Source organism: Semicossyphus pulcher, unplaced genomic scaffold, assembly GCF_022749685.1.
Source record: "Semicossyphus pulcher isolate SPU_LCO1_2020_fin unplaced genomic scaffold, fSemPul1.0.p SCAF_21, whole genome shotgun sequence".
Classification (NCBI taxonomy): Eukaryota; Metazoa; Chordata; class Actinopteri; order Labriformes; family Labridae; genus Semicossyphus; species Semicossyphus pulcher.
In genome coordinates, this window is record NW_027211695.1 from 1332828 (window position 1) to 1398878 (window position 66051).

Here is a 66051-nt window from a genome sequence, read left to right on the forward strand (position 1 = left end):
TTATTTAACAAAGCGACAAAATAAAGATTCTTTTTGTTACACTTTGTGATTATTTGTGCTTCACACTGAGGGAGAGAAGAGTAAAGTCAGGTGTGGTTATAATGACAGCTCACACGCTGTCATGGAAACAGGGACAAAGCTAATGCTCTAACAGCTCACATTAGACACAGTGATACAGTCTGTGGTGACTCCACTCTACAGAAGGGTTACAGATGAGTCAGTATCAGTTACATCACTGTTGGTTCATGTTGTGGTGTTTAAGTAAAAACAAATGAAATGTTTGAGCGACGACAACGTCTGTTCTTAAATTTAACCGGGTTTAAAAAGAGTTTCTGATCAAAGATGATTACACAGAGTAAAAAATTAATCAATTCTTATCTTTATTTATCAGAATTTTTAGAACTAAAATCTCTGCAGATTTTTTACGTCTTTATTTAGAGAGAGAGGACGGCGATGGAAACGGGGGAGGGATGCAGCAAAGGGCCGAGGCTGGGAACCCGGGGCGACCACGTCATGTTTATGTCAACATGGTGGTTAACTACGTGATGGGACCTGAGGCTGTCTTACACAGGTACCTTAGAAATGGTGCAAAGGTATCTCGTGGAAATTCTCCAGCTGTGTGGAGTTCAGTCTCACCTGTCGAGTGATTGACACCTCAAACGTGTGAATGAGGTCGTAAAGAAAACGAACAATCTGCACATTTAAAATATAAACAGGGTGAATAAACTCAATCATAGACTGTATGTAACAAGGGGACCTAGCTATAAACCGGCATTTATTTTAATGGCCAGCAGGGGGCGACTCCACTGATTCTATAGAAGTCTATGAGAACATGCTCCTCCTCCTCTCCGGATGTATTCCCTCAGTAAACATGTTCCTAATGAGTTTATGGTCTCAGTCTCTAGTTTCACGTCTTCTTCAACACAGCATGATGTTCATTTAGTCACTGATGCTCCCATTTAGAGTCACACAGACCAGGAAGAGGGGAGGAGTTAGGGCGGGGCTACCTGTGATTGACAGCTCACTGTCACAGCAACTTGAAACATGTCTTGTTCACTGACTAAATATTGTGTTTTTATTTAGCTAGCCTAATTAGCATCTCAAAAATATACATTTAGCGTGAGCTACAGCTAGCCATGCTCGCACTAGTGTTAGCTGATAATTTAGCATTTGCTGACCCGCCCCGCTCTCCAGCTCCACCCTCTCGTCCAAATATGGTCACAACATGATAACAACATGGCGGCTCCTTCTTATTTACAGTCTATGGTGAAAACAAACAGTTTAATATGTTTAAAGTAAGTGTGAGACAAACATGAACAATCAGTGCGTTTGATGGGAATGTTTTCAGAGTCACACTCATCTGTCAATCATTCTAAAATAACTATAAAAATAGAACAGATCTTTATACTTATATTTCTCTCTGATATAAAATAATGTGTTTCTTTATAAAGAGGCCGTGTTAATCACAGCTTCCTCTATTACCTGAAGACATCAGCTCACCTGTGCTCAGGTAGAGAGATATCACCTCTAATCCTCTGTGCAGCGGCCTCACAGCAGCAGTTAGAACATAACACTGCAGCTACATGTACACGGGAGCTTCCTGATGCACTGACACCGTCTCACAGAGTAAACAGTAGGATTAAAGCATGTGGTGAGACCCAGGAGGCGTCCTGCTCCTCTTCTTCTTCTGTGGTTCTGGGGTTGAGTTTCCTGTTAGCTTCCACCCAGCTAAAAGAAGGGTTCGTCCTCGTCCTTCATCCCTGTTAACCTCAGACGAGCAAAGTCTTCAAACACAAAGTCTTCAGCCTGAGGAGAAGAGCTGCAGACAGACAAAGATGATGACAGACGTCACTACAGACATGAGGACAGGTGTGTTTCAGCTGAGAGGCTCCGAGCTGTTTCACCGTCTTTATTAAATATTAAAGATCACAGGAAGTTTATCATGTTTCTCTATCACAACATTTTCTGTTTTTCAGCATCCATCTGTACGCAGACGATATGTCTCTCTACTTTTGTGATTAACAAAGGGCACGTTTCTTTGGATATGTTTTAGGAGAAATTAGAGGAACCTTTATGGACTCATGTTCAGAGCACCAGTGATCCAAACCCAACATGGTGGCTGGTATTCTCTATAATCCATAGAAGCAATAATGTTTGAAATTGGCGCCATAGCTGTGGAGAAAGACGGACAAACAGCTCGTGGTTTTGCCCTATCTATATTCCTACAACACCCAGCATGCATTGCGCCCCTCCCTCTGAAAGGAACGGTCCAGCGAGAGACGCTGGAGTGAAATACGACCGTCTCTCTGCAGGCGACGGCTCAGAGCGGGACACAGTCTGAAACACGACGAGAACATACCAGTGGATCGTCTAAAACATCTTCAGGTCTGCAGTCGACATTTCAAACCCGACGATTCTGAACGAGACATGACATCGGAGGCGGCGTCCGAGACTGAGGAAGTGTAGTTTAGCGAGCTTCCTGGCCTGTTGGAGAAGCGGACAGCGCCCTCCAAAGGCACAGAGCATACCATGATGGCATGAGAGGACTGAGCTTGAAAGTGGGTGAACTGGCCCTTTAAAGGGGAAAGTTGTCTGTGTTTTACGTGGAGGTCATATCAGTGCTGAAGCTAAAGTTCTCCAGCTCGTGGACATGTCCCAGGATGCATTGCAGCCTTACAGCCTCCTCCTGCTCTGTTCTCTGACTGGAATAAACACGTCTGAATATCCAGTCAGACAAACTCGTCCATGACCTCCTCTGCTCTCACAGTTTGATACCACTTTCTCTGAATGTAGTTTGATACACGAGAGAAGGTGGAGACAAGAAGTCGAGGTAGTTCTTCTGGGACCAACTACGTCACATGACGGAGGCTGGTGGTGGAAGAACAGCAGATTCTGCAGCTGCAGCCCACAAACACAGAGAGGTTTTTTTCAGTGCATGTAGGAGCCTAATCTTTCTTGTTTGTTTGTCTGTGTTTATCCTGCAGGATTATTCTGGACGTGTTGCAGAGAACACGGCTGTCAACAGAGCAGGAGTAGAGCGACACATGGAGGCATGCAGCCCGACACGCTCATCTCTTTGTTCAGCCAGCGCTGCAAACAAACTGAGGTTGGAGGGTTTAAAAATCCGACACACTGAGGAGCTAACAAAAAGACGAGGCTGAGGATGATCCTTTAATCACACTGTCAAACACATGTAGCTGTACTGTCTTAAGACAAGCTAACGGGACGCTCTCAATGCACACCTCATCTTTACTCTCTGATTATCCGATCACAGACTCATTACTGTAACTGGCTTGACCTGAGTGACTCCATAGAAGCCATTAATCTAACACTTTGTTTGACTCAGCAGAACATGTGTCACAGCTGATCCAAGCACAGCCTCGTCCTGCTCCGCTTACAGCCTCTCGCTCGGTCACATGTGACTGCGTGAGACAAAACATGTGACTTATTCTAATCCACAACCTTTGTGCCGCGATATGAAGCACACCGGGGCACTCTGGATGTTGTTCTGATGAATATGGTGAAGAAATGGTTAACAGTAAGCACATCCTTCCTCTCACACACACACACACACACACACACACACACACACACACACACACACACACACACACACACACTCACCTCTTGTCAAACTCCATGAGGTTCATGTCCACGAGAGCAGCAGCTTCAGGAGCAACTAGGGACAAGAAGAGACAGCAATTAAAGTAATTACATTACACTGTAATCCTCGCAGCTCACACACCTCCGTGTGTGTGTGTGTGTGTGTGTGTGTGTGTCCTACCTGGCTGTGGTTGGGAGCCTGGCTGGTCTGCAGGTTTAGGATGCATCAGGACAAATGGGAGTTCCACAGCTACGTCTCTGAACACACAAAGACCACATTTACAGTCAGCTCTCTGAACGCCTTAATTACCTCCCATCATATCAAACACACACGTATCCATGGTGACAGCTGTTCTCTTTATTAACACTAAAATCAAGTCAAAGGGAAGTCTTGTGTCCGACCGACAGACAGTTGTAAGGATTCAGGATGCAGCAGACGCCTAGCAGCCCCCAGCTGTCACTCAAAGAGGCCACGCCCCTAATGCTGCATCACTTTAAGCCTTAATATAATGTGAACAGGTGAGCTGTATAAAGATTCTCCCCGTACAGTTGTCATGAAGAGAGAAATGAGCTATAGAGACCCAAACTGTTTTTTGTACCAGGCTGTAAACATGTTTATTTCTGCTGTAAAGTTTAACATGGGGCTCTATGGGGACTGACTCACTGCTGGAGACAGCCTCAAGTGGACACCAGAGGAACTGCAGCTTTGCTTCACCTACCCTCCTCTGGACACCACCAGCTTGACTTTGACTCTGTAGGACACCAGGATGCCCATCAGCTCCTTGTTGGCTCCTTCTTTTACTCTGGAACACACAGGACGCATAACCACAGGTGTGAACGTTCACGAGTCTGCGAAAAACAAGTGACTGCAACACCTGTGTGTGTGTGTGTGTGTGTGTGTGTGTGTGTGCGTACATGGTGCTGGAGGCCAGGTTGGTGTCTTCATGCTTTAACTTTCCATCCAGAGCGAGGCCTCTCTTCTCCCTGTTGGTGCCCAGCATGGGGGTCAGAGTGTAGACCTGACAGGAGGTGGAGCTGGGGGACACCTGGTGCCTGAGGTCAGTGTGAGGGGTTAAAGGTCAGGGAGAGAGACGCACAATAAGAAGAGCGATCATATTTGAACCTCACAAATAATAATGTAATAAATATTATCATTACACATCTTTATGGTGCCTTACTCTGCTATAATACTCACTCTGCTTCAACACAGGCCACTGCACACTTATACTGAGCCGTGGAGAACAGACAGATATCTGCAAACTGACGGACTGAGAGAGGGAGAGAGAGAGAGAGAGGGAGAGAGAGAGGGAGAGGCACAGAGAGAGAGAGAGAGAGAGAGGCACAGAGAGAGAGTAAGACAGAGAGAGAGAAGCTGTTAGTTCTCAGGCAAATAAAGTTAAAAGATTCAAAGTGAAAAACTCAAACACTTCCACAGTGTAGAACACTTCGTAGCCGTAGTTACCTGAGCATTTCACCTTCTTGACACTTTTGCTGGAGTTGTTGGTGACCTGGACGTTGACACTGATCGGCTCTCCGTGGTAATACAGCTGCAGACAGACTCAGGTGAGTGTGTTTCACTCATCAAACAGCACACTGTTACCTCTTTCCCACTGAAATGAATGCTTGACGCAGGTTTTTAGGTCTTTATTGTCTCTATTACTCGTTCAGTCTGTTTATCAAACTCGATGTTCGAGCGCTGCTCGGACGGAGACGGGCGGAGTTTGTAGCTGAGATGACGAGGAGTCGCAGAAGTTACTGACGGAGCATAGATCGCACCAGAAAGGGGGCGGAGATTAGCGTGTTGACGCGGGTTTTGTGTTCCCATCAATGCCGATCGGAGCCGAGGTGATAATTACCCAGATCTACTGCAGAGTCATGTGACCCGGGTCTGAATGCTGATTGTAACCTTTCACACTAAGCAAAAGCGCCGAGTGTTAGTGGGTTTTTTGACCAGTGGGAAAGCAGCTTAAGGTGTGTATGTGTGTGTGTGTGTGTGTGTGTGTTACCTCTTTATCCAGCGAGGCCTCCAGGTGCAGGGATCTGTCAGACATCAGGAAGCTGCGGCTGGTCTCCATCATCGGCTGAGGACCTGGTTTCTCCGGAGCAAACTGGACCTTCCTGATCACCAGGTGCACAGAGTTCCTACACACACAGGGGTCATATTACAGGTACAGGTGATCATCAGTTTATCAAGTGATTTCAGAAGGACAGTTAGCTTTGCTCTGTCTCAGGTGTGTGAATGTTCAGGTCTCGTGTGTGAATGTTGTGGTCTCAGGTGTGTGAATGTTGTGGTCTCAGGTGTGTGAATGTTGTGGTCTCAGGTGTGTGAATGTTCAGGTCTCAGGTGCGTGAATTTCATGGTCTCAGGTGTGTGAATGTTGTGGTCTCAGGTGTGTGAATGTTCTCGTCTCAGGTGTGTGAATGTTCTGGTCTCAGACGTGTGAATGTTCTGGTCTCAGGTGTGTTAATGTTCTGGTTCATGTGTGTGAATGTTCTGGTCTGAGGTGTGTGAATGTTCAGGTCTCAGGTGCGTGAATGCCGTGGTCTTAGGTGTGTGAATGTTGTGGTCTCATGTGTGTGAATGTTGTGGTCTCAGGTGTGTTAATGTTGTGGTCTCAGGTATGTGAATGTTGTGGTCTCAGGTGTGTTAATGTTGTGGTCTCAGGTATGTGAATGTTCTGGTCTCAGGTGTGTTAATGTTGTGGTCTCAGGTATGTGAATGTTGTGGTCTCAGGTGTGTGAATGTTCTGGTCTCAGGTGTGTTAATGTTGTGGTCTCAGGTATGTGAATGTTGTGGTCTCAGGTGTGTGAATGTTCTGGTCTCAGGTGTGTGAATGTTGTGGTCTCAGGTGTGTGAATGTTCTGGTCTCAGGTGTGTTAATGTTGTGGTCTCAGGTATGTGAATGTTGTGGTCTCAGGTGTGTGAATGTTCTGGTCTCAGGTGTGTTAATGTTGTGGTCTCAGGTATGTGAATGTTGTGGTCTCAGGTGTATGAATGTTCCGGTCTCATGTGTGTGAATGTTCTGGTCTTATGTGTGTGAATGTCCTGGTCTCAGACGTGTGAATGTTGTGGTCTCGGGTGTGTGAATGTTCTGGTCTCAGGTGTGTGAATGTTGTGGTCTCGGGTGTGTGAATGTTCTGGTCTAAGATGTGTGAATGTTCTGGTCTCAGGTGTGTTAATGTTGTGGTCTCAGGTATGTGAATGTTGTGGTCTCAGGTGTGTGAATGTTGTGGTCTCATGTGTGTGAATGTTGTGGTCTCAGGTGTGTTAATGTTCTGGTCTCATGTGTGTGAATGATGTGGTCTCATGTGTGTGAATGTTCTGGTCTCAGGTGTGTGAATGTTCTGGTCTCAGGTGTGTGAATGTGTTGAACCTTTGGTGGATCTTCTCCTCCACAGTCTTGGCACAGAACGCTCGCAGCTCGTAGTCCACACCGCACGCTTTCCCAGAATCCTCTGGGCCTGGCTGCAGGGTGACTGAGCAGGGCAGGTTCTGAGGGATCTAGTGTAGAAGGATGATGGAGGTGATGTTCAGTATGATGGTGAACACTGTAACAGACACTGTAGAGACTAAAACATTAAATTGGGAATAAAACGAGTTAACAACATCGTGTGTTCTGTTTCTGACCTTGAAGCTGAAGGGTTGTGCGTGCTCGCCCAGCTTCTTCAGCAGCCTCTCCTGCAGACGGCTCCGAGTCTTCGGCTCCTCCTGCAGAGGAGGGAAGACCTGCACGGTGTGGACGTACAGATCCTTCCTGAAGGTGAGTCCCAGGACGTCCAGGTCCTCCCGGCCGTAACGGAACACACATGTCAGAGTCACAAACACTGAGGACGGAGAGAGACGTGGATTACAGGATGCTCAGTCGGGTCATTTGTCTGCTTACTTTGTGTCCGTCTTAAAGTTTTCTTACCTTTTCGATCTTTCAGATACTCGGGGTCTACCAGGAGCACTCCGTCTACAAAACACACATTTGGGGGATCAGTGAAGAGTTTCTGCTGTGTAAATAACACCTGACACACAATTCAAAACCTGCATTCCTCAACCTAACACATCGTGAATTTTCACACACATTTTCTGCCTCCATACTGATGTATTAAATATTATCAAAGATGGTTTGGTGAGTTCGACTCTGCAGGTTTGTGTTGAGACTCACCTACTGGATCCACATGCTCTAAGTGATCCACAAAGTCTCTCTTCCCCAGATAAACAGTGAGCTGTGTACAGAGAAAGACTGCAGTGAACAAGAATCAACAGTATGAAGAAACAATAACAACCCTCCTTACACACACACACACACACACACACTCACACACACACAGTTCCCACCTTGCAGTTGGGGCTGGACTTCTTAAAGACTCTGTAGGAAGAAGGGAAAGAGCACGTCTTGTTAAAACGAGTTGTGAATCCATGCGTGTAGCCGTCGGTAAGCTGGGCGTCCGCTACACCTTCCAGATGTAGCAGCACTGACCAACACACGCGTGCAATCACTGGATAACCTCCTCACACGTCAGCTCTGTTGGTTTGCTCTGTCAGGTTTCACAGCAGCTCAGTCTGAGCAGTCTTTAAAGACGTGCATGAGCTGGCTCGTCATATGTTACAAACACGCTGCATGTTTGAGACAAGCAAGCAAGTCGGTCACATGACCACCACAGGGACCAACATTTGTCCATGTAGGGTCGTCTGTGTTTCAGAGTAAACCAGGGAGACTCCAGGGTCACAGTGTCTTTAATAAAGCGCAACAGACTCACATCACATACACACACTGTAACGAATCACTTCCTGTCTCTCTCACACAGAGAGCAGCAGTGATGGCTGATAGCACATGAACTGAAGGACAGGAAGGTCATCATTGACGAGAAGTGCTCTGGGTTTATTAAAGATGGTGCTGGAGCTGTTTTCTCACGTCTCTGAGTGTGTACGAGATCCGAGACCTGCAGGCTTCACTTCATATAAAACAACACAAACACTGTGCGCACATCTGCACATCTATTACACCTGTCTGTGTTGGAAGTTTGAGCTTGGTCCAGACACACCTTTAGACGGGTTGGTTGCTCATCACCACAAACCTCTAGCTCCATATCATGGAGAACACATGCTAATAATCCCGGCTAAAATGAGACTAGAAGTCAGGAGGGAGGGAGCAGGCAGCAGAGTGAGCGCTTAAGCTAAACAGGAAGTGGAAGAAGAGTATTCCAGGAAATGAGACCACTGTGCCTCTTATGGCTGTTCCAGGAATTACTCTGAGACCAACTACTGAAGTTAATGAGCCGGCCTTTGGAGTCCAGAGCAGCACAGAGATGGTCCGATCCAAAGACCATCCAGGCCTTGTGTTTCAGGAACATGAGCGCGTCTCTGTGCAGGAATGTGCTAACTCTGACTTTCTGAGGAGATGAAACAGGGACACATCCTGGTTATCTACAGAAATGTCCTTTACTTCCTGTTAACCCCGTCTCCTCCTGTCACAAAAACATGTAATGATAACAAACATGTGAGTGAGAGTCAGCAGAGTGTGAAGCTGCTGAGGTCAGCACTGAGGACAGGAAACACCCTGCTGAACTAGATGTTTAACACTTTACATGCTGCTCCACACACACACACACACACACACACACACACACACACACACACACACACAGCTTATTAAGCTCTATCACAAAGAGTCGGGAAGCTGCTGACTGAATCAAGAGACGACTAAGCTTCAGACGGTCTCTCCCACAGGTCGGAGGACATAAAGTGAAACCTCTCTCCATAATGATTACATTTCGATCAAGATGGACGCAGTAAAAAACCTCTATACTGTATGTGCACGCAGCAGATACACGACATGTGTTAAACAAGTTCAAAGAACGTTCTAGAGCCTTTCAGAAATGCTTCATTAGCTCAGCAGCTAACGTCAACTGGTACACTTCCTGGATGCCATGGCGTCATCGCTTCACTTTATTTGTGACGCTCAATGTTTTCAATTTCTTTATACCACAGGACAAATACTCTGTCGTTATACACAAGTAAACTCATGGATCACATTAGCTGATTAGGTCATTTAGCAAGCTAGCCCACAAACATACAGACTCTGATAGTATTTTTGTAGCGCTAACGTTAGCAAGTAAGCAAGCTAAGGTTAGCCAGCTCGCTATAACTTAGAATCACTGCACCATCATATGTGGTAGCTACTTAATGCTAGCTGATGAAGGACATTACTTAATACATTAGCTGGCTAGTAAGTAAAAAAAGCTAACGTATGCTAACAAAACCATGAATAAAACAGCTGCTGATGTCGACCCTAGTTCTCCCCCAGCGTCCCAGATCAAACTTGTTGTGCTTCATGTTGGACTCTGTGTTGTGCTGGTTGTTTCTTGTGGCTAGCAGGCTCCATTTCTAAGCTAATGTTAGCACAATCCACTGGAGGGGGAATTACATGTATCAAAATGATATGTAAGTATGTTAGACAGGACTCGGTATGAGAAGTTTATGGGAACTTTATTTACCTCAGGACATCCTGAATGTAAATAAGGTTTGAAAACAGCGATTAAAACACCTCACGCTGTACGGAGACCCTACTGTTGTAAAATCATCCATTACAGCGAACGTGATATTAATGTCAGTGATTACTGACTGCTGACTTCATTAAAAAACTAACTTTAAAATACTCCACTATCATATCTTTCTGTCTCTTCTGTCACCTCATTCATATATTAGATACTTTTCAGTGTTAACTATTTTAACTAAACTAAAACTAAGAAATAAACGACACTCCCGTGCTGCACACAGAACCTGCAGGTAACAGCGGGGTGTTGAGTTCAGGTGCACCTTGTAAAACTGATTAAAATCTCCCGTATTCGGGAAAATGGGATGTTTTCCTCCCTGTTGATGATGTAGATTATCGGTGATGTGTAAACAGCGGCAGGTTTTGTCAGACAGTTATTCAGTTCGACTCATTTCTAACGGCTTAAACCTCTGACTCTGAATAATCATCCAGTAAAGAATTAATCGATTATTATCGAGGATAAAACTGTTTTTCACATTCTTCTTGCAACACGTCTGGTTTGCTCTCAGCAGGAAGTTACGCCACACTGCCCTCCTAATGTAAACACTACATTTACTCTGCTGACGAGTCAGACTGAACAGAAAGCACTTTCATTATTCGACATTAATATTAATTGGAGTGTATTTAAAGACATCAGAGCGACAGAATCATGTGAACCGACTTTAAGAGTTAACCGAACATCTTCCATCCTCTTTGACAGTCACACGAGCAGCTGGGAAACTCTTACCTGGTCCCTGTTCTGTCCCCCATCTCCTCGGTATCTGTGGAAGGTGACTTTAAAATAACTGGTGGTCTTTAGTCCGGGCTGGTCCGGCTCTCCTCCTGCTGCTGCTGCTGCTGCTGCTGGGGGCTGTTTGGGATCATCCGCCTGTTTCCGCTGTTCAGGGACAAAAACTCCGCCTGGTCAGCGACACATCTGTCCTCAATGATGGCTAGCTTCCTCATATTTCCTTTGAAATGTGTCTAATGTCTTTAACAAACCGCTTAAACATGTTTACATCCATAATAATGCAGATTGTATTGAAATAAAATGACAGCCTGACATTCTAATCACCTTTTTGAACCTGTGATGCGTTTATGTCCTCAGTGCAACGAAATCATACACTTTGAAACACTCTTTGTATAACAGCTGTTTCACTCTTTCTGACACATCTGTGAACATGTTTATCTGTTTTATTATATATTTTGGTCTTATACATTAGTGTGTAATTTATGTATTGTTTATAATTTTCTCTTGATTTCTCTGTTGTCTTACTCTATTGTAAAATTGGAACAGTTGTAACGTGACACAGAGTTTCTGCTCCATCTTCAGATGACACTTTTTGCTTTTATACGTATCTCAGTCTTTGTGAAGAACTTTGTACCTTTGATTTAATAAAAACCTCCATCAATAAACTTTATTATTATCATATTATATAATAATTATAAGTCTGTTTGTCACACAATTTCACTTCCACCCTGTTAGACTCAGTTAAAGAGAGTTGGTAAAAAAAAAAAAAAAATTAAAGTTCTGTGTAGCCTACTTATGCCTCATTAAGGGCGTGGCCTCTTTGAGTGACAGGTGGGAGCTGCTAGCTGTCCGCAGGTGTCACTTCAGCTAATTCAGTCAGTCACACTATTTGGTATCGACCCTTTTGTCCAAATATGGTCACTTCTGGCTCCAGAACACAAAAGAAACAAACAAAGATGGCAACGGCCAAAACGTCAAACTTGAGGCTCGTAAATGTCAACCCACGATCCAATGGTTGATGTCACTGTGGCTACCCCCATCTATGGGTAAGTCCTAGCAGACAGCTAGCAGCTCCCAGCTGTCACTCAAAGAGGCCACGCCCCTAATGCTGCATCACTTTAAGCCTTAATATAATGTAAACAGGTGAGCTGTATAAAGATTCTCCCCGTACAGTTGTCATGAAGAGAGAAATGAGCTATAGAGACCCAAACTGTTTTTTGTACCAGGCTGTAAACATGTTTATTTCTGCTGTAAAGTTTAACATGGGGCTCTATGGGGACTGACTCACTGCTGGAGACAGCCTCAAGTGGACACCAGAGGAACTGCAGGGTTTGGAGCTTTCATTAATCTTGCTTAATAAAAATACTTCGGTTTTACAGTTGATGCCATTTTCCCTTCACATAGTTGAAAGTACTACTGCAATACGCCGCTTCCTTTTTCCTGTACAGTATTTTATTTTGAAAGGTGCGGCAGGAAGCGGCTCTGGGTGGGAGTGTCACAGTCTGTCATAGTGAACGCCTTGATTGCGGCTCTGCGGAGACACGGCGCTGAACTAACCGAAGACAGGCCCGTGATTTACCGGCTCTTTAATCCCTCCGTAGCGGCCGTTCGTGTGTGTGCAGACCGACCATGGCTCACTCCTCCCGGGGCTCCCTCTGCCCGCTGCTGCCGCTGCTGCTGCTGGGCCTCCTGCTGCCGCTGCACGGTGAGTCTTTGTCCCGCACACCTCCTCATGTTCTGCCTTTGTGCCGCACCGAGGTTCAGGCCGGCAGCTAACGGTGCACCGGCCTGCGAGCACACATCACAGAGACGGAGCGTGCACTTACATTTATTACATATTATGACTCAGAATAATCATCTTTTACGAAATGATTTCGACTTTATCAGAAATATTCCGTTATTGTGTCGTTCTGTGCGGATACGTGCAGGTTTTACAGATGTTCAGCAGCTGTAATTTATTCACTAATTATACATAATTAAATGATATGAATGTGTAGAGCTGCTTAATGCAGCTCCAGCTGCACTTTGAGACATTGATGATTGATTTGATGTCTTTTCATGATGAAGATGCTGAGGCACCACCCTCGCCATCTAACCTCTGTCTGTCTGCCTCTCAGCTGCACGTGCCATGCTTTAAATGATGTCACTCTCGCTGGTGATTCATATGAAAAGTTAGTCATTAAATGTGAATAATTTAAAAGAGAATGATTTAATCCTTTACTGAAACATCTTCGACATCAGCAGGCTGCAGACAGGAGGCTGCAGACACACCTGCTCGCATTTTAACCTGATTTATGATCAATATATTTTAAAGGTGTTGATGATGAAATAAAGATGTTAAAACTAGCATTATAAACTGTAACACATACAGCCAGATAATGAGGGTGTACAGATGCCTTTCAGTGATGCAGATTATGCAAATGAGATTCTAATTTAGTGAATAAATTAATTGTGGACGTGCTGGAGGAGGGGATCGGCTGAAGGTTGCACCAGTGTCAGATTATAAGGATAACCATGTCAGAGGTCTAACTGCTTCCGTCTCTCAGGGTGTTACACATGAACTATTATAACATCAGCTTTATTATAGCTTCACTAAACATGTATTTAATATTTATTTTAACACACTAACTTGATAGAGATCAGCAATGAGCACATGTTCGTCATATGAAGCTGTACATGTTAAATCAGTGATACCCTGCTGGACACGCCTCTGTAGCATGAAGAACATGGTATTAAATGGGTTCTTTAAAGGTTCATCTCAGAGGAAGTTGTGGTTCATGAAAGCTTATTTGTGATAATTAATAATAGAAGCAGGACTGATTCCAGGGACGCACACATGAATGTTCAGCCTCGTTCGCCCGTTTCTTCAGATGTAACATGAGTCACTGATTCTTCAACGACCCCCGACCCCCAACCCCCGACCCCCGACCCAGCATGTGGATTCATGTTCAGTCTGAATAATATAACAGAGTCTACACCGGCTCATTTTCTAAAGTGTCTCAATATAACTTTGGTTATGATTTAGCGCTTTACAAATAAAATGTGATTGATTGATTGATTGATTGTTTGATTGATTGATCTGTCCCAGGATCCCCTTCCTGACAGATTTTGTTACAGATCATGTAATCCACTTTCGGATGGAGTGAAAGAGACGTTAAATTGTTTAAGATGCCGTCAGAAAATCAACAAACCATGTGCGCACACATCAGTGCAACTGATTGAACTAACCCATGCTAACATGCTAACGTGCTAACATTATCAGGCTAAAACAATCCTGCTTGTTCATATCCAGCTCCTCTGTGAAAGCAGTTTGATTGAGTAGTAATCCTAGATTAATCATAAATAACAGCGTGCTTTTATTTTGAAAAAATATTTGGTACCAACTAATCTTCATGTCACATTTACTTTGAGGAGTGAAACGAGTCATAACAGGTTTAAACTCTTCTTTAATCTCACACCAGATGTTTTTAACGAGGCTTTAATTTTCTTTTTTAAATTTCAATTCAATTTAAAGTTTTAGAAAAAAAACTGTTAAGGCAACAAAGTGATGAATCGATTATTTCATATACAGAAAGAGAATCAGAGAAAAGACTCTAAATATACTTTAGTTTGAAAGAATAAAACGTGTTTCTGTGTGTAGTGATTAGCCTCTTGTTCTGCTGTGACCCTGTCTCCCTCGGGGGGAACAATAAAGTTTTATCTCATCTCAGAACGTCAGTCTGAATCTTCCTGTTTCATCTTCATGTCCGAGCCGGAGACGATCTCTGACTCTGTTTATTCAATCATTATTTACATAGTACGTTTATGTATTCACATTAATATTATATGTGGACCTTAGTGAGGACATGGCACTGTAAAGGCCTGCCACTCAGTATTAGTGTTTATAGTCTGTAAATGTAACAACGTTGTTTTTCTCTAAATAAACTTTTTTATTTCTTTTGTCAGAAGAAAAATCAGACTCACATTTAAGAAGCTTAATTTTTATAGCAGGTCGCAGCTGTGACTAAAGAGTTATTTGGTCACATGTTGGTTTAGAGAGGTAGGAAGGGTCTGTAAACACACACATATGTACAGAGTGTGTGTGTGTGTGTGTCTGTGTGTGTAGCAGCAGCTTGTTTGTGTCTGCTCTGAATGATCGCTGCTCACAGGATTAGAGCACAATGAGGCTGAGCTTTTGTTTGTGTGTGTGACACAGAAACACCAGCAGGGCCTCGAACTCTCAGCACAACAATCACCTGACCTCAGGAATCAAACCAACAAACATTCCTTCAAAATAAAAGTTTAAAGAGGTCAGATTTGTTCTGCTTTTTAACCCTCCGTCTCTCTGCAGTCCTCTCTCAGGACTTTGACCTGAGTGATGCTCTCGGTGACGATGACAGTCCACCCGGTAAGTAAATTAGAACATCTCTCCTGTGTTTTATTTTGAAAGGTCCTGTGTGTGTGTGTGTGTGTGTGTGTGTGTGTGTGTGTGTGTGTGTGTGTGTGTGTGTGTGTGTGTGTGTGTGTGTGTGTGTGTGTGTGGTCTCAACGAGTCCATAACTGTCTGAAAACAACATCAAGTCACACTGTTAAAAGATGTTAGATAAAAGGTAGAGAAGGATTTATCAGAACATAAAAATACCCTATGCTCCTCTAAGATTGTGTACAGGAAGTCCCGCCCCCTTAGGACTGCTCCTCTAAGATTGTGTACAGGAAGTCCCGCCCCCTTAGGACTGCTCCTCTAAGATTGTGTACAGGAAGTCCCGCCCCCTCAGGACTGCTCCTCTAAGATTGTGTTCAGGAAGTCCCGCCCCCTCAGGATTGCTCCTCTAAGATTGAGTACATGAAGTCCTGCCCCCTCAGGACTGCTCCTCTAAGATTGAGTACAGGAAGTCCCGCCCCCTCAGGACTGCTCCTCTAAGATTGTGTACAGGAAGTCCCACCCCCTCAGGACTGCTCCTCTAAGATTGTGTACAGGAATTCCCGCCCCCTCAGCAATGCTCCTCTTAGTGTGTACAGGAAGTCCCACCCCCTCAGGACTGCTCCTCTAAGACTGCGTACAGGAAGTCCCGCCCCCTCAGGACTGCTCCTCTAAGTGTGTACAGAACAACAAATCATGCAGTCACTTCTGAATGACGCCAGGTTAAAGAAGGATCTTGATGAAATTGATCTTTTACTCTGACAGCTGAGACTCCACCACCGAAGCCTGCAGCACCTGCAGCACCTGCAGGAGGAGCAGGAGGAGCAGGAGGAGCAGGAGCAGGTAAGTCACTTTATTCTGTATGCAAACATTATTTAATAACAGTTTGGAGTTTGGTATTTTGGCTGCAATCATTTTTTAGGAGCCAGAAGTGACCATATTTGGACAAGAGGGTGGAGCTTGGTAGGAGCGAGGGGTTAGCAAACGCTTGTTAACAGCTAACGCTAATGCTAGCTCTGTGAGCAAGGTGCATCTGTGATATTAATTATGATGCTAATTTTTAAACTAATAGCACTAACTGAGAAAATCAACAGTTCACAAGTACAACTGAACCCTGAACAAGACATTTCTTCAGGTCGCCATGGTACTGACTTGTCAATCACAGGTAGCCCCGCCCTAACCCCCTCCCCTCTTCCTGGTCTGTGTGACTCTCAATGGGAGCATCAGTGACTAAACGAACATCATGCTGTGTTGAAGAAGACTTGAAACTAGAGACTGAGACCATAAACTCATCAGGAACATGTTTACTGAGGGAACAAATCAGGAGAGGAGGAGGAGCATGTTCTCATAGACTTCTATAGGATCGGACCCCTGGAGTCACCCCCTGCTGGACACTAGAGAGACTGCAGCTTGTATAAAGACAGTGCTGTGTTCTCTGCAGAGCTCGATCTGGAGGATTTCTTTAAAGACGTGCCCACCACCAAAGCTCCGCCCAAAGTCGTCCCTAAACCCCCCGCAGCCACTAAAGCCCCCGCGAAGCCCAAAGCTCCAGCAGGTGAGACACACCTCCACCTGAGGACCTCCTCTTTCATGAAACAGGCTCGTACTGCTAACCTCCCTTTATGTATCATTTACCCTGATCCTCTTGTGTTCCATCTTTGATTTCACACATGCTGTTTAAACACTAACAGAGTCTACCAGCTGCTGAATGTTTGTCCCAGTTTAACCTCCTGTGTTTGCTTTCTTTTTGCATCTTTGACCCCTGACCTTTGACCTGCTCACAGCTGCTGGTGACCTTGACCTGGCTGATGCTTTGGACCCCAAGAATGACATGAAGGATAAGAACAAGGGGCAGGGAGGTGGGTGCTAGGATGAGAGATGGTTAGATGTTAATGTTCTGTGTTAGCGGAGAGGCTGTCACTTACCGACAGCAGAGGTCTTCACGGGGGTCAAATTACAGACCCTAACCTCACGACCCGGGACACAAACCCAAATGGACCTGATATTTATAATAATATATATAATATAAAGACATTAAAGCGGCATAAGAGAGCTAACAGTAAAATGATGTGTCAGTGAAACCTGACGAGACGAGAAAACGATTTAACACCACAAGATAAAAGTAAATTTAAAAGAAGCAACATGTTCAAGCTTCACCACAGCCAGCTGAAGCTCATCAAAGTGTGTGGTGATTATTTCAAAATAAAAGTCTTTATACAAGAGATAGATTTAGATGATGTTTTTATTGAGCTTTAAATATGAATGTTTGATGAGCTGAATAACAGTGTGCATTCTCATCCAGGTAACCAGACCTCATGTTTAAAAGTGTCCGTTTAAGAGGAATGTTGAGGGGACAGATTTAGATGTGTTCGTCTTAACCGAGTCAGACCCTGACTCGTCCGTTTAGACCCGTGAAGACCTCCAACATGCCGAACAGAACCAGCGTCAGTATCTACAGTCACTCTGTGTTTGTGTCTTCATGCCTCCCTCCAACACACAGACGGTATTTTTGCATGAAAATCCTCCAGCATGTATTTTTTATCTGATCAGGAAGCACAGCGAGACGAGTTTGTCTTTAAGGAAGGAGAAAGAGCTCCCATCAGCAGAGTGTGTTGCTGCTCCGTAACGTCCTCCTCCAGACATGAAATGACCACAGTGAGGACACTTGAACTTTAGCCTGAGCGCGCTCATTCTTCTGTGTGAAACGTGTCCTTTATGCAGACGCTGATGGAAAGTCAGCGTGAACAAGAGCTCTGCTGTTCGCTGCTGCAGAGGACCTCCATGAGACTCCTCCATGAGTGCGCTGTGTTCAGAGGAGCTCATTGTCTTCATCTGTCTCTCATCTGATAGCACACACACGTCCTCAGTTTAATACAGTCGTTACGTGAATGATGTGCAGAGCTGAACACAGGAGTGCAAACACCACGTCCCTGAGGCAGAGCGGACGCGCCCCGACGTGTTGCCGTATCTCCCAGAGGATATGTCGTCAGATGATCGTCGATGGGTTCAGATTGATTCTACACAAGTGCACTACAGTGTGTGTGTGTGTGTGTGTGTGTGCGTGTGCTCTCACATTAAAGAACATGATATTAAAGTCGATATGAGCCGCGCTGTGTTGAGTTAACTTCTCACCTTAGCGTCCCCGGTTCGATTCCCACACTCGACCCATGGCTGCGTGTCGTCCTCTCTCTCGTCCCGGCTGTCCCCGTCTCTCTTCAGCTTTCTGCATTAATTAAAGCATGACGAGTTCACGTTCACTGACGTAGGAGCAGTTCACCTGAGATGAAACCACCATGACCTCACAGGAAGCAGCTCCACTCAGGTGTTAGTTTAACTTCAGGTGTCGTCTCGTCTGCAGGAGGATTCTCCGACAGCGACCTGTTGGACGACACCTACAAACCTGACAAAGGAAAAGGTCAGTTCTGCTCCTCCTGTAGATCATCCACGATGTAATGACAGGTGTGAACAGGTGTGCGACTGTGTGTGTGTGTACAGGTGGACGTCCAGGTGGAGACAGAGATAAGATCGATCAGTACGAAGACAACGGTGGTGAGTCCCTCTGTCTGCACTGTGTTCGTACACACACGTCTGTCTGAGCTCACTGTATGTACCTGTGTGTGTGTGTGCGTGTGTGTGTGTGCGCAGAGACCACAGCAGAGGTGGGAACCATCGCGGGGATTGCGAGTGCGGTTGTCATGGCGCTGGTGGGAGCAGTGAGCAGCTACATCTCGTACCAGAAGAAGAAACTGTGCTTCGGTATTCAACGTGAGTCGGTCCGGCAGGAGGCAGCTGCTCGTACACAAACACATGACGCTACACTGCACTATGTTACACTGTACTGTAGACTCATTCTTTGTGACAGCTCCATAAGAGGATGTTCATGTTCACAGCTGCACCAAAGTGAACCCGACTGTCCTGAATATTAATTCTGTGTATCCAGCAAAGAGTTTGGATATTTAGATTTATATTTGTGTCTATTTGAAGTTCTCGATCGATCCAGGAAGTGAAGCTCGTGCAGAGAAACACTCAGCGCTTCTTAGAGATATCAGAGATCTCTGCCTGTGACATCAAAGCGGTTTAAAGTGAAATGACTGCACACGCTCAGTCGGTCCAGTTATCACCACAACACAGCACTCAGAGAGTTTAACCTCCACACTAAAGAGAACAAGGTCACTAATGTGTATTTTAGTGTTAGAGCTCTCTGGATGTCGGACATACAGAAGAACAAGAGAGCTTCTGCACGTACAGAACACTTCTAACTGAGCTGGAACTCTTAATAAACATATCGATGGCTAGTTTTACCGTAGCTCAGATTCCTCTGGGTCTGACGTTCACCGGTTAGCGCCATCGGTTCACAGTTCAGATTGTGAGAGACAGAAGAGAGATGGACGCTTCCAATTCAGTTTGGCCATCGTGGAGGCATCAACGCCTACGCTCATTGAACGTGAGCACATGTGACTTAGCAGGTTTACAGGTGTTTCATCACTGAGCTGTGAGCTGTGGAAACATTTGTCGTAGAGGAAACAAACACTGCAGGTTTCCTACATTCATCGTACTCAGAGGATTTATGCTGAGGTACATCCACCTGGGAGATCTAGCCTGGTCGCAGCAGCTGTTTCAAGCTCAAACTTAGCTTAGCGCTAACTTCAGTCAAAGTGAAGCTTTATAACCAACACATGACTTGGTTTCAGCAGCCTCACTAGTTGTTATGGAGAGATTAGCTGTCACTACATATAAACGACACCTAACAATTAGCATAGCTAATGTGTAGCTGTCTGGACTAACTGACAAAGCTAAAGTTAGCATGCTAATATCTGTGCCGTTTGGAGTAAAGTCGACAAGTGTTAATAATGACTCAACAGATCTCAATGCTATTGCAGTAGGTTAGCTTAGCATAAAGAAAGCATGCACTGTAAGAACACTGAAACCATCAGATGTAAGCTGACAGGAATCAAACACTTATCTGTTAGCCTCTAAAACGGCCATGTTTGGATGCTAGCTTGTGATGCTTCACTGACTTCCTGTTTACTTAGCTGGTTGCCGCTGATTGAACAGAGCTGCAGGTGTTTCCTGGCAGCAGACTAGCTGAGACATTTGTTCAGCTGTAACTTGATTTGAGTTGAAACTGTTTAAACAGCAGCAGTGTTCGTCGATGCTCACTGAGTGTGTTGTTGTTGTTGTTGTGACAGAGAGTCTGAACACTGACATGGTGAAGGCTGAGAACCCCGAGGCCGTGGTGGCGACAGAACCGCAAGGTAAACACGACTCTACTCACGCCTACTGAACACTGTTTGACCCTCCTGTTTTTATATTGGGCTCTAAATGACTCACAGGAACATAAGTGTGTGAATGTCTCCAGTAGATGTGTTCATCCTGCAGCAGTGAAACAGGCTGTAATGGCTGCATCATAATCCTCGATGGGTCAAAGGTCGTCCACTAAAAGTTCTTGTTGTTTCCACTGACAGGCTCAGATTGTTATTCTAAGTGTGTGACAACATGACAGAAAGGATCCCTACAGAGATAGACCTTTTTGTTACAGAGGAAGATGATTGTTTTAACCACACACAGACGTTACATCGCTCTCTGCACACACACCAGACTCCATTCAGAAAAACAGCGATTTTAGCTCACAGGACACAGGAGCTGCTGCTCCGCTGCGGCCTCGTTTGGTTAGTTTGTTTGTGTGTTTTTGGTGTGCCTGTCAGTGGAAACAACAAGAACTTTTATAAATAAAAACATTAAATTAAACGTTTATATTCACCATGTACGTGTTTGTTTGTCTCTGCAGTCCAGCAGACTCTCCTGGAGCCCGCCAACGCTGAACCCCCCACCGAAGAGAACCCTGTGTAACACACAGAAAGACACACACCTACACACACACACACTCCCCCCACCTAACCCTCCCTGCACACACACAAACAAACACACACATATACACACACATGCTATAGTGTAGACACTTACCTTGTGGCATGTGTGTGCTGCAGATGTTGGGATTTGTAGTCCTCTAAGCCGAATGTGAACATGATTTTTCCTCAGCTGTAAACATGGCCGACTGTGTATGGAACCTTGCCAAACGTTTGTGTAAATAGTAGTTTATTGTCTCCTGTTTGAACACCACTAACAGTGTGCTCAGCGTCCAGCATGCAGTCTGCTGTGAGCGGGGAGTGATGTAGCATTTAGCTCCACACACGCAGAGGTCCGAACACTGGAACAAAACTAAAGATGATTAACTGTGTGTGAAACTCCTCGGGCCTCTGTGGAGAGTTAGCGAGGAGTCGCTCACCGATCACAGAGCCGGATTAGTTCACTGGTTGAGTGGATTTTAGGACGCTGATGAGGTTTGCAAAGCCGCCTGATAAGAGCTCGGATGATCTCTGAGGAGTGTTTAAGGAGCTGATCGCCCCGCGTGTGTTTCTCCCTCTTTGTTTTTCTCTGAAGCAAAGTTCTGATTTGTAATCAGCAATATGTAATCTGCTGGCTTTGAACAGAGACACACGAGCTCTGGTTCCCTTTTTGACACTTACATTAATCCTAACGTCGCTTTAGTTGATGCACAATGATTGAAACACAAACAGGACCACTGACTCGGAGGTTGTTCGACTCCTCTGGTTACTATTCAAAGTGTTGTAGCAGCTGATACCTGTGAAACATGTTAATGATGTATAATGTTACTTTAGAATGAAAGTAACGAGTAAAGCATCTGCTCATAGAACTACGGTTACGTCACGTAACAATGAAGCTGATTTACTGTCTGAAACCTGAAAATGTGACATTTTTAATTTATTGTTATGAGGAGGTGAAAACTTTATCTGACCCACATATTTGGCCCTTAGGTGAGTCCGTACCAGTTATCACAGGTAACTAGTGTTTACATCATGTGACAGGTACATCATTAGCTGCTGCTCCGCATGTCGTCCTCATACCTTCATGTACAAAGTTGCCTTATTTACATTTGGATCTTTTTGCAGTGAACAAACATAAGGCGTCAAACATCTCTGTCTACTTACAACCTGTGACTTTTTATAGTGTAAATAGCCTCATATTTAAACATAGAATAGACTGTGTTTTTTCAGCTAGCCTTTACTGACGATGCCTAACGAAGGAAGCCTGAAGGAGATTGTTTTTTCCAAAATGAACCGTCCATCAGCACCTTTGTGAAAGACTGACCGGTTCCACTGGAGAAACTAAAAGAAGAAACAAAGAAAAAGTTTAAAAACAAGTTAAAAATTCAGCTGAGTTAGTCCCAGAATTCATTGTGATGCCAAAAAGGACTCTCCACACGTGATGTAGCATAGAAAGCTAGCTAAACCAGCTTCACTTTGATTAAAAAGCACTTTTCTTTGTCCGTCAAATGAAGGAATCTTTTTCAGATCAGAAAAAGAGGAAGTTTGTCTCTTTCAGAAAAAGCAGGCCGTGTAGAGGCTCGTGGAAACGCAGAACATGTGTGAAATGTGACTTAAAGATACATATGAGCTAATATTGCTAGTATTTTGCTTTGTTGTGTTAGCATTGAGTTGCCAGTGTGTACAGAAAACTTTGAATTTATCTTTGTCCCATGGTGGCCATTTTGAATTTACACATTTGTTAAAAAACGTGGAGGCTAAGATGAGATGTGTTTTGACCTTATGCTAGTTTTAAGCTAATTTTAGCACCAAGCCCCAAGCACAAACTGATGAAGCTAAAGGCAACAGTTTAAAGTTATCCTGTGGAGTTTCCCCTAGGGCAAGAAGTGCCAAAAACTGCAGTTCCTCTGGTGTCCACTTGAGGCTGTCTCCAGCAGTGAGTCAGTCCCCATAGAGCCCCATGTTAAACTTTACAGCAGAAATAAACATGTTTGCAGCCTGGTACTGTCTAATGTTGATAATTAAACATTAGCTAACCTGTTGCTCCTCCTTTAAGTAAAAAAAAAAAATCAATTCTTTCTTAAAAAAACAAAAAAAAACAAGATGGCAGCGGCCAAAATGCCAAACTTGAGTCTTTAAAAAATCAGTCCGCAAGCTAAATTTATGTTTGCTAACTGTTCTGGCACATTGTTACATTTCTTGGTGTGTTAGCGCCACCTTATGTCAATCAGTGGAATAGCATGATAGCACATAACTGCATGCCCATGGACTAACAGGACACTCCAGGACACTACTGACAAACTCCACAGGGTAACATGATTACTCCCCTAATAAAGGGTTTGTAATATTATTGAATTAATAAATCGTGCACTTTAAAAACAGCAATTTATTCCTGAAATAGTTTCAAGTTGGATATTTGTGCAATCCTCACATTTCGCCCAGTTTATTAAAAGTATTGAACCAATAAATAAAAAAATACTTTAGGAGTGAATAAGTGAGTAATCGGTGAACGATGAAACGCTGTGAGACGTGTGAATCAGTGGGCACTGCCACTAAGACCATACTAGTTAAGATAATGTTCATTTAAAGAAGTAGACCTGTGCTTTAGCCGTGTAGATGACGTTAGCCGTCGTTAGCTTTAGGATCTTCAGTAGTGTCATAACGAGTGGACAGTTGTTGGTTGTACATATTCCTGTGAGCAGTTCTGTGTTTGTACTATTAGCAGAGCATCTCGATGCTCCATATTAATCTATACTCTCTAGTGTGTGTGTGTGTGTGTTTACACTCTTCACTTGCTCTTTTTACACTTTGTACCTGACTTGACTTTTGCTAAAACTTTGCTTAACTTTTTGTAGATAGTTGGAGCTTCCTGGTGAGCGAGCTTGTTCCGTACTGCCGGTTGGACTCCTGGAGTCTCGTATGTTCCTGAATGAGAAAGCTTTGGTTTGGTAGGCCTGGGCTGCGTCTGGAATCACTCACTGTTTGCTGAACTGTCTGATACAAAGTCTGTCTGAGGTTTCACGGCACTAACTGGGGGTTATTGATCCCCAAGTCGAGGACTAACATGGTCCTGTAATGAACGGAGTAATGCAATGATCATGTCGTGTGTGGTGGATGGTAGAAATGGGAAAGATGTTCAACACATCAAAGATTTCCCAAAGTCTCTGTCACGATTATCACATGGTTCCTGCCTCAGTGATATGGTTTCAGCTGGTGCTTGTACCTGGGTGTACCTTGAAATACACCTGGTTCCATCCATCTATTTTCTTCCGCTTATTCCGAGTCGGGTCGCGGTGGCAGCAGGCTAAGCAAAGGGACCCAGGTGTCCCTCTCCCTAGCAACACTTGCCAGCTCCTCCTGGAGGATCCCGAGGCGTTCCCAGGCCAGGTGGGATATATAAAGCCTCCAGTGAGCTCTTGGTCTCCCCCGGGGTCTCCTCCCAGTTGGACGTGCCTGGAAAACCTCCACAGGTAGGCGCCCAGGAGGCATCCTAATGAGATGCCCGAACCACCTCAACTGGCTCCTTAGCGATAGTTGGATTCTTGCTCTGGCTGCCTCACCGAACTGATTCCTCTTCCGCTACCTTCAAACACACGGCTAAGCAGAGGCCCAAAGCTTTCTTTAGGATGTGAAGAACAAATAAAAGTTGTAGAAGACACACGTGACATGATCATTGCAGTGGACCATGTTCCATCAACATTGGGTAGTGCTGACAGAACAGTCTGTATCTGGCAGAGTGAATGCTGAAGGGTTCTGGATGTCGGCTCTCGGTCCGAATGGGTTGAAACTCTCCTCCTGTCACACGTTATTCAGATACTGAGGGAGGAGTATGTGTTGTATGAGCTGTAACAGTGTGGGGGCCTATAAAACGACAGGATGCTGCACAGTCCTACTTGAATACCAGCCCCTGGTCTCCTCCATGTTGCCTTGGAAAAGCAACTGCTTCTACCCATGATCCCTTTGTGCCACTCTCCTCTCAGAGTCCTGAACCCTTCCAACTGCTGGTACAAAACAGAGCTCAGAGCTGGTTGCAAAGATCGTGTAGGCTCTGGTTAAGGGCAAATTCCAATCTTAATGTGTCCAAGTGCATCTCCAAGACACCTGCAGCAAAGTCTTTGAACTTCTCAAGCATCCAGACTTAAATCTAGATCTAGATGAAGTCCTCACATGTTGGCTCTGTCCTCAGATGTTCAGCAGTGATTCGACTCATCACAGAAACATTTGTAAAGCTCTCTGTTGGATGACTTCATCCTCTGCCCGTTTGTTGGGTCCTTCATGGGCGGCCAGAAACTGTTTTTAACGACTGAACACGCCTACAAGCATGCCGACTGCACAGTCTTACATGCAGATTATCGATGCAGTGTTTCCAGAACCAGGGGTCCAGACTTTATTGGAGTGCTGGGAAAGAACAATATGGACTCCGTAGACAGTTCGACAGGTCTTTGTGCAACCAGTCCTTGAGAGATCAGATGATGCATGCAGGTCTAAGAGAGCACAGAGCCTGAAGCAGTGTGTAGTCTCAGCAGCCAAAGAAGAGGGTCAGGCAGGTCTTCTGAAAGTAATCCAACATGGTTTCAGCCGCTGTTTGAGCTGGTCTGCTGTCTGAGCGTTCAGGACGATGAGTGGTCGGAGTACAAACGGATCTGCTCACGTTTTAAGAGTCCTGCATGAGTAACCTCTCTGCCCTGTCAGCTGTACTTCAAAAGGTGCTCCTCTCTTTGCCTTATACCTGCACCGTCCCACAGGGACGCACCACAGTACTCATCTAACACCCCGTAGCCTCACCTGAGCGAGAGCACCTCCCATGACTTCCAGCTCCTCTGGGTGGGTACGGTGGAAGAACCGGAGGACTGAAAGGTGTGGGCGTGTGGCCGAGCTCAGGCTGGGAGCTGACCTTCACACGGATCAAACACAAAATAACAAACCTTCCTGTTTATTGAATGTATTGAATATCATCGAGCAAAACCCTTCGGCTTGTAGCAAAAATACAAATTGACCAAAGATGAAGCATCGACGGACTTTGCCTTTTGTATCGGGATTGGACTATCTGTGAGGGAAAGGATGAATCAGGCCTTAAATCTGAATGTAATCGGCACATTGATTAGTTTGATGGTGAGATGAACAATTGTTGGATTAGAGTAAAGAGTAAATTGTGTTCAGATGTTGTTACGCCCATTACAGGTGTACAGACGCACCTGTTCTCCTAGAAACATCACCTGTACAATACACACTTAGATACGCAACCTGTCTGTTATTGGTGGCACTGTGGATGTTGATGCTGCTCTCAGATTCACTGTGGAAAACTATCCTGCAACATGAGCTGGTTACCTGACTGTACTGAACTGTCCAGGTGTGTCCAGGTGTTTGGATACCTGTAGACTGCTGCCATGTAGTCTAATAGGGCTTTGATGCTACATTCTGTTGTGATGGTTCAGATCATCAGACTGAGTTGGGGGAGGTGAACGCCGTGTCGAATTAAGAAAGGTCCAGAGTAGCATCAGAGGTGTCATTAGACGGACAGGTCTGGGAAAGGGGGGTTGTTTATTGAGCGTGCTAACGTTAACGAGGCTAACGAGGCTAACAAAACAAACTGAGATTTCAGATCGTTTTAAACCGTCCAGACCGCCGAGTGTAGCCTGGCACCAAGCCAGTTCTCAGATGTGAATAAGCCTGGAACCTCTCAGTTAACTTTGCCTTCAGACGCTACAACCGTCAGGGCAACCAAACATTTGATGTAGCCGTAGCCTGCTAAGCTAGGTAGCTAGTTCCAACATCTAGTTCAAACACTGCTTGGCACGACATCATTTAGTAGCCAACACGACCGTTTGTAGATAACATGAACTACCGTCCAGTTCGTTTGATAGTGACGACAGATTCAGCGGCAGCCATCTTGGTTGTTTACATTAATGCCTCAGCAGTGCTTGATCCCGCCCCCATATTAGATAAATGCTTATGACTGGCCCGACCTGAATCAGGGCGGATGGAAATCTGCCTGAACCTGAGGGGGACCGCACCTGCCAGAGGTCACAGATCCGTCTGACCCCAGCCTGGGAACCAAGCTGAGCATTACCCATAATGCAACTCAGTAGCATAGACATGTGTTAGCTCTTTTAAACTATGACGGGGCTTAAGATCAGTAATTGGTAAATGTAGCATAAATGGACTCAGTGTGAAGCAGGCTAGCTGATGATGATGATCAGCCTGTTAGCTCGTTTTATAAAGCTTCTCTCTGCTCTCCAGACTGTTTTTAGGACCTAAAGTTTGATACATGCCCGACTTCTTCTACTTCTACAGTCACATGACACTGACCTCTCCCCTGTCTTACACTCGACTTCCTGTCACTGTGTCCTGCAAAGCCAGCCGAGAACCTCCAACCTCACGCCTCCACCCCAGTAACAGTAAACACATTGACCTGTGAGGTGTGGCTTTGCAGGGAGCGTACAGCACATACACACCTTCTGCACCCAGTATCCTGCTCACACACACTTTGATGCATGCTTTTCTCTACATACTGTATTTACACTCTGACAACTGAATGTTGGACAGTCTCTCTGCTGGAGGTGTTGATAGTAAACTCTGCTTTCTGTATTATTCTCTGACACATGGTCAAATACTTGTTACTAATATGAACCAATAAAACGACTTTAAAAGACAAACAGACTTTAACTCTTTTATTTTGAAGGTGGAATGTGAGAAGTGATTACGGCTTGTTGGTTTATCACATCATTAGACAGGTTATTTACAGAACACGTGGTCACATGGCACAGGTAAACAGGAAGTAAAGGAATCAATCACGGTATCATTTGTGATGTTATGGCACGGTGAACTAAAGGTTAAAGGTCACGTTGTGTTGTGATTACACTGTAAAAACAGACCGAAGTGATCCAGGCTAACACCATGTCAGTCAGAGTTCACCTGTGTGTTAGAGTCCTGTCCGCCTGCTGATCATGTGACCTGTTCACACTGTGACAGGCAGGTTGGTCTCTCCTGCAGCAGCCTCAAAGGGACGTCTGTTTTTATCACATGAAAACAAATCTATGTTTGCTGCTTTAATTCAGCCTTAAACTTTTAGTTTTATATATTTATTTCATATTTTACAGTTAATTTAAATCAGCTGATTGTTAAAAACGTTTTAAATAGAACTTTTTAAGCACTTTAAGGAACATAGAACAGATTCAGCGTCACCCTCATGATGCTGGGAGGCAGGTAAAGGTAAAAACCACACCTGTCAGATAAAGGCTGACAGGAAGGAATATTATGTTTTTAATGTATAAATATTTTGATGATTCAGAGGCTGGTTGAGGACGTTTCACAGCAGATGGTTTTAAAACTCTTCCTTCTTTATTTAAACAATGTGCTTCTTTAACGATCAATAACTTATAAATATGACTGATTTAAAATGAGTCAGAGATTCAGGTTTAAAATAGATTTTAGTTTTCTACTGACATATGACAGACATATTCAGCGACCTGTCACAGGTGAGGACACACCTGATTCCACAGCCTGCAGGTTCACAGCAAACACGGAGTGTAACAGAAACTCCTTCATGTCAGCGCTCAGAGGATCCAAACTCAGACCAACAATATGAACACGTTTCATTTCAGCAGATTCTGTTGAAAGTTTTAAACGACTGATTAAAGTTTGTTCAGAATCATAGAAAGACTTTGTAGGAAAATATCTTGTTTGTTTGTTTACATTATCATGTAGTTGAACTGGTGTCACATGTCGATAAAGCAGCCAATGTGCTCGTTTGATTCTCAGCGTCAAAGAAGTTTGTTCTCTCATCCATCAGCTTCCATCACTCTGCTTTTAAAGACCTGAACTCTTAACACACGGACCATCAGGTAACACGTGTCAGACTGATCAGACGATCAGGTGACACGTGTCAGACTGATCAGACCATCAGGTGACACGTGTCAGACTGATCAGACCATCAGGTGACACGTGTCAGACTGATCAGACCATCAGGTAACACGTGTCAGACTGATCAGACCATCAGGTGACACGTGTCAGACTGATCAGACCATCAGGTGACACGTGTCAGACTGATCAGACCATCAGGTGACACGTGTCAGACTGATCAGACGATCAGGTGACACGTGTCAGACTGATCAGACCATCAGGTGACACGTGTCAGACTGATCAGACGATCAGGTGACACGTGTCAGACTGATCAGGCGATCAGGTGACACGTGTCAGACTGATCAGGCGATCAGGTGACACGTGTCAGACTGATCAGGCGATCAGGTGACACGTGTCAGACTGATCAGGCGATCAGGTGACACGTGTCAGACTGATCAGACCATCAGGTGACACGTGTCAGACTGATCAGGCGATCAGGTGACACGTGTCAGACTGATCAGGCGATCAGGTGACACGTGTCAGACTCTGATCAGACGATCAGGTAACACGTGTCAGACTGATCAGGCGATCAGGTGACACGTGTCAGACTGATCAGGCGATCAGGTGACACGTGTCAGACTGATCAGACCATCAGGTAACACGTGTCAGACTGATCAGGCGATCAGGTGACACGTGTCAGACTGATCAGACGATCAGGTAACACGTGTCAGACTGATCAGACGATCAGGTAACACGTGTCAGACTCTGATCAGACGATCAGGTAACACGTGTCAGACTCTGATCAGACGATCAGGTAACACGTGTCAGACTGATCAGACGATCAGGTGACACGTGTCAGACTGATCAGACGATCAGGTGACACGTGTCAGACTCTGATCAGACGATCAGGTGACACGTGTCAGACTGATCAGACGATCAGGTAACACATGTCAGTCTCAGACGATCAGGTGATGTAAGAACAGTAGAGCACAAAGTGAAGAAGAGGAAGTGGCACGGCGAGGACGTGAAAAGGCAACGTAAAGGAGGTTAAACACTTTTGTACGAACAGCTAACATGGAGAAGGCAGCTAACGTGAGGCAGTGTGTGTGAGTGAGACGCAGGTGAGGTCACACACCTGTCTGTAAGGGGAGGGGGAGGGGTCTGCTTTAAAGATGCGAACACGATGAGTCAGAGAACATGCAGGGTATTAATGAGAGGTACCTGCAGTCAAACAGCCCTGAGACAATCTGTAACAACTCTCCATTACAACATGAACACTGCAGGTAGAGAGTGACCTCTGACCTCAGACCTGTGGGGGTGACCACAGGAGGCTTCATCAGGTGTCTGCAGGTGAGGCTGGTCTTTACTTCTTCATACAGATCATTTAAACGAGCAGACGTGTTAATGAACGTTAATATAAAAGCTTGTAAACACTGTTATCACCTGTTTTAACTCATAGACTGTATATAGGAAGTGGGCGTGGCCAACGTGATGTCGCGTGGTCATTTGGTTTTCACCATGTTGGCTTCTGGAGCCAGAAGTGACCATATTTGGGCAAGAGGGTGGAGCTGAAGAAGAGCGAGATGTTAGCAATGCTAAGTTATGGGCTAACGCTAGCTTCGTTAACAATGTAACATTATATTGATTAGGATGCTAATGTTAGCTTGCTAAAAACAGCCTTTAACAAAATGACCAGCCGACTCCTCAGAGTGTACACTGATCGACACATGTGTCAGGTCACCATGGTAGCGACCTGTCAATCACAGTCGCCCCCTGCTGGAGAATACGTCCACTTCCTATATACAGTCTATGATTGAACTGCGTGTGTGTGTGTGTGTGTGTGTGTGTGTGTGTGTGTGTGTGTGTGTGAGTGTCAGACCGCGGTGTGCAGAGGCGTCCCTGTGCTGTGTGTGTGTGAGGGCGAGTGTTCAGAGGAGGAGGACAGGGAGTGTGAGGAGGAGGCCTCCCTCTGCAGCTCCTCCACCCTCCTCTGCAGCTCCGCTCTGAGGACCAGCAGCTCCTTCAGGTTCTGATGCACCGGCACCTGAAACACACACACGACACACACGCTGAAGCTTTCCTCTGACAGGTGGGAGGACGGTGTCACGAGTCGTGAGCTTCTCAAGTTAAATATAAGGTGAACATGTGAATGTGAATGAGGCTGGGTTTAGCTCCTCCTGTCCTGCACGAGGGGGACCTGGAGTGAAGCAACACATGTTGGTGGAACACAACGGCCATCTTTAAAAGCCTGTGTAGCATGTAGCAACAGGAGACCACAGAGCAGCTGTACCTGAGGCCTCATGCGGGGGTTCCAGCGGGCGTAGTAGCTGCTCCACAGCTCCAGATGTCTGGAGGACACCAGCGGGTACAGGACGTGGTTCTGATAGTCCACGTAGAACGGGTTAGTGAAGTCCTCCGGCTGACTGCAGGGGGGAGGGGTCAGGTTATTACTCCACACTCACACCAATCACTCACATCAGTGTGTCTTAGACATGTGTTACCTGTTAATGTAGGACCACAGGGACACTGTGCTGGTCTGGACCTCCTGCACAGAGGAAGAAGAAGGAGGAGAAGGAGGAGGAGAAGAACAAGAAGCAGAAAGAGAGTCAAGAGAGAAGGAGGAGAAAAAGCAAATGAAGGAGAAAGAAGAAGAAGAAGAAGAAGGAGGAGAAGAAGGAGGAGAAGGAGGAACATATGGAGTTAAAGTGAACCATGACTCCCCCCTCTCCCATCAGAATGGTTCGTACCTTGGCCGCCCTCTCCTGCTCACTGTTGTAGAGGAATGTACCAAACAGGCAGCTGTACAGGTGATCCAGCACGGTGATCAGGAACAGCTCGTTGAACTCAAAGGCTGCTGGGAACTGTAGTCAGAGGAACAATAGAGCCTTTGAGTGACAGACTGTTAATGTTTGATCGACAGGTGACGGGACGGAGGCGTACCTGTCGGGTCATCTGCCACACGCAGTCGATGAACTGGACGAAGAGCGGCGAGCGCTCGGAGTTAGCGTGGTTCTCATCACCGTGACCCACGCGCTGAAACAGAAGCAGAACACACCTTCTGTTAGCGCGGCTCGTGTTACTGTTCAGAGCGAGCGTACGGCTCATGTGGTGATGTCATGGCTCATGTGATGATGTCATAACTGTGTGACTGTGAAGTCTGTTTCTTACAGCTGCAAACTTGTGTCCAAAACTGATCCACTCCTTCTCCAGCAGCACCTGCAGGCAAACACACACAGTACGTTATTATCACGTTACTATGAAGGATGCAGTGTATGTAATGGTTACTATGGTGACAGTGTGACCTGGAAGCCTGTGAGTGTGCGGTAGTGACTGTCCAGCATGAGCATGCTCAGAGAGGTGAGCTGAGCCGTCCTGTCCCAGCCGTCACTGCAGTGCACCACCACCGACGTCTTCCCCGACTCCAGCTTATCTGCAACCTTAGCTGCTCCCGCTAACAGCAGCTACACACACACACACACACACACACACACACACACACACACACACACACACACACACACACACACACACACACACACACACACACACACACGGATTAATAGTGCACCAGAGGCAGTTTACATGGTGACACAGCAGGAGGTGACACAGCAGAAGCGTGGTTTACCCGTATGTACTCCAGCCAGTGCGTCTGGTCGATGGCCGAGTGCCAGTGAGCTTCATCGATGGTGGGGTAAACCACGTCCTTCACCTTCCTCAGAGACTCGCGGATCACGTGGATGTTCGGGATCTCCAGGAAGTTCAGCTCCACGTTCGGGTAGAAACTCTCGCTCTCAAAGCCGCCGTCCTTCGCCTGCATGAGGAGGAGGAGGAGGAGGAGGAGGTGGAGGTGGAGGAGGCGTGAGGAAGGAAGACTGTGATGACAATGTGAGGAGAGTTTGACCCTTTGACCTCTGCAATAGACACACAGAGTCTACATTAATAGTTTTGCTTATTGTGATGTCACTTCCTGGTTTATCTTCAAATGCGTCACATCCCTAAAATCTGAACGCCCTAAAGATCATGTAAGGGTCATAGGTTAAGCTCTAGCTGTTGTGTATTTTACACAGGGACGTGTGTGTGTGTGTGTGTGTGTGTGACCTTGTTGGTGACGGCCACGCTGCTCTGTCGAGCATCAAAGATGCTGAGTTTGTGCGACTGTGCGTTGGCGTCCATGATGATCTGCAGGAAGCGCTCGTCCTCTTTGCAGCGGCGGTCTGACGGGCCGACGAGCGGCTGGCTGCAGCGCACGATGGTGGCCTGGGTCTCGGGATGGATCCACGACAACACCTGCAGGAGGGAGAAGAAGCACAGGGGGGGATGAGGTCATGTGACTGTCCTCAGTGTGTCAGAGGTCATCAGGTGACTCAGACTGACCGGTATTCGGTGCTTGGCCCTGAACGTGGCGACCCGTTTGACGTCGTCATCACAGATGTTGGTGGGGATGACGAGGGTGGAGGGGTAGGTGTCACACAGGTCGTAGCTGCTGTTCAGCTTACTGATGGTCCAGCTCTCGTTAGGGAGGCCCTGAACAAACACAGGAAACAATTACAAAGCTACCTTCCTGCACCTGCAGACTCACTCAGCACATCCTCAGGTAACGAGGGAGCTGAGACGTCTCACTGAGCTTCCGTGTTCAGGCTGTTTTTATATATTTAAATGTTTCACCGACACAGCAGAGTGAGGTTAAACTCTCCGTCAGACTCCAGGTGAGGATCCAGGCAGTGTTCCAGGTGTGACACACTTACCTGTCGCCTGTACTCCGCTGTGGGATCGTAAACCTTCCAGCCGTCCACAGGAAACTGCTCTTTGTACAGGAAGGCGAACACAGGCTGAAAGAGGACACACACACGCAGCTCAGAGTCACTGCTGAACTGTTCATGGATCAGGGGGAGGAAACAGGTGCATCATGGACGAAAACGTGCACAGTTACACAACAGAATGCTTCATCTACACATCGTGACCGACAGACAGAGTGAGACTGACCAGGCTGTGTGACAGAGGGAAGGCGTGTTTGGCCAGAACCTCGACCATGTCAGGATGACTCTCCTCCGTCTTGTAGGCGAACCGGGGACTCCTCATGTCCTGAGGGGCGACGTGATATATTAATAGATAGATAAGATACATTAATAAGTTTATTAATGAATCATTTACATCTCTGTTACCTTGCAGACGAGCTCCAGGCCCTTGGTGTTCTCTCCCTGGTTGGGGACGCTGATGGTTTCCTGTCTGCTGATGACGCCCAGGTTCACATCCAGAACAAACTCCTGCGGGTCACACGGTCAAACCAAACTCCATTCAAAAAACAGACGTTTTAAAGTCGTCTCGCAGACAGACCTGCAGCATGATGTGGTTCTCTCAGCATCCTCTCAGCCTGTTTATTGTCATTAAGTCTCAGTAACATCTGTTTGTTTTGGCGTCATGGCGCTGCAGTGAGACAGATCTCAGCCCACCTGTGGCTCAGGTCTGAACACAGCTTTAAAACAGAGCTTTAATATAACATGAGGTGTGTCGTACCCGGTCCACGCCGCTGAAGTACAGCTTGTAGTCTGTGATGGTCAGAGTCCCGTTAACCAGGCCGCTGAACGGACAGATGTACATCACATCCTTCACTGCAGACACAGAGGGTCAGGTAAGGGTTAACCTGCAGGTGAGTTATATTATATGATGAATATGAACAGGTAGGTTACAGACAGCCGAGTGCGACTCACCTGAGGTCTGGATGGTCTCTCCCGGCAGCAGAGGAATCTGGTTCTGGGACATTTTCACCTGCGCTCCGTATCTCAGACCCGGAAGGTTCTGCATGAAGCACAGAGCAGTCAGAGGGACCACAACTCCCAGCATGCACCAGCAGCTACACCTGCACCTCTGATACCTGACAGCAAACTTTATGTATTGGATTGTCCCTGACATTTCCAGAGGGTGATGAACACACAAACTTTAAACCTTACAACTTTTAATATGTGTTATTCTGACATCACTGAGGAGAACACAGGAGGAGGAGGAGGAGGAGGAGGAGGAGGAGGAGGAGGCATGCAGGAGCAGGAGCAGGAGCAGGAGGAGGAGGAGGAGCAGGAGGAGGAGGAGGAGCAGGAGCAGGAGCAGGAGCAGGAGGAGGAGCAGGAGCAGGAGCAGGAGCAGGAGGAGGAGGAGGAGGCATGCAGGAGCAGGAGCAGGAGGAGGAGGGGGCATGCAGGAGCAAGAAGCAGTGAGGAGGAAGTAAACAGGAGTAAAGACAGAGATAGACTTGCCGAAGCATTGGCAGGATGCTCAGAGTCACTGTCTCCATGGTAACAGAGCGCTTCATCCAGAGAGTCCTGCTGCAGGAGAGCCAGCATGGAGGAGGAGACAGAGAGGAGGAGCAGAAGAAAGAGAGGAGGAGAAAGAGACGAAGAGGAAAAGAAAGAGAAGAAGACATTAAACAGGAAGTAGAAATCATCCTGTCTGTCCGTCACCTGGATGTCTGCTGTGGTGTCTCTCTGCAGGTACAGGTAACACCTTCCTTACCTGCTGCTCTGAACTCCAACAATCATAAAGTTTAATGATCTAACATTTCAATGATTGAACATCAGTGTGTCGGTTCTTCAGTGGAGCAGCTAGAAGCAGAGTCTTATCAGCAGCATAAAGTGGGGCAGGAATTAGGGCGGGGCTACCTGTGATTGACAGGTCGGCTACAAGAATCTAACGTTAGCCAGAACTAGCCTCCAAACTAACATCACTGTTACTGTGCTTTAAAAATGCACCTTGCTAACCAAGCTAGCACGAGTGTTAGCTCCAAGTTTGCTAAGCTCCATCCTCTTGCCCAAATATGGTCACTTCTGGCTCCAAGAAAGAGGATTCATCCTGACAGGACGAACGTCTGAACATGTTCCCCTCATCAGACAGAGAGAGTGAAGATCACAGAGAGAAGAAGACACAGGAAGTGCTGATGCTTTGTACAGGAAGTGCTGTTACCCTTCAGACATCACTGGCACAGACGTGCCTCCGAAACACGCTCACTTCCTGTTTGCATGAAACCGCGCACACAGTCATGTTTCAGAAGCACACACTCTTCCTCCTGAGCTCTGGGGACATGTCTGACTTTAATCTGATGTATTTGTTTAAAACTCTTGAATGATTCCTCTCTTCATTTACACGGCAGACACAGTAAACTCTGAGCTCACACAGATTAAACAGGCTATTCATCAGAAGACAGTCTGACAGTCTTACCCTGTGATTGAGCCTCTTGGACACCTGGAGGTCAAACACACAGAGTACACACACACACACACACACACACACACACACATGAACAAACTATATCTGGTATCAAACATGAAGTTACTGTTGCATCTTTGTTCTTTATTCTGTTGTAAAAATCTCTCATTTAAAGTGAACATGTCGCAGTGCCGTGTTCAGAGACGCACAAGAGCTCAAAGCAGCTGCGACAAGAGAGGCGAGCTGCAGCTTCATAACCGAGCAAATACAACAAACGCTGCTGCAGCACCAGAGCAGAGCTGCAACAGAGCAGAGCTGCATGTGAGCAGAGCTGCATGTGAGCAGAGCTGCAACAGAGCAGAGCTGCAGAGGAGCAAAGCAAACACGTGTGAATGCACATTGAAAAAAAGCAACAGGCAAACTGCTCATGTGACACTAAACTTCATTTAAGTCTTCCATAACACTTCAGAGTTCAGTCATCTCCATCTCTAGCGCCCCCTGCTGGCTGGCTGCAGTATAGCTCATAAAGCCCGCCTCCTCCATGTTAACAGATGGGACATGAGTCAAACTACAAAATCAAAACACATTTTTCTCAAACATGGTTTCTGTCATTATAGTTAGTTCTTATCCTGCTGATTTATGTCACAGTGTTCATTTTTCTGACAAGTTTACTTTTAATTAGTTATTTGATGCTATAAAAAGGGGGTGTGGCCTCATGATTGACAGCTCTGTTGACAAATGGGGCTCCTGCAGCGTTCTGTTCCCGAGTAGCAGAGTAGAGGAGGAACGGCGAGAGGAGACGTAACTAACACTGACACTACAGTGATTGAACTTTCCATCAGCGTGAATATCTGCTTCAGACCGACACAAGAAGCTGTTCTGCTGCAGACTGAGCCCACCTGAGGGCTCCAACACGCCAAGGACACCTGAGGGCTCCAACACGCCAAGGACACCTGAGGGCTCCAACACGCCAAGGACACAAGGTGAAGGTGTGTTTAGGTAGAGGAAGGGGCGGGACGTCGATACTGCACACACTCAAGAAAGGCAGCGCCTGCTCCGGGGGGATTTAGGCTTCACTTTAGTACAACGAGAGGAGGAGGAGATGTGTCGGCCATCTTTAAATCTTCTAACTCTTCGAGTTGTAGAATTGTATCTACATTTTGTCCCCCAGCACTTTAAGAAATGAATGAGTACAGTTTACGATTACTGTCACTGTGTGCTCGGGGAGAGGACAGGTGTTGCTGTAGAGAGCAGGCTGCTGCTGACAGACACAAGCAGGAGACAGAGTGTACAGCAGCCATGTTTGATACAGTAAATAAACACACACTGAACATACACACACACACAGCTCAGCAGGCACACATGTACACATAGTTGTTAGTCTCACCATGAAGTCTGGTCTCCTCCCAGCCTGTCAGTCACACACACACACACTGATCAGAGACACTGTATGTGTGTGTGCATCGTGTGTGTGTGTGTGTGTGTGTGTGTGTGTGTGTGATGTACCTTGTTGTCTCTGTTCACGTGCTCAGGCGTTATTGATCCTGAGATCTGACTGGAGATTGTTGCTGCGATCAGCTGTTTACACCACTCCACATGAGAACCTGATGGACTGAACACAAACACAAACGTCAACCCCGATCAATCGATACAAATCAACACTTCCTGCGCAGATCTTTCAAAGTAAAAGTCTTTCAGTGTCTTTCTGTAGTAAAATGTGCAACAAGTTTGAAGTTTCCTCATTAAATGTTTCCTTCCGTATTTCCTTCGTCTTACTGTACACTATGAAACCACCAAGTAACATGATGTTTAAAGATTACCTGTCAATAATACTGATTCTAAATATTTTACACTTACATAAATCAAATTAATATTCCTTGTAATACTGGAACACATATTAACTTGTCGTATTATGAAGTGTTGCTTTTTTGTCCTAACAAAATAAAGATACCGACGGATAAAAACGTTCATATAATGATGAGAATTATTAATGTTTGTAATTTGATAAGACAAAATAGTCGACATTATTCACAGAATAATACACCCAGCTCTCCGACAGTGTTAATGCACAGCATCTGTAAACATCCGTTAGCTGTAGCGTCTCCTGCTGTACATCACTGTGGTCTGCATTAGCTATAGCTACATTAAGCTAGCCTGTTTAACTAAGCTAATGCTAGCTGCTAGCTGTCTGTTTATCGTCCTTTCTAACAGCACAGGCTGTATTCTCTTTGTTCTCATATAATAAGTTGATGATGTACATACGCTTATCGCCTCTTTGTACAGTTAGCATATACCACTGTAGCTATTGTACCGTCACCAATCTCCAGTCACAAAACACGTATATTTTGTTGCCTGTGCTCACCGGAAAAGACCGTCGAGTCTGTTATATGAGTTAGGATATTTATTAAAGTTTTCCTGCTTTTTGTGTGAAATCTACGCCGAAAAAAAGATATGATCTTCCTGACTGAGACTTTGTATGCGAGATGTTTAAATGAAAATGAAATGTTCAGAACTAGCAAATTAACGGTAAATGAGGTCGAGTTTTGACATGTTCGTGTAGCTCGCTAACATGGAGTCTCACCTGTCCGGGGGTTCTCCGCCGGCAGGTCCGCAGGTCGGCGAGCCCCAGAGCTTTCTGTTCGGCCCTGCTCCGTCCGCCCCCCCGGCAGCTCCGGCCTGTTTCTCCATCTGCCGGAGGACTGTTTACTGTCCGGGTCACTCAGAGAGGGAGGGGCAGCTTTCCTCGGATACGAGGAAGAAATTAAACCCGGTTTAGCTCCAGTGCCCGGTCTTAGCTCTGTTCAGACACAGGTCTGTATGTAAAACGTAACAACAGGATGTGTAACAGACTCTGACGTTTCCTCCCTGTCATTCGGCTGTTTGTGCTTCCTCCTCTGAGTCTGCATCTCCTCCTCTCTGAGGCTCCGCCTGTTTACAAGAGATGCGAGGAGGAGGAGGAGGCTGAGCTCTGATGTTCCTGATGTGACATGTTCAGCTGGACCAGGTCACATCTGTCTGTACTGCGATGCATCAGCTGTCTTTCGACCTCATTTCTTACCAATATGGCGGCGTGTCTGTGAGGAAAATATGGGCTCAGGAACGTGGTGCTGTATCAGCCTCCATTCTGCTGGTGTCAGTGTTTATACCTGATGATGAACCTGCGGCAGAGAGTATTATAACTCACAGTCAGACAGGACAGCATTACTTATAAAATATACATACAACTGTAAATCTAGAAACAATAAACTTACACACAGGAGTAAAAGCTTTGAGAGAAATGTCGGAAATAAAGCAAATAAAAATTAGTCATTAGCGGAGTAGCGTTGATGAGAAACAGATGAAACGTTATCATTATGTGCAAATGAGCAAAACATCCATCGTGGCTGCCTTTATCGTCCTTAATGATATTTTTAGAGTACACGAGATGAACATGAACATGTGCGTGAACGTTTAAGTCCACTCAGACACAAGGTTTTTAATTATAGCGCCCTCATCAGGGTGAGTTTGGTTTGTTTTTGCTAACTTGCTCACCAGAATGTTTCTTACTAATAATATGTTGATACAGTGAGACGGGAACACCCTGAGAAGGAACATGTTGGATAAAAGAAGAAACAACAGAAACACAGTCAGAAATCCTTAAATTAATTTAATCAGTAATATTTACATAACAGGAGCCATCCAACAGACTGGAGAGGATATAACATGATTAAAAGAAATATATTTGAAATGTTTTCTGATTTCACCTTCCCTTGTTGATGCCATAAAGATCCTGAAACACATTTCATGTGTATTTATAAAAGCAGGCTAGATTATGACACAAAACCCTCAAACTACAATAACCCCCTACATGAAAGAAAGAGTCAAACTGTAACGAGCAAAGACAGAAAACTTCTCGGATCCGTCACGTCCGAACATCCAGAAGCTTCTGTCTTTGCATCCCAAAAAATGCCCGCCAAAATAAAACAAAACACTTTAAACCAATGGAGCAGAAATCCACAATTTATACCAACAATTTCTGAACCAACATTACTTTCCTTATTATAAAACTGTAAGATTGTACACTACATAAAATAATTGTATTTTACAACAATAGAACTTTAGGCAGTAAAATAGGTTTTGATTGAGGTAATTACATCATGGTTCTTGTACAGAGTAAAAAATAAAAAAAATAGATTTTTCATCTGTTTTTCCCTAAAAACCACCCGACCGACGCGCTTTTTATGTTGCTGTCGCTTCTTTTCTGTCGCTGTCGTTTCACCACAAAACCTCCTCAGCCAGATCAAACTTTTCAACAAGGACGTCAACACAGAATCTGTTTGGTAGAACCTGTTCGATCACCTCCACCTGCCCACTGTGAGACACCCAGGCTTCAACATGAGTCATGTTTGAGATCAAACTCGAAGGTAGCACAAGTCCAGTTCTCTTTTCAAACTCGCCGAATCACCGAAACTTCCCTGTGACTGTTTGCTGTGGTTCAACTTCCTGTTTCTTTTTTACTCAGCAAAGATTCAGCGCCATCCTCTGGAACTTGTCCATTTATGAAATACTGATGGGTTAACTTCTTGAGATGACAACATGACAAGAAGCAAGAACCCGACCAGAACCCAACAGGTCCTGACAGGTGTAAAATACTTGCGACTGTTCGTTCGTTGACAGAGTTGGTCGTCTGAATCCAAGGTAGTCACATTTAGCAGTGACGAATGGGCAAAGGGGAGGATAGAACAAGCTTCCTGTCCCAGTGAAAGCTTGACCACATTTGCACAGTCAGGATTTTTGACAAAGCTCAGGTGAGTCCTTGACTTGTGACCGGCTTGATGCTAATAAGGAAGGCTGCGCTTCCAGCGAAGCGCCCTGAAGCCGCTGGATTCTTTGAGTTCTTCTGGGCTTGCTGCGTATTTACATTGTCCTACAAACGGCAGCAGCATGATGAGGCACTGAGAAAAGTTCAGCTTTGGATAAAACCCTGTGCTCGTCACGGTCACTTTTTATCCAACCGTCCAATCACAGTGAAGAAGGGGCGGGACAAATACCACAAAGACCAACAAATGATGGAACTCGCTGAGGTTTTCCTCCTGCATAAACCAGAGTATCCTTCCTCCCAATTACCTACTTGCTACAGCCCTCCCTTTATTCAGAACAAGAAATCTGCCTCGTGCAGACATTTTTACTTTCATTATGTCCTCATCATAGACGCAACTTTCAGATGGAAAAACTAGCTAGGCTAAAGTTGCCTTGGACCTACTGTACCTGACTGACGCGGACTGGCATACAGCATCCTCCTAAATCAGAGCATACAAGTCGTTCTTCCTTTGGAACTACCGAGCAGTCGATCTCAAACATGACCCAGGACAGGCTGAGTACGTCTCTCTGAAGAGGTGGAGGTGATTCTTACAAGAATCAAGGCACAAATCTGGACAAGACCTGACACACTTTGAAGAATGACTTATTGCACCTCGTTGACGATGGAAACTGACACACTGCACGTTCAATGCCTGCACATACTGCCTCTACCTTTCTGAAACCAGTGAGATGAACACACTGAGGAAGTCTGAGCTTTTCTGAACCTTCTGGTTCTTTCACCAGAAAGGAAGCTTCTTTAGGAGTGCAAGGATTCTGCAGAGGAGCAAACTGGGAGGAGATATTTGGGGTATCAAGGGTTCCAGAAGTAAACTTTAACTCTGTGTCTTGTGCACAAATAAGACTTGAGTGCAAAAGAGCTTTTTGGTAACGTTCATCAGCTTCCTCACAACTTGTTGCCTGAGCTGACAATGGCATCTGAAGATCAGGGACTTTGGAGTATGAAGTTAACCAAAGAAGCAAACCGGGGTCAGACGGATCTGACATGCTTTGACCCGTTCACACAGAACACTGAAGCCTGACTGAGTTCATGTTGCAGAACAATCAGGTTAGGTCATTGCAGAATGGATAACCCTCCTGGAACCAGCGGCTCCTCCCACTCTGCAGCTCTACAGGGCAACACATCAAGTCAAAGACAAATTTGACATCAGAACTAGATACGTTTTTTCGACGAATGGAAAAGCTTCTCATGGAAAGAACTTCTGAGTTTTGTAGCAATGATGATTTGGTGGTGGTCCATGCAGACATGCAGGTTTATCTACCCTGTATTAGTTTGAACAAATATTCCCAAGAGTTTCCCTGGGATGTGGAGCCAGAGCCGGAGCCCAGCACTGTAGCATCCAGGACAAGGCCTACCAGGACCCAGCCTGGAGCTCCTTTTAATAGCTATCCCTTGGTTTTCCTCTTGTTCTCATTAATGGTCAACAGCTCTTTTATGGATTATGGCCGATGTGATACAGGTATGTCCTACAGTACTCCAGAAACCAAGCCCCAGGTATTTATTAAGTGGCCCAGGCTGGATTAAAGAGCCCACTGAGGACTGACTGAACAAATATGGTGGCAGACATTCAACTGAAGAGCGATTGAACAGTCCTGCCATCACGTTGACATGCTGAATGATACAGTGCAAATACGATAAGACGCTTTAAGAGCTTGCTGGCCGTTATCTCACTGTCTTGACTTTGCAGCGAGATCCTCACATCAAAATCCATCAACCGAACTGTCACGATAGAGCAACTCTGTTTCTCTGTTGACTCTGCACAGCTGCTGTGTAGACACCAGCTCCGTGGCAGCACCGAACCCCAAAGAGACGACGATTTAAGCTTTTTGGACAGGCTGGTTTCATGTGCTCTTACTGGGGAATTCTCTCACTCAGAGACTTCAGGTCTCGACTTACCAAGCATGGCTCATATTTTCTAGGGTCTGCTTGGCGGTAACTTTGCTATCATGGAGATACAGGTAGGCTGTGGTTGGACATCTGCATACCCACCATTTTTTGAGACAAGGGCAGGTCTGATTGGCCACTACCCAACAACACATGGGTGGAGCTTCCTGTAGAGGCAAATCTACCGTACAAGTGAGGAGCCCATCCTACAAGCCTACTCAACATGTAATAGGAAACTTCTAAGTGTCCTTGGTGCCTGTGTACATTTACACATGGGAGAATGATCCAGGTAGAAATCTAGACAAGAACAGAATAGCGCCAAGTGATGGAGGGGCACAGCGCAAAAACTGGGACAGTAACTGACAGCTCGACATAGGCCGACTGTTTTGGGACATCAAGCCGTCATTAGGGAGTCAAACTCACCTCATGGAACAATTTGCCCTTTTTACTGAATTATTCCTCTGACAGGATTCTTCCACTCGGACATGGTGAGTGCCTGAGTTTGTTTTAGGATCTCATGACCACACCGTGACAAAAGAAGGAGCTGTTCTGATACAAAAACAAGCAGCGGCCCCCGCCCCCAAAAATCAACTGGTTTCAGGTAAATTATCATGTGACATAACAAATAATAAACAACAACAGTGCAGGTCAAGATGTCAGCAGTCTTTTTTCCACCAATGACGCTCGGTATCAGTCAGAACTTGAGTCTGGGTATCAGGTCTGTTATCAAGAGGAAAAACTCATATTGGAACGCCTCCATGTGACGATGACCAAATTTGAAATGTTTAAAAAGAGAGCGTCAAGGAGGATTTTTAAAGAAACATGAGGTCAAACAACCGAGCCGGTTAGTGGAAGTCCACCAGTTACCTAAACCAAGAGATAACTGGCACCTGTAGATGACAAACAGAAATAACACTTAAATTGAAATGTGGGGAGAAAGTCTCGCACACAAAGCCGACACCTGTCCAAAAGGCACGAGTGCTTCGACATCACCTGTGTGTTTACGTTAGGGATGGACAGAACAGTCTGATTTACAAAAAGGTGTAATTAAGGGAGTAAGAGCTGATTGGTTTATTTCTGCTCTCTGTCCCTGGTTACAAACACGTTGTAAGGCGATCATGGACCTGGTTCTTCATCCAGGGTTTGTGTTCAGGATCAGAGGCTGGCACCACTTCATTTCCCTACACTAGCTTCAGCACCTGAATATATTTCAAACCCTATCAAAGCTGTGTTCAACAAAGTCAATCACTGATTTATTCTAATTACACGAGAACTGTATTTTCTGTCAGTGCCAGAGCTCGGGAAGCGCCGAAACACTGCTTAGAGCCGACAGCAGCACCAAAAAAAACCAGACAGAATCAAATCAAGCCGTCATCCGCGAGAGATGAGCCACAAAATCCACATCAGACCATCCAAACTCAGCTGGAGATCTACAGTCACATCCACTGTAGAAACTCACAATCTATTCACAACACTCAGCAGCAGTGCAGCAGGTAGCAACAAGTGTGAAAAGTGAGGCGTGAACATCTTGATTACACACAGGACACAAGTGAACACGAGACAGGACACAGGCAGGAGATACAGGAGCTGCAGAGTGATCGACTGGTGATTGGATGAGCCTCCTGTGCTTCCAGTCTTAGGTTTGTTCAGACGGATCAGATCATTAAAGCAGAAACTTTCCCCTTAGGTTTCTCAGAGAACCGTCAAAAAACCAAACTCCATCATGTCTGTGTTCATAAGATCTCCTGTCCTCTCACTCAGCTGGTTAAACTCCCTCCTCCACCTGAGCTGTGTCTGCATGAACTCTCCTGCTGCTTCCAGCTCCTTCAGGCTGACCAGTGCCCAGAGTGATGAGCTGTCAGCTCGGATCAGTACCAGGATTTCTCTGATGGACACCAACTACTGGTTTCAGCTGTGGAGCGCCTGTCCATCTGTCTCCGCTGAGTGGCAGTTTCACTGTATCTATCAAGTCACACGTGGGCTGAGATCTGTCTCACTACAGCGCTATGAAGCCAAAACAAACAGATGTTACTGAGATTTAATGACAATAAACAGGCTGAGAGGATGCTGAGAGAACTACATCAGGAGGCAGGTTTGTAAACAGGCTGAGTTCATGCTTTGTCAGGTCTGTCTGCGAGACAACTTTAAAATGACTGTTTTTTGAATGGAGTTTGGTTTGACAGTTTCTGGTGCAACTTTAGGATGTCAGGAGAATCTTAACGACCCAAATTTTCTCTCTTCATTTGAATTTTTTTCAACTATAGCAAAATTCAACACAAATTCCCTCCCCTTGATTCGGACCGCCTGGTGGTCTCTCATGTCTTTTCATCGCGGTGCAGAACTCGTCCCTCTGCCGCTCTGCTGCACCTCTCTCAGTCTGATGTTGTTGATGTGTGTTGCATTGCTGGTGACGCAAAACACACTTTGAGTCTGGGTCTGAGAGGCCAATTTAAAACCATGATGATCCAAAAGATGCATTTAGGCTGGAAGTCTGAGTCTCAGTGTACGTGAGGCTACAGCTAGCATGGAGGCTAAGCTGCATCCTGAGCACGTCTCTGTCCTGGAAGCACACAGACTGAACTTCATGCCCTTTAACAGTAGATTAATGCCGAGTCATGGTTCGCTTACTGTCTTTACCTGCAGCTTTCAGCCACAACATGAGCAGAGTGAATATGAATGTGTCAAACCTCTGTTTGAAGGTAAAGACCGACCGTCTCATGCTCTGGCTGTGATCGAGTCTGTATTACACGACTGTGGTTACCTGATTAAAAGGTGTTTTCCTGCCTTGTTTCTGTCCAATCAGAGCGTGACAACAGATTAACCCGCTCCGCCTCCTGTCCACATGTCCCGTGTGTCCTGTGTGTCGAAGCCCTTTGACGGAAGCCACTGTTCGTCTTTAAGGCTTCACTGTTTGATGTGTGTGTGTGTGTGTGTGTGTGTGTGTGTGCGTGTGTGTGTGTGTGTGTGTGTGTGTGTGCGTGTGTGTGTGTGTGTAGAAAAGTCTGGTAACAAGGCTGTACTGTGACATATTGCATAAATCACCATCATCACCTCTATGGTGTTAGAACTCACAATCAAATCTAAATCTTATTAGCATTCTGTGTTAGCACTGCACGTTAGCATCGTTAGCTCCCTGTGACACACAAACCAGAACAGGACATAAGTGCAAGAGTGTGTGTGTGTGTGTGTGTGTGTGTGTGTACGTGTGTATGTGTGTGAGCAGCCCTCAGAGCGGAGTGTGTAGGTGTGTGTACTGCTGTGACGGTGGGGAGGAGGGGGAGGAGGAGGTGTTAGGGGTGGGGCTGTTAGCCAGGCGGGGGGAGGGGGAGGAGTCAGACAGCTGCAGCTCCTCCAGCTTCTTCAAGTACTCGTCTCTGAGCGCCAACAGCTCCTTGTAGCGCTGCTCCACCGGACTCTGCTGCTGAAATACACAACACACACACACACACACACACACACACACACACACTACTCGTTAAACCTTCACAGAGTCAGGGCGGTGACCTTGTACTCATGCACTGACGAACCACAACGGATCAGAGAGCGTATATGTTAGAAGTCAGTGGTACCTGCTGTCGAATGCGGGGGTTCCAGCGGATGTAGTACGTCACCCACAGCTCTAGGTGGCGCATGCTGGCGACCGGGTAGAGAACCCTGCCGGACTCGGGGGTGTAGAAGGGGTTTAAATAATTCTCCATCTTACTGTTGACCAGAGACCACAGAGACACCGTCTTCGACCTCAGCTCCTGGAAACACAGAGGGAGGAGGGCGAGGCGTTCACCGACACGCAGGGACAGGAGAACAGAAACAGGAAGTGTTTAATGTCGTAGAGAAACAGGAAGTGTTAAATGTCGTAGAGAATCAGGAAGTGTTTAATGTCACAGGCAAACAGGAAGTGGGTCAGGTGCGTCCTTACGTGCTGGTCTCGTGCACTCTCACAGTTATAGAGGAAGGTCCCGAAGCGACAGCTGTACAGGTGATCCAGGATGGTCAGCAGGAGGCGCTCATTGAACTCAAACGCTGTCGGAAACTAGGAGGAGAGGAGACAAGAGGAGGAGATGAGAGAAGGAGGCATGAGAAGATGACAAGACGACACAAGAGAAGATGACAAGAGGAGGAGACAAGAGAAGGAGACAAGAGGAGGAGACGAGAGAAAAAGGCATGAGAAGATGACAAGACGACACAAGAGAAGATGACAAGAGGAGGTGACGAGAGAAGGAGGCATGAGAAGGTGACAAGAGGACACAAGAGAAGATGACAAGAGGAGGAGACAAGAGAAGGAGACAAGAGGAGGAGACGAGAGAAAAAGGCATGAGAAGATGACAAGAGGAGGAGACAAGAGAAGGAGACAAGAAGAGGAGACAAGAGAAGATAACAAGAGGAGGAGACAAAAGGGGGAGAAAGAGAGGGAGACAAGAGCAGGAGACAAGAGGGGCAGACAAGAGGAGGAGACAAGAGGAGGAGACAAGAGGAGAAGCCAAGAGGAGGAGACAAGAGGAGGAGCCAAGAGGAGGAGACAAAAGAATGAGACAAGAGATGGAGACATGAGAAGGAGGCAAGAGTAGGAGAGAAGAGAAGATGACAAGATGAGGAGGCAAGAGGAGGAGGCAAGAGGAGGAGACAAGAGAGGAGACAAGAGATGGAAACAAGAGACAGAAGCAAGAGGAGGAGACAAGAGGAGGAGACAAGAGGAGGAGACAAAAGAATGAGACAAGAGATGGAGACATGAGAAGGAGGCAAGAGTAGGAGAGAAGAGAAGATGACAAGATGAGGAAACAAGAGGAGGAGACAAGAGGAGGAGACAAGAGAGGAGACAAGAGACGGAAGCAAAAAGAGGAGACAAGAGGAGGAGACAAGAGAAATAAATCCAAGATGGCCTCTGATCAGGTAACACTGATTTGTCTTTAAGGTTGGATCTGTGTCTTCACAGTGTCCTTCCTGCCGTGTGGACTGAAGCCACCTGGAGCAGGGCTCTGATAGGCTGATGTGCTCCTGACCTCATACACCTTCTCAGCACTTTGATGTCTCTTGGTGCTCAGGTGGGAGGAGAAACAAACAGGTTAAACTCACCTGTTTGGTCATCTGCCACACACAGTCGATGAACTGAACAAAGATGGGAGACCTGTCCTGGTCTGCGTGGTTCTTATCTCCATGTCCTATCCTCTGCGCACACACACACACACACACACACACACACACACACACACACACACACACACACACACACACACACACACACACACACACACACACACACACACACACACACACACACACACACACACACACACACACACACCGTTAACAGGAAGGTCACGTTACCTCCATGAGTCATAGACACAGTGTTACAGAGCTCCTGCAGCCACACACACAGACGCATGTTCAAACGGTTCTTACTGATGCAAACTTGTGTCCGAAGCTGATCCACTCTTTCTCAATCAGGACCTGAAACAACACAAACACGTCACATCAGGCTTCATGTAAGATAACTTTAGTGCATCTCGGCGTGTGAGTGATGAGTCTGCTGTGTCCTCACCTGGAAGCCTCTGAGTGTGCGGAAGTGACTGTCCAGCATCAGCATGGCCAGAGAGGTGAGCTGAGCCGTCCTGTCCCAGCCGTCACTGCAGTGCACCAACACAGAGTTTCCCCCTGACACCTTATCTGCCACCTGGATGGCTCCTGACAGCACCAGCTAACACAGCAGGACACAGGTCACACAGAATACAAAGACACTGATGGTGATATACGGAGGCTGGGCTTGCTGTCTCACCTTGACGTGTTCCAGCCAGTGCGTGGACTCCAGGCTGGACAGCCAGTGAGACTCCTCCACGTTGGGGTAGACGATGTCCTTCAGCTTCTTCAGGGACTCTCTCATCACGTGGATGTTCTGGATGTCCAGGAAGATCAGCTCCGCGTTCTGGTACTCGTCGCCCTCGTAGCCTCCGCCCGTCGCCTGCAGAGAGAGAAGATGAAAGAATATCAGGACGCGTCTGCTCATTCAGGTAATATGTGGAGATGTTACAGGAAACGTGGGGACACTACAATTCATCCAAATCTTTCTGAGCGTAGATGTATACCCTCTCTGACCTCTGACCTCCTGTCTCCTCTCACCTTGTTGGCCACAGCGTTGACGTTGGGACGGGCGTCGTAGATGGTGAGCTTGGTGGTGTCGTTGGCCTCCCTGATCATGTCCAGGTAACGCTCATCGTCCTTGTTTCTTTTACCCGACATGCCGACCAGAGGCTGACTGCAGCGCACGATCACCGCCTGGTTCTCCCTGTGGATCCACGACAGAACCTGAGGAACAAACACACCTCAAACATTTACCCACAGGACACGGAGTGACTGCCAGGTAGCTTTGACTACGTTACAGAGAGGATCCCGACAGAGACAGACCACAAACAGACCTAACATCGCTCTCTGCAAACACACCAGACCCCATTGATAAAAACAGTGATTTTACCTCCCAGAACACAGGAGCTGCTGCTCTACGGCTGCGACATTTGGTTAGGTGTTTTGTGGTATTTTAAAACTTTGGTGTTTTAAAAAGTTAATTTGGATCTAACACAACACATAAACACAAACATGCTAACAGATCAACGGTAGACCTGCAGCTCCTGTCAGGTAAAATCAGTGTTTTTCTGAATGGAGTCTGGTGTGTGTGCAGAGAGCGATGTAACGTCTGTGTGTGGTTAAAACAATCATCTTCCTCTGTAACAAAAAGGTCTATCTCTGTAGGGATCCTTTCTGTCATGTTGTCACACACTTAGAATAACAACCTGAGCCTGTCAGTGGAAACAACAAGAACTTTTAGAGGACGACCTTTGACCCATCAAGGATTATGTTGCAGCCATTACAGCCTGTTTTCACTGTTTCAAGTACAGGAGTGACCCTTCGGTGTAAACGCTCTGAGTGGACCTGCAATAGTCCAGAGTCGTACAAACATGCTCTCTGAGTCTCACCGGGATGCGTCCTTTGGACCTGAAGGCAGCGACTCTCCTGAGGTCCTCCTCTTTACTCTTAAAGGGAACAGCCAGCACAGTGGGGTAGGTGTCACACAGCTCGTAGTTCTTGTTGATGAATGTAATACGCCACTTGTTGTTAGGTAAGCCCTGCAGAGAGAGATACACAGTGAATGATGAGTAACGCTATTTTAAGAGGACAGTTTAAGTTCAGCTCTAACCTTTGAACTCTGCTGATTGTGATGTCATTAATTACAGTATTATCTAATTATTCTTATTCCTAGAATCTCCTCCAAGTCAAGTTATGCTGCAGATACTTCAGTTTATATTTTAGAGTAATTTAAACGGGACTCTGCAGTGAGCAGGTCCGTCCTCAGTGTAACGCTCCCCTCTGCCTCCCTGTTATTCACAGCTCTGTTCACACCCCCACTCTGCAGAATCACACATCAGTACGGAGCGCTAACGCTGCTCTGTCCCTCCTCACCTGCCGTCTGAACTCCTCGATGGGTTTGTAGACGTTCCAGCCGTTCTCCTCGTACTTCTCCTGAGTCACGTACGCAAACAGCGGCTGGAGGGAGACGGAGAAGGAGTCTTTGAGTTTGCAGAATAAAACAGTTTAATGGAGGCAGCATGGTGAACATCACACAGACATCCTAAACTTCACATCTTTATCATCTGTGGTCGGAACAACAGGCAAATATTATCAGTTACAGCGACATAAAGCAGTAAGCAGGAAGATGAAGGATGAGACACCATGAAGAGATTTGATCAACATTTTGTAAATAAATTAATAATAAAATAAACTATCATACACTTTTTAAAGGCCTTACTTTAATATACTCCGTGTCTGTTCTCCTGGACACTAACCCAGTGTATTATTAGCTTTGTGACTTCTGTAATGCAGGACGTGGCTGCAGAGCAGAGAGCGAAGGCTCTGTGAATGTCGCCCTTTTCACACTGCCAGTTCAAGGTGGGATTATCACGCTTCTGTTACGTTCCGTCTTCTGTGTAAAACACACGGAGGCTGAATGGTGGGGCGAAGTCGTTCCGCCTCTGAGGTAGCAACAGAGGCGGAACGCCGTCAGTGTAAACAGCGGAGCCGGCAGGTCGTGACAGCGCCGCGTGTGTGTCGACGTCTCCTGTTAAATATTCTTACGGAGCTGTTTTAAAACCTTTGAAGTGCTGCGGCGAAATAAAGTCTTTCAGAACCACGTCGGTTTGGATTGCTTTCATATGAAACGTCTTTACAAAGACGAGCCTGCTTCACTTGCTTCAATACTGAATACCAGATACATAGATACATAGATAGATTGGTAGGTAGGTACTTTATTGATCCCGAGGGAAATTGAGGGAGAAAGAGTTATCGCTGTGGATGATGGGAAGAAACAAGCCCACTAGCGTTACAGCGACATCTACAGGAGCGGAGGTCGCTGTGATGACAGGAATTTGAGGGAAATATGAGTCCAATCAATTAAATGCATCAATATGAGGGGCGGGGAAAAGATACGTGTATTTTTGTACAGCCCTATAATAAATCAAAATAATCAAAATAAATAATTTATACTCAGTTTTTATAAAAAACTCTTTTTGAAATGACGTTCTGATTTTTTACGACAGACTGTCAGAGAGTGAACCCTCCTCCAGCCTTATAATACAGCTTGGAGACGCTTATGGGATTGAATGTAAGGTTTGTCAGAGTCTGCGCGGCCCAAAGCAGAAACATCAAAGCATCTCTGCTGAGGATATTAGCAGGCAGATGTAGCCGAGGTGTGTGGGCGGGTAGCTGTGTGACACAGTGTGCGAGGAGGCTGCAGCTCCGAGTTTCAGCATCCTGCATGAGCCTTCGTAGTATGACTGTAAGAAGACAATAATGGTGTGCTGCTATAAATACCTAAAATAAAGGCGGTGAAGCATTCTGTTAACACGATTCCTGCATATAAAAAGTGTTAATGGAACTGTTTTCCTTCTGACTGTCCAAATAATGAGGCTCAAACTGCCTGTGACATCCTTACATACAGATATAACGTCTCCTTTTGTTCTACAGACGCCCTCATTGGGTCAGTAGATATCGGTAGTTGTTGTAGATGTCGGTAGATGTCGTAGAAGTCGGTAGTTTTCTTACCATACTGTGTGAGAGGGGGAAGGCGTGTCTGAAGAGGAGCTCAAAGATGTCTCTCCTGCTGTGACCCTCCTGCTTCAACGCAAACCTCAAGTTCCTCATGTCCTGAATATAAACACAGAAGATCCATGACTTCACACTGATCACACAAACACACAGAGGACACACTGAGCTGTGACAACCAGTGAGCTTTAAGGTGTACTCCACACATTTAACTTCACTCTCATCTCTTTTCTCCCACACACTCTTCTTCTTCTGTTCCAAACTCTGCTGCCTGCATGACTCACAGCACACTCAACCTCCAACAGTTCAGTCAGAGGTCAGAGTTCACGCTAATAGCAGAAGCTAAATGAAATCAAAATGAACCCCACATATCTTCTTCTGTGGTTCTCTGGATATTAGAGGGCTTATAAACTGTTTCAATACTTGTTGCCCAAAATAAATAAATATGAAAAGCATTATTTTAATATAATTACATAACATCACTCATTCATCTGCTGGACATGAACCTATTCTTAGTCCCTTCAGGCGGCGTGCTATGAACTACAATCAATCCCAGTGACAACACAAGAAAAAGGGGCGGGGTCCTGACGCTCCTGACGTTGAGCCTCGTGCACACAAACACACCTTGCAGATGATATCAAGGCCGTAGGAGTTCTCTCCTCTGCTTGAAGCCCCGCCCATCTTCTCCACCCGACTGATGGCACCCAGAGGAACGTCCAACATCACCACCCCATCCTGCGGGAAGAGCAGTCAGCATTTAGTTAGCACACAAGATAAGACTAAAAAAACACATGCTACAGGCAATCAACCTATGAAGTTGGTCAAAATGCTTTGAATATTCACATAAGAATTGTAGCTTTGTTTTGTTGCTAATGTTTTAAGAAGACAAAATACACGACAACGTGGGGAACAGAACCATCAGATACTCTCAAACCCAGAAACCTCAGACAGTTCAATGACAGAGTCGCAGGTTCAACGTGTTCTACTAAACATTTAAAAGCTTCTTAACATGGAAATTCAATGGAGTGCCACAGGGCTCAGCTCTGGGTCCCCTAGCTTTTAGTGTTTTGTAAGGGTTAGGCGAGGTGTGATCAGAGCTACTGTTTGAATGAAACTTTGTTTTTCCTCACAACGTTAAGGAAGTGATAAAGGAAGGATCCTGTTTCTGCTCAGAGCAATTTTGTTTTGACTCGGGGAAATTCTTGTTTCCCCTTCAGACAGTCTTTAACTGGTGTTTGACAACAACATCAGGCAACATTTGAACCTTGGTTTGGCTCAAAAAGTGAAGTTTGGTTTTGTTTAAATGACAGAATGATAACCATGGAAAGTCACAATAAATAAGGCTGCTGGTTTTCTCTGTGAGCCTCGTCCTTGCTGAGATTATTACTGAGGAGTTAAATGTGACTTACAGCGTCTGAGCTCTTGAAGTAAAGTCTGTAGTTGGTGATCAACACTTTGCCTTTCACGGCTCCGTTGAACGGACAGATGTAGATGACGTCTTTATCTGAAAACAGGAATGCAGTTCATTACTTGAAATGTAACCCGTCTTCTCATTTTACACAGGCTGCTTCCTCTCTCATATCTGTGGTTCACATGTAGATACATATTTTTAGTTAGCAGTGACTTCTGTGAGAGCAGCACACATGCAGAGAAGAGGAAGCAGAACGGAGAGGAGAGGCGTGCAGTGAAGGAGGGATATAAATACCTCTACTGTCAGAGTTTAGTTAGACTGACTGACACGAGAAGAGAGCAAACTGGTGACAACATATCAAGCTTTGAAACACACCGTCCTCACTGCAGGATCACACAGTAAATACACTTTTAAATTCAAAACACAGTTTGCAGCAAAGTGTCTCAAATGCATTAAAAGTTTAAAGATGTCACAGACGTCTCATATTTGGCCTAAAGCAGTTTAGTCATTCTCAGCGAGGGTCGGATGAAGCATCAGCTTCCAGCAGTGAGCATCTTCACTTCACAGGGAGATCAACTTCAGTGAACTCTGACCGAAGAAGTCGCAGCTTCAACTACTAGCAAGAGACAAACGTGTTTGACCCCACTGACTGCCTACAATTTTAGTGACACTGACACTATTTTACTTATATGTTAGCGCTAATTAGCAGCTATCTGTGTCTGTGCTCACCACACATGGTTTGTTGGCTCATACGTTTATTTGTTTTGCCGGGCGTTCACGAGTCCGCTCCTCCTTTACTCTGATAAACAAACAGAATCTCCTCTGTGGGAACATGAAGGTAAACGCTCATTCACCAGCTAATGGATCAGCCACAGTCATAGACTTTGATAACTTAGTGTTTGCTAAGCCCTCGCATCTCTCTAGCTCCACCCATTCTTCCAAATATGGTCACTTCTGGCTCCAGGAAACCAACATGGCAGCCTGAACTGCAGGCTTCATTTACACAGTGGTGAGGTCACGGCGGCTCCGTTCATTATTTATACAGTCTGTGGTTTTTACAGCTTCTCTGCAGAAGTCAGACGATTGGACCAAATGAGCGCAGCATGTTGTTGTTGGAGCTAAAAATAAGACTTCTATTTACTGAAATAACTGCAACACATATGCTGACATAATAGACCTTTAATCTACCATCAATCAATTTCTTTTTTCTGCATTTATTGTAAAGGGACCAGCTACAATATCAAGCATACATGAGTTAGCTAAAAGCTAATGTCCAGCCCCTGGGCCAGGTCAAGGGTCATGCTTCAAAGGTCTGTGTCCTCCTGATGTGTGCACATAAACACAGTAATGTGCGCAGCTTGTGGAAAAAACGTTACTTGTTGGTGTTTACATTTCTAGAACTTGGTACGAGCATGCTGCGTGCTCACTGGCTCACTGACACTAATGGACTCTCAGGTATCAGAGGTGTGTATGATGAGCTATTCTTAGATAGTATGGAAGCAGGTCAGTCAGCATTATAAAGGGTCAAAGTGCAGGGCCCAGCCCCAGGTGATGATAAGCCGTCTTTAATGAGCTGTAATGACTCTGACTTTAACCTCAGCAGTGAAACAAGAGCTGAATGATGAAGAACAACCAGCCGTGTCTCTCGCCCTCACACCCCGACAGAGCCGCCCGGCAGGAGCAGAGAGCGCGGTGTGGGGCGAGTACTGAAGAAGCTTTAGGCGCTGACATACAGACGAATGATCACCGAGCGACACTTTAAACACTGATGTGAGTGATGGAGCTGCATGCGCTCACCTATTATCCTCTCCTCTCCTGGAAGCAGAGACACGTCAGCTAACAGCTCCATCTTCAGAGACTCTCTGGACGTCTGAAACACACACACACACACACACACATATATAAATCACTTTATGCTGAGGCTGTGACATGTGACAGCTTCATTAGAGCTCTGTACTGTCAGGGCACACAGAGCAGGTTTGTTTGGGCCAGGTGAGGTCAGTGCTCAGTGAGGTGAGTCTGCTCTCTCTCCTTTTAAAGATGTTTAACACACACACTGTGAGAGGAGGATTAAAGGAGCTCCTGCTGCAAACTCTCACTTCAGATCCACGCTCTTCTTCAGTGACCTCTGGCCTTTAAAACGTGTTCATGTCATTTAAAGGACCTCAAAGGAAATGTGCTTTTATCTTCCTCGTGTTGTCCATCATTAGGCCGGTTACACAGTCTTTAAACGACAGTTAAATCACACTGATGAGACTCAACAGCTCACATGCACACTAAACAAAGTGTAGAGATCAATATAGATATGTATATCTTATGTAAACCTTTCCTACATGCAAGCTACTGCAAGTCTAATCTGCAGGACGTATAACAGAAGAAGGAGAAGACTCTTATTTTGAAAAGAAGAGGAAGTCATCATCGTCTTTTCAAACACTATAACTTGTTGTTTCGACCATCGAGGCGTCCTACGATCCGTAAAACTTTAAGATGTACAACTAAAGCGTGTCACTGCCGGATCCGTACTGCACATGTGCAAACCTCATCAGAGATAAGAAAGAAGCAAGATGTCTCACTCCTCGGCTGTTTCCTTCGTCAGCTCTGAAAAACTTTGTGTACGTTTTAGATGAAGAGTTCTGTAAAATAAATGTTTACGTCTTTGGATGCTTCGGGGCGTTCCCTGTGCTAATGAACAATCTGACACTGAGGAGAGAGAGCCAGTTCAGCTTCAGCAGGTTTGGAGCATCTGGAGCTATTGATGATAAGATGCTTCTTCATCAGAGTAATTCTGGACATGATTATGAGCAGAGTGAGAGCACTTACACTGGAGATGTGTGTGTCCAAGGCGTTGGAGTTATAGACTGAGACTGGTGAGGCCATCGCTCAGGGAGGGGGCTTCCACAGGCTGAGAGAGAGAGAGAGAGAGAGAGAGAGAGAGAGAGAGAGAGAGAGAGAGAGAGACACACACAGGGTTAACAGTGTCAGGGTCAAGTCTCTCAGCAGTGAACCTGGCTGCTGTCTGTCAGTTAAATGCCAAATTAAACACCAACATCTTCTGATTTAAAAACCTGAACACACCTGATCACACACCTGATCACACACCTGATCACACACCTGGTCACACACCTGGTCACACTCAGTAACACTCACACCTGTCCTGGAGACTGCTGCATACCAAGGAAGCTGCAAAACTAGTCGATGTATTTGGACACAAACGGCCAATAGCACCTTCACGATTAAAATACTCAAAGTGACAATTTCCAGTGTGGCCTATGTGAAGGAAAGACGGTCATGGAGGGAGGAGCTTCTCCTCTACTACCCACGACTATGAAACATTATGTTCTCAGCAGTCAAAGTAAAGCAGGCGAAAGGCTCTAAAAGATCTCATGTGAGGAATACAGATAAAGAGTAAACTCTCTGTCTCTCTCCTCCTGCAGGTACATGTTACCAGCTCCAACATGGCCGTCACACAAACATCACCGCTCTCCTCCTGAACATGATAAAAACACCCAAACAGGTGAAGTGTAGAGCGCGTGCAGCAGCGTCTCTCACCTGTCTAATCACTTATTAATGATCACTTGATTATAGTCTAAAGGCTGACGTTTGCCACCGGACAGGGAGAGCTCGTAGCTCAGCCCACACACTGCTGATGAGCAGAGACAGTAAACACATCGTGTATCGTCTCTGCTAATGAACAATAGAATAAAAATGAATGAGTGAATGTTCAGGTGCCGCAGCTCTGCTTATATACGAGTTAAATTAAAGGTGAGTTACTGTGAAAGAAGCTCACTAAACTTTAATCATCAATAATTAACCATCAGCTCTCTTCTGTTATTACAGCGTTCAGCAGAGCAGACAGGAGGAGACGTCAGGTGAGCGACAGGTGTTCAGCGTACACGCCATATACATGAATGTGAGGAGGTGGGAAACAGAGACACCACAGAGCAGCAGGGTAACCTCAGGGTGAGCTCAGGGTCTACTGACTCACAGGATGATGTTCAGGTAACACGGACAGAGACAGACAGAGTCTGACACCTGACATAAAGACAGCAGACCCTCTGAAAGGTGCGTCTTTAGATTAAAGTAAAAACAAGCGTTTACTGTAAAGCTCATCTGTTTCCTGCTTCTGTCACACCGAGCGTTTAATGACACACCTGGCACATGGACCTGTCTGAACATGAGAGAGAGGGAGGGAGAGGGAGAGAGAGAGAGAGAGAGAGAAAACAAGAGAGAGAGAGGAAGAGGGAGGGAGAGAAAACGAGAGAGAGAGAGAGAGAGAAAACAAAAGAGAGAGAGCAAGAGGGATAGAGAGTGAGAGTGAGAGTGAGAGTGAGAGTGAGAGTGAGAGTGAGGGAGAGGGAGAGGGAGAGGGAGAGAGAGGGAGGGGGAGGAAGAGAGAATAAAGAAGGGAGAGAGCAAGAGAGAGGAAGAGAGGGAGTAAAGCAGGGAGATGGAGAGAGTAAAGGAGGGAGAGGGAGAGAGAGGGAGAGAGAGGGAGAGAGAGGGAGAGAGAAAACGAGAGAGAGAGAGAAAACAAAAGAGAGAGGGGGAGGGAGAGAGAGAAAATGAGAGAGAGAGAGGGAGGGGGAGGAAGAGAGGATAAAGAAGGGAGAGAGCAAGACAGAGGAAGAGAGGGAGTAAAGGAGGGAGAGGGAGAGAGAGGGAGAGAGAGAAAACAAAAGAGAGAGGGGGAGGGAGAGAGAGAAAACAAGAGAGAGAGAGAGGGAGGGGGAGGAAGAGAGGATAAAGAAGGGAGAGAGCAAGAGAGAGGAAGAGAGGGAGTAAAGCAGGGAGATGGAGAGAGAGGGGGAGGGAGAGAGAAAGTGAACCATGCAGCAGGGTGAGTCAGAGCGACAGGGTGAAAGAAGTGAAACTTTATTTTGACATCCGGTCATGTGACTGATCCTAATGTAAACTGCCTGATGAGCCTGTAGAGGACTGACTGATGAACATCACTGTAACCTGACATACACCTGATGAGTCACACAGCTGGATCACTCCTGGGCCCACCTCCTACTACCTGTGTGTGTGTTTGTGTGTGTGTGTGTGTGTGTGTTAGTTTGTTCACTATGTCGTACGAGATCCAGAGTAAACACTTGTTCATGTGACGGGCGGGCCGTGTGATGTTACAGGTGTTGATACAAACCAAACCATCATGATCTTCACTTATTGATTGTTTGACATCTAAAACAACAACACACTAATGAACATCTGAACATTTACAATAAATAAAGAACATTATTATTATAATGACATATTATTGTCTGCATGCTGTTGTGCCGTGCAGCGCTGCAGGTGTGTTTGGATCGACCTGGTCTGTTTCTCCCTTTGTGGCTTCTTGTGTTTAAAACATTACATCCTGATCAATATAAGAAATATTGTTAATTATTTTAGATACTTAAAAAAACAGATTTAAGAAAGTGTTTAAATGCTGAAACTTTGCTGTAGAGTAAACCAGTGTTCAGCTCCGCCTGCACACTCCGCACTGAGCTGAAGAGTTCACTGTAGAAGCAACACGCGATGTTTTCTGACAATAAGTTTAAATTTATTCCTGAAGATAAAAAGAATCCTTTTGATTTAGAAGAATTAAGCCATAAACATGTTTCTACGATTAAAAATGAGACAATAAAGAAATAAAAGCGACTTAAGACGACAGAAAATATAAAAACTTGAAGGCAGTTCAAACGACAGACAGAAAACAGAACGACTGTTTTTGTAGCCAGCAGTTATTAAAGAGAAAAAAGGTTTATTTATTTATTATTTCATAATGTCTGCATAGAGTAAAACTCTGCACACCTGTTTCACAGCACAGGTGTGTAGGAGAGGAAGAGATACGTCACAGTTGCAGGTAAACAAGTGTTGCCTGATACAAGCAAACAAATGTACTGTCTCCATGTTGGACAGTGTGCGGGAGTTTACCTGCGATTTAGAAAGAATTTCTGTCTTGCTAACTGTGGTGAACAGGCGAGTGTCTGTGCAGGTGCAGCACAGGTAGCTGCCGTAAGACGGACCACTGAGGGAGAGGACATTTGTTGGAGTCTTATAATGTTATTATATTAAAATGCTGTTTATCATGTTCTGTTGCTACCAAACACTGCAGCTTCTGCCAATTAAATATTATTATGTCTGATTTATTGTTAAATATAACATAAAAAATAACACACAAGTATTTTACATGAAACTATATTAAAACAAACGATCCAAAATGTCAACATGTGAATAAATGTGACAATAATAATTCACATTATGTGTAAACTACATCAGAGTGCTGTGGTGCATGTTCCTCTTGTTCATCAGCCTGTATATGTACAGTACATCCATGTGCATCAGTCAGTACTCTCAGTCAGCGATGATGACCTGACAGAAGCCGATGTAGCACTAAAGCATGCACAGGTGAGCTGACCACCTGTCATTTCTTCACCTTTAAATGAAACTAGAACCGAACACAACACCAGATCAGCTCCGGAGCAGCTGTGACCTGCAGCTGATACACCTCACATTAAGAAGACACAACAAAGACTACACCTGCACACACCTGATTCTACATGTGATCACAAACAGATCACATGATGGTATCATGAAGATATTATGATATTACCTCGTTACGCAGACTGGTGAGTGACAGTTGGACACTTGTTAGAACAGGGTCGGTGTGGTTCAGGGTGTAGCTGTTAGCTGCATGTTGACAGTTGACGGTTTGGTAGCAGCTCCTCGCTGTGAATATAAACAGCTCAATGCTTCTTAATGTCTCCTTCACGATATAAAACACAGTCAGCGTCTGGCCCGGGTCGTGTTCGTGTCGGAACCGGACCACAGAGACCGGAAATAGGCGGACTGAACCAGAACAAAGCTCCTCCAGAACCCTGAACTGAACTTTTCCAACTCTGCCATTCCAGCAGGCACAGCTGTGGAGCTGCACCAGGAAATAGCGGAGGCCTACACGGTACGACAGCTCGTTCCCGCCGAAAAACAGGGCCGTTATACCCTCCAGAGCACAGAAACCTCCGGTAAACACCCCCGAAGGAACCCCGGTGTGACCTCAGGAAGCCCCGCAGAGGCCAAATGTCTGAACTTACCCGCAAAGTGCGATTCTCCCGTGGCTGAATGTCGATCTGTTTCCCTCAAGCCACAGCAGGAACTTACTCCACGTCACGTGCCGGCCTGTCAGGGCGCGGATTGGCGGGTTGTCAAAATTGAGCTCGCATTGAATGCTGGGAAATGTGGTTTCGTTGATAGGCTGCCATGTTCCTTTTAATGGATAAAGAAAGCGGTTTTCTGTATATTTTAAAGATTAAATCAATTATATTATATGATATTATATTATATGATATTATATTATATTATATTATATTGTGTTTCAATCCTACATACATATTATTTCATAACCTCTGCACTGTTAATGATTCTGAATAAGATTTTCTTCTTTTTATTTGTGTTATTTATTTTGTAATTCAGTATGTCTAAGGGAGCCTGAGAAGAAGAATTAATTGCCAGCTACTGCTTCATTGTAATTGATGTGCACAACACAGATAAAGAGCTTGTACACATCTGTGTGTGCGTGAGGGCTGCTGATGGCTTGAGCGCGTGCTGAAATATCCTGGTATGAATAACAACATTTGCCGGAAACCAGTGCAAATATGAGAAAGTGAATCAAAGCTGAAAGGAAATGGTGTTAATCAGATCTTTCTGAGGATATATTGTGTCCAATAATCTAACATACTGCATTTATACTGTTAATTTAACATGATTTCTTGATGTATTTAACTATTTAACTGTATTTACTTATTCTGGCAATTATATTTATTTCTGACATTCATATTTAAATCACCACAGAGCCCAATGCTCAGCAATTTTATATCTTATTTTATTTTTTTTATTATTTCTTATTTGTTGTATATAAGCTGCACATACCTGACATATTTTTTACTAGTATCTCTGTGTCAGAGAATTTCCCCCTGGAGATAAATAAAGTATTTCTGATTCTGATTTCTTTCAGTCCAAATTCAACTTTCCATTTAAGCATCACTGACCTGTCTCTCTTCCTCCATTACTTTTCAAACACATGTCTCAACTCATACTGCAGATCTCCAGCAGAACAACCTGCTTGGCTCCACCATTCTGGTTTCAAGGCTGGCCGCTCACTTGATATTGTCAAAGAGAATCTCCTCACTGCTGGTGTGACCTCCCTCTCCTCCATCTTCATCCTGCTGGACCCGTCAGGTGTTATCTGCCACTCATGACCTGTGAGGACCCTGGGTGTGAAACTGGACATCCAGCAGTAACAACTCACTCCTGTTGAACTCTCCACAACATCAGGATGATATATATGCTTCTCCTCTGGAGGCGCTGCAGGGTATGGTCAGGGCTCCAGTCATTTTGCATCTGGACGACTGCACCTTACTCCTCCTGGCTGTGCCATCTGACCTCTGCAGCTCATCCAGAATGCAGCAGTGCTTCTCCCACAATGCACCCCTTATCTCTGCACTGACTACTGAGGGCTGCTTTAATCCGACTAAAGACCCTGGTAATGGCTCATGTTCATCTTTTATCCTGGACCTGTGGATCAAACCCCCCAGACCGTACACTGCCCGACCACCAATCACATCGTTACTCCCTCACTACTGGGGGGCCCTGATACCCTCAACAAATCAGGAGACTGTTAAACTGTCCGGGATCCACAATGGAGGAATAAGCCCCCCATTGACATCAGGACAGAAGAAGCTCTAAACATACTCTGTTCAGACTGAACCCTGGACCAGAGGAGGCTTCTTTACTCCTGCAGAAGTACAGATATTTGTGTTAAAGTATACGTACAGATACTCGTGTAAAGTATACGCACAGATACTCGTGTAAAGTATCGTGTCCTGCAGCATCAGTGCAGCGTCCAGGCTGTGAAACATCCTCTCAGTATAAAGTCAGACGGGTCCCTCTGAAGGACATTTCTAGCAGCTGTTTCTGTGCTAAGCTAACTGAAGCTCACCTCATATTTGGAGACTATTAAAGTGAAATCCTGTGAACTTCAAATCAAAGAATAGTGAAAATAATGAGCATTAACTTTGCTCCAGTGTGTCAGTCAGTGGATGTGGAATGTCTTGCCATGTGGCTCTGAGTTCTCCCCGTCGCTCACAGACATCAACATTCACCTCTTGTCCACGCTCCAGTTTCTCTCTCTGTTCGTCTTCACACGTCTTTTACTCCTTTTCTTCATGTTACGTCTGTCCTGTGTGATGTGACCTGATGGAGACACCAAACAATCTGCTTTTAACAGACGTCTTAGAAAGATCCTTTATTCGTCCCACAACGGGGAAATTTGAAGTGGATAGTGCAACATTACAATAAAGGGCGAATAAAAATAAGTAAGCAAGTGTATCCTAAAAAACAATGTGTACAGACTGACTGTCCACACTCCAGCTGCAGTTCTCAGCTGCACCAGTAGAGGGCAGTAAAGCTCAGATGGTGTATTAGGAGTGATGCAGTCTCTTTACAGTTGAGTACTGCTCAGCTGCACTGTGCGGCTTTATATCGACCCGTTCTGGGTGAATGAAGTGTCTGCATAGAGAGAGGAGTTTTATTAACTCTCATTTAATATGTATTCACTTATTAATTATGTATCACAATAAAATATGTTATTTAAAGGGGCGTCACTATAAGCCTGCAGCCTTTAATGTTTTTTTACGCACATATAGATGAAGAAAAATGGAGCAAATGTTTCATCAATGATTTGTTTCAGACTCTGAAAGTCTTTTAAACATGCGTGCTGTGTGCATGTAGATGACGTCATGGTGTCTGGTTGTGCTACACAATAATAATGTATTAATTGATGTTATTCTGAGACAGAATAATGTAATAATAACAGACAGCATCATTTGGCTGTTTTATGACTCATTAATAAGAAGTGAAATGTTGTTAGAAGCTGTAACATATCAGCACCAACACAGAGCAATGCTGCTGACGTCAGAGAGACGTGAACCAGGAGGCACGTGTGTTTATAACTGACCTGGGGGGGGGCTAATGAACTAAATTACTTTTTTAATCAATGTGACAGTGGTCCAATCAGAGGCATTGATTAAACAGATGAGGACAGGATCTCCTTGTCAGTGCATCAGCTCACACATGGTCGGCCTGAGCTCTGCTGTTATAGATCTGAGGGAGGGATGATGTCACACCTGGCCCGAGTATCCCTCTGCTTAGTATCCATCATACACCCATTCTGTTGAATCAGAGCAGTTAGGAGTCAAACTGAATAAAATAAGACCATCTTTATACTGTAACACATTGAATATGCCTGCTGTACTGAAATGACCGTAGATACATACGTCTGATGTCACTCTCAGATGCCGTCATCATGTCGTTTCCAGGCTGGAGGTCATAAACGTGGCGTACCTGGAAATCATCCTTGCTGACTGCGCGAGCTGAAAAGACATGAACAGTAAAAGTCTGGAGGGAATCTAAGTATTAATTAAGTTAATATTATATTAGCTAATAAGTGTATTAACTAGTTATTTGTTTCTAGCTAACATTATGCTAACATGATGTTTCCTGTATCTCCACCAAACTCTTTTAGCCTCTTAGCAGCTATTATGTAGCAAGTGGCTGGATGCTAACTTTAGCTGCTGCCTGGTTGAAGCTAACAGCTCCTCCTTACTTAGCAACTTGCTTAGTTGCGTTACGTCAGCACATCTGATATAATAATTAGTTAATGACCACATCAGACCTCCATAAGGACATCACAGTATACAGCCAACTGAAGCAGGGCACAGAGTACTATAGTTACTATAGTTACGGTAGTTTATTGGCAAAAATAAGACATGGACAGGTCAAAGAGCAAACCAGCCTATAAACACTCTGTATGAGCATTCAGTCCAAACTGCCTACAACGGGTCCACTCCTCATTAACAACAGTTAAAGTCACCCAGCAATCAGTTCTCAGAACACTTCAGACATCAAAGCGACTTAAAGAGAGTGAAGTTTGGTGGTGATGGTAAGAACAGCGTGCATGACGTATTAAAGTGAATCAGTGATCGATCACCCTCATGCATGAATCAGACATCAATAGTCGCCTAATTTCACACATGATCCATTATGATGACGATACAGAATAAATAGAAAATAAAATAAATACATATGCAAGTGAAAATAGCAGATGTTACACCCTGGTCTGAAAACGTAACAGCTAATAATAACAGCAGTGACATCAGAGGAAAATGGCCGCCATGTGGGTGAATGAGGTCAGTTTTGTCTCTTAGCAAAGATGTAAACTTTTGAACAAGAAGAGTCTCTGCTGTTTGTTACAGTCTCAGTGTTGCCTTTGATGTTTTAGTCTCATGATCACGTTACCTGCTGCTCTGATGAAACAGGACGGCTTCAAACTTTTAATGAATTCGTTTTTCTGTGTGGACCAACAGACGAGAGTTATGAATGCACTAAAACGCCTACAAATAAAATGATTAAACAGACGTGTGTGCACTATTCTAAAAGAGGTCTGACCCACAGAGCAGCAACACGAGCTCTGATTGGCCAGCTGTCGTCTCTGCTGTGAACGGGAACAGGTGTCAGGCTCAGAGGGGTCAAAGGTCAACAGCTGGTCAGCTTAACTATTCTATTATTCATCATGTTTGACACTGGAGGGGAGGGAGGTTATAATTAGATCTTCTCATTAGTATTATTAGAACTTATTTTGGTCTGTGTGAAGATTATTGAGCTATTAATAATAACATTATTAATAACGTTATTATTAACATGTTATTATTATTAACATGTTATTATTAACATGTTATTACCTTTGTATTTATGCGAAATAACCGTCAGTGAATAATGACGCTGACAGCTTTAGTCGCTGTTCTCAGGTCGGTTCAGTGTCTGCATTTATGTACCTGTGTCATGAGAATGTGTATGATACATGTTGATGTGACAGGTGTTGACACACTCCAAGTCTCTAAACTCTTTTGTTGTTTGTAACTTCTCAGTTACTTTCTCTTTAAATTTTTTTTTCCAGAAGTGTTAAAAATCCTTCGAGAAGCTCTTTGAATGTCACCAATCACTGGACTCTACCGACCGGTGTCTTTGTTCTTTGTGTCTTTGATTCAGATGTAATCTGCCACTAAATGTTAAAGTAAACGATCACATGGTTTTACTGTATCTGATGTTAGTGAGTTAGACTGAGCTGAAGCTTTCATCGTTACCTGAAACGTTCCCATCATACATATAATCTATGATGAACATGTGCTCCAGTAAAAAAGCAATCACTGCTCAAACAGCTGGTCTGAAAGAAGTCCCGCCTCTGACCGGGCAGGGAGCCAATCACAGATTAGGACAATGGGGTGGCACTTCGGGGTAGCCAATCAGATTCTGAGGCCTCTTCAATCAATAGAGAATTAATGAAGACAGAGAGGCTGAAGAGAGGAGGCATGATCAGCTGACTCGTCTGCTTCCTGTTTAACATGTAAACTGATGGAGTTCACACCTGTTCTGTCTGTACCTGCATCCTGACACACGTGCACCTGTTAAATATTGAGATGTCACATCACATGTCATCTCAGTATTTAACAACGTCATCACAGACTGTCCTCACGTGCTGCACGACCACCTCCACATCTTTAATTCATGTCTTTAAATGATCTGAAGATTCGGGCAGTGAACTTCTCTGCTGTCAGCGCGG

The 66051-nt window shown here is 45.3% G+C and overlaps 5 protein-coding genes across 7 annotated transcripts in view; 2 read left to right on the forward strand and 3 right to left on the reverse strand.

The window, feature by feature from the left end:
* Positions 1–20, forward strand: part of med11 (mediator complex subunit 11) — a 1913-nt gene extending 1893 nt beyond the window's left edge. Inside the window, exon 3 of the mRNA XM_069672086.1 lies at positions 1–20. This exon is cut by the window's left edge and continues 916 nt beyond it. The gene's annotated coding sequence lies outside the window, so the exon portion shown is untranslated.
* Positions 1–10965, reverse strand: part of LOC138600628 (arrestin red cell-like) — an 11035-nt gene extending 70 nt beyond the window's left edge. The window contains exons 1-14 of the mRNA XM_069672085.1: positions 10876–10965; positions 7931–7961; positions 7758–7818; positions 7515–7559; positions 7232–7428; positions 6978–7105; positions 5610–5745; positions 5066–5150; positions 4799–4871; positions 4519–4656; positions 4323–4406; positions 3785–3861; positions 3625–3679; positions 1–1819 (exon numbers count right to left, since the gene is read on the reverse strand). The exon at positions 1–1819 is cut by the window's left edge and continues 70 nt beyond it. Of these exons, the coding sequence (XP_069528186.1) occupies positions 1729–1819; positions 3625–3679; positions 3785–3861; positions 4323–4406; positions 4519–4656; positions 4799–4871; positions 5066–5150; positions 5610–5745; positions 6978–7105; positions 7232–7428; positions 7515–7559; positions 7758–7818; positions 7931–7961; positions 10876–10898 (1224 nt within the window). The 5' untranslated portion in view covers positions 10899–10965 and the 3' untranslated portion in view covers positions 1–1728. The remainder of the gene's footprint in view (positions 1820–3624; positions 3680–3784; positions 3862–4322; positions 4407–4518; positions 4657–4798; positions 4872–5065; positions 5151–5609; positions 5746–6977; positions 7106–7231; positions 7429–7514; positions 7560–7757; positions 7819–7930; positions 7962–10875) is intronic.
* A 1455-nt stretch (positions 10966–12420) lies between these two features.
* cd99l2 (CD99 molecule-like 2) lies at positions 12421–25303 on the forward strand. Its single transcript, XM_069671940.1, has 10 exons — positions 12421–12583; positions 15209–15265; positions 16043–16120; positions 16719–16832; positions 17062–17136; positions 18636–18692; positions 18773–18826; positions 18923–19042; positions 20467–20532; positions 21066–25303. Exons 1-10 carry the CDS (start codon positions 12508–12510, stop codon positions 21125–21127), a joined length of 759 nt encoding a protein of 252 aa, XP_069528041.1. The 5' UTR covers positions 12421–12507; the 3' UTR covers positions 21128–25303.
* Positions 25304–30684: 5381 nt separating this feature from the next.
* Positions 30685–39021, reverse strand: mtmr1a (myotubularin related protein 1a). Of its 2 annotated transcripts, XM_069671978.1 has the most exons (19): positions 38741–39021; positions 37666–37771; positions 37547–37570; positions 36172–36195; positions 34674–34761; positions 34480–34574; positions 34128–34229; positions 33949–34047; positions 33711–33794; positions 33340–33489; positions 33064–33252; positions 32591–32776; positions 32268–32426; positions 32134–32181; positions 31906–31998; positions 31713–31826; positions 31467–31510; positions 31256–31388; positions 30685–31009 (listed from the first exon to the last, which is right to left on the reverse strand). In XM_069671978.1, exons 1-19 carry the CDS (start codon positions 38845–38847, stop codon positions 30839–30841), a joined length of 2016 nt encoding a protein of 671 aa, XP_069528079.1. In that variant the 5' UTR covers positions 38848–39021; the 3' UTR covers positions 30685–30838. The 2 variants fall into 2 exon arrangements, with proteins under 2 accessions (XP_069528079.1, XP_069528080.1); XM_069671979.1 differs by lacking the exons at positions 36172–36195; positions 37547–37570.
* A 779-nt stretch (positions 39022–39800) lies between these two features.
* On the reverse strand, positions 39801–60536 carry mtm1 (myotubularin 1). 2 transcript variants are annotated; one of them, XM_069672013.1, is made up of 16 exons: positions 60470–60536; positions 56217–56298; positions 55194–55266; positions 53395–53489; positions 52610–52720; positions 51986–52087; positions 50348–50431; positions 49864–50013; positions 49013–49198; positions 48672–48854; positions 48438–48593; positions 48299–48346; positions 47972–48064; positions 46818–46931; positions 46471–46647; positions 39801–46322 (listed from the first exon to the last, which is right to left on the reverse strand). In XM_069672013.1, exons 2-16 carry the CDS (start codon positions 56271–56273, stop codon positions 46128–46130), a joined length of 1824 nt encoding a protein of 607 aa, XP_069528114.1. In that variant the 5' UTR covers positions 56274–56298; positions 60470–60536; the 3' UTR covers positions 39801–46127. The 2 variants fall into 2 exon arrangements, with proteins under 2 accessions (XP_069528114.1, XP_069528115.1); XM_069672014.1 differs by lacking the exon at positions 60470–60536 and adding an exon at positions 59992–60167.
* Between the last annotated feature and the right edge of the window lie 5515 nt (positions 60537–66051).

Excerpts from the sequence above, each read along its gene's own strand:
- cd99l2 (XM_069671940.1), top strand. The coding sequence starts at position 12,508 with ATGGCTCACTCCTCCCGGGGCTCCCTCTGCCCGCTGCTGCCGCTGCTG. Across the intron at positions 18,693-18,772 it reads CAAACCTGACAAAGGAAAAG|GTGGACGTCCAGGTGGAGAC; the intron begins GTCAGTTCTGCT and ends GTGTGTGTACAG. Across the intron at positions 18,827-18,922 it reads TCAGTACGAAGACAACGGTG|AGACCACAGCAGAGGTGGGA; the intron begins GTGAGTCCCTCT and ends GTGTGTGCGCAG.
- mtmr1a (XM_069671978.1), bottom strand. The coding sequence starts at position 38,847 with ATGGAGAAACAGGCCGGAGCTGCCGGGGGGGCGGACGGAGCAGGGCCG. Across the intron at positions 34,575-34,673 it reads AGAGACCATCCAGACCTCAG|TGAAGGATGTGATGTACATC; the intron begins GTGAGTCGCACT and ends CTGTGTCTGCAG. Across the intron at positions 34,230-34,479 it reads ACTTCAGCGGCGTGGACCGG|GAGTTTGTTCTGGATGTGAA; the intron begins GTACGACACACC and ends TGTGACCCGCAG.
- mtm1 (XM_069672013.1), bottom strand. The coding sequence starts at position 56,273 with ATGGCCTCACCAGTCTCAGTCTATAACTCCAACGCCTTGGACACACAC. Across the intron at positions 48,855-49,012 it reads TCAACGCTGTGGCCAACAAG|GCGACGGGCGGAGGCTACGA; the intron begins GTGAGAGGAGAC and ends CTCTCTCTGCAG. Across the intron at positions 48,347-48,437 it reads GCACACTCAGAGGCTTCCAG|GTCCTGATTGAGAAAGAGTG; the intron begins GTGAGGACACAG and ends GTGTTGTTTCAG.